We start from the raw sequence: 72,089 nt of genomic DNA on the forward strand, positions 1-72,089 counted from the left end.
AATATCAAAATCAATAAGAAATGTGCATATATAACCATCATTCATAACGTGTAAGTCTTGTCTACCACTGACCCATTTCCTCATTTTTACCATAAGCGGTGCACATTGGGCACGTCCATAGGACCGCTCCCGAAGGACCCATAGGCTCATCCTGTCGTCACAGGGGAGAGCTGCGGGTTAGGAAGCTCCTAGGTGAGGACTCTTCGATCGATAGCCCCACACTTTTGGTGTGGTTGCCCCGTTACCCATCATCATCATCATAAGATCCGGATCACAGCATTATGGTACCGTGAAACAAAACTAGGCTTGACAATTTTTTACACGACCTACGAACCCGACATGAACACGACACGGGAAAATATAGTTTGGGTTTTATATAATCGGGTTCGGGTCATAATCGGGTTGACCCGATTATGACACGATTTTGACCCTTTTTTTTTCTTTTAAAAAAAAAAAAAAAAACTAACCCGAAAGTCCGAAACGAAATGCCCATTTGTGATTCACAGATTCTGTAAAACATATGAAAATTGAAGGAGAGATGCAGATGAGAGAGAGACAAAGATCGGTTGAGGGAGAGATGCAGATGAGAGGGAGAGAACCCGAGAGAGACATAGAGAGAGGGACCGAGCGGAAGAGACTCAAGAGAGAGACGAAACAAGAAGAGAGAGCTGGAAAAGCAGGAGAAGACCCTATGAAGTATGAACCCCATGAGTGTCGACGCCGAGGGAACCAGGACCCGATCTTCCGGTGGATCAAGGCTGGCGAAGCAAAAGGTGATTTTTGGCCATTTGAAGTGATTTCCGGCGATTGGATAGAAAACTACACCTTTGATGATTTCAGATGGGTTTCTCAGAAACTCTTAAGGGTAAATTCTTGTAATTGATTGAGTGATAAATTGATTATGGATTTATGCCATGGCTATGTAATTAATGTGAATTTCTTGTTGGATTTTAGTGTGTTCGGACGGTTTGGTGTGGGTGTGATCTCCCCTTGTTTTGGCTAATCATGGGTATGGAGTTGGGCTGTTGTGGTATGAAATTTTGAATGTGTGTGTGTGTTGGCTAAGCAGTGGTGCAAGAACTGATTTTTGATTGAATTTATGGGTTTTGGGTTGATGTTAGCTGATTGAAACTAGGTGGCCATGGTGATCTTGGATAGTATTTTGATGTTGGCCGTGTATGGATTGATTTGGGGGTTATTTAGGTGTTACAGCAAAGCCTTGTTCCGGCCAGTTATTGTCGTATACAGCAACCATACTATGAAATTGATGCTGGGTTGTATCGGGTTAACGGGTTACGTGATTATTAGTCGTGTTTATCGGGTCGTGTTCGGGTTACCCAATTATTAATCGGGTCGTGTTCAGGTCACGTCACAACCCGATTAATAATCGGATCGGGTTCGTGTAAGACCCGTTTACTTAATTGGGTCGGTCGGGTTGGCACGAACCCGACCTGCAAACCCAAATTGCCAAGCCTAGACAAAACTTTGTGTGATACACATAAAACATATATTCATCATAGTTTCATCATCTTGTTCATATAGCGCACATGTAACATATACATATTGAGAATCATAATCTCATCATCATCTTCATTCATATAGTGCACATGTAACATATAGTCATCAGCTTCATTCATCTATGTGATTCACAGGTAACATATTCTTTATTTCATACTTGCGATAATAGAATAAGAATGTTTAGGTGAAAGAGTCTTTTGAAAAATTCCCGACGTTTCTCTTTTGAAAACGTTTTATTTAAAAAATTTGCCGGGGTTTTAAAGTTGTGTTCCCTTACCTGGACTGGTCATTAGTATTGAGGTCGAGCTTTCACCTAAATAAATTGAAAGAAAAAGCTTAAAAGAATATTCTAAAATTTGTAGTCTAAAACTTAATTAAAGTATACTTTGTACATATATATATACTACAAAACACATAACTAGGGACTCCAAATTGTACGGCCTGTTAACAACCATAAATCCACATTATTTCTTAGTGACTAAACCACCAACAAGCATGACTCACTCCGCCCAATCACAGCAAATCTTCCAAAAATAATAGCAACCCCCATGAATTACCCAATCCTTAGTCCTAAAAGTCCATGACACCCCAACATCATGATATTAAACCAAACTCATACCAATAAAATCTAGCAAGTACTAAAACAAGAAATGTATGTGTACCTTAGCATAAAATTCAACTAGACATTCATAAAATCTTAACCGCATAAATTCTCAAATCGACAAATTCGTAACTCATACCAAAGTCATTTTCCAATATCATCTTCCAGAATAAATCACCCAAACCATTTACGAAAACTGCAATTGAAAATCACACAATAACTCAAGAAAAACCATCAAAGAGTCATAATTACCCAACAATGCATCTATTCAGTACTTCTCACAAAATCCTCTATAAAATAACTCCAAACTCAATTTACAAGTCAATTTTTAAGAATAATATTCCTGCCGTCAAGATCCTAATTCAACAATAATAACCATCACTAAATCATCAATTCTTGGAAGTCATATTTTGAATTAACAAATATAAATTCAACAAATCTCCAACAAAATTGAAGTATCCAAAATCATGTTAGTACCTACTAAGCCGAATCAAAACATAATCCAAACACAAATATCATTTAGCTAGACAATAAGCCAAAACCCATAAAATACCCATAATCTGCCACAAATCCTCAAACATAAACAGGAAAAAAAAAAAAAAACACTCTTAATCCACAATCCATACAGTCAGCACTAAGAACACACAAACTATAAATCAACTATAGGAAATCAACAAGAAAACACCCACACTTAACACTGTTCGGCCAATACGGCTACCCAATCCAAAACCCTCAAAACGCAATGAATTCAATTCTTACTTCTACTCTATACCCAAATCAAACCATGGAATCAAAACTCCAAAAATAATTAACAAAAACCCATTCAGTAATTAAAGAAAATTCCACCATTTTTCCATACCCATTTAGTCATTAAAGCACCCAAAATCAACATCCATTCGGTCTACTGCAGAAAATCCAAAAGAAAGCACCCAACCGGTTTCATTTCCAACAAATCCAGAATTTAACACAGAAAAAAAAAAAAAAAAAAAAAAAAAAAAAAAAATCAACCCAACAAACATGAAATCTCCAAATTGCCCAATGTCCATTCGGTTTTTCCCCAAAAAGTTTGGTACCCGCTTTGTGTTTTCTACCGAAACCCCCATAAAACAAAACCCAAAATCACATTACCCATTCGGTTCCTCAAAACCCATCAATTGAAAATCAAAGTTTGAGAATTCTACTTACCTAAAATGGTTTGCTCTTGATTTGGGTACTGAGAAATCCCTAGAAATCGAGCTCCCCGTGGCTTCGATGGCGCCAAGCCGTGGCCTACCGGCCCAGCGTTCTTGTCCACTCCATCCGGTTGCTGACCCACCGGCCCTCTCTCTCGTACTCCCTCTTTCTCTCGGCATTTCTCTCTCTCCGACAGCATCCCTCTCCCTCTCATTATCTCTCTCAATCTCTCAATTTCTCTCGGTCTCTCTCTTACTCTCATCTCTCTCTCTGTTCGTGCTAGGCATTGGACTGAAGAATAGAGAAGAATCAAGAGAAAAGAATAAAAAGAGAAAGAAGAGAAATAAAGAAGAAGGAATAAGAAAATAAGATGAACAGAGGCTTCGTTTTTATAGAACTTCCAACCCGACCGACCCGATTACATAAACGGGTCCGACACGAACCTGACCCGATTATTAATCGGGTTGTGACACGCGACCCAATTAATAATCAGGTAACCCGAACATGACCCGACAAACACGACTAATAAACGTGTCACCCGTTTACTCGACCCGACCCGACCCGACACCAATTTTATAATATGCATGTTTTTTCATGGAAAAAAAAAATATTTTTTGGGTTAATTATAAGTATATTACTTCAAATATAAAGTAACCGGTGCTTGATGTTGAGTCTAGTTGACATCAAAATCTTAACAATTTTTCTTGTACATAAAAAATTATTCAGTTATCAATTTTTTTCATAATATGCTTGAAATTTTGGGAAAGAAGGGTCAGATTATTTACATAGTCAAAGAAGTGATACAAGGTTGAATTGTTGAGCAAATGGGAAAACTAGGTTCCATACTAAGCTAAGAGCATTATTTGAAGCTTGGGCTTCTCTTACTCTACATTCCTAGTTGAATACCTTTGAAATTTATTTTCACCTAAATGAGGTTTGAAGTTGGCAGCGTTTTTTCATCATTCCGTAATTTTATTTTATTATTATTTTTTTTCTAATTGATAACAGAAAAGGATTCCAAAGGGGGGTCCTTCATTCCATAATTATATACCTCTAAATACAGAAGCCACACCGCATGCAAAATAGAAGCTTAATCCCATGGAAGGTAGTTCCAAGCCCTAGTTTACACAGACTTCCCTAGTTTATCAAGCACATACGGCATACAGAAAACAAGCACATCAGAGACAACTGACAAAAAAAAAAACCACCAATGGCTTCATGTCTTCGATTGCCGGGTTTTTTTTTTTTTAATCGGGTTATAATCGTGTTGGCGGGTCAACCCGCGTAATCGGGTTATAATCGTGTTGGCGGGTCAACCCGCGTAATCGGGTTATAATCGTGTTGGTGGGTCAACCCACGGGTCGACCCGCCAAACACGATTATAATCAGGTCATAATCGGGTCGACCCGATTATGACATGAACCCGATTATAACAAACCCGAACCCGATTTTTTCGTGTCGGGTTCGCGGGTCGTGTCAAAAATTGCCAACCCTAACTTCCAGACTTGATTAACAAGTTGAGTGACGTGAGGGATAAGCCACATGGTAAGATGAGTCATCAATTAATTTTGACAAGGAATATATTCTTTCAGATATTTTTACTAATTCCAGTTAGATTTTATCTCAGTTTATCTAATCAAAGTTAAAAAGTAAAATATCTAATTAAGCCAAGATTAAGTTTTATTTAGTTAATTTAACTTGGGTTAACCTGTAAATATTTTATGTAAAACTTACTAATTAACTTTTTATCGCAAATATTTTTATTTCAGATTTTTACTATTTCAATCAATTAAATTAAAATTTCAATCGAAGTTCATTTTGAGTTTAGTTTGTCTCATTATTATACTGATAATATTACTATGCTAAATATTTATGTAGCACAATAAATACCAATTAATATTATAACATTAATATTAATACAATAACAATTGAGTTTATAAAGCTAATGAATATTTATTTTTATAAATAATCATATTTAAAATACGGGTATTATAGTCCACTTGTTACGATCGTGCAAATTCGCTACAAGTTTACAAGCGAAGACTGTGAAGTGATTGTGTTAGAATGTAAAACATGTTTATGTAATACTGTTCATTTCCGTCTGACAAACTGTTTTAAAAATCAAAACAATTGAAAAGAAAAACACCATAAAAACAAAAATCTAGATATATACATGTTTCCAAGATTAGTTTTCGGTGTTTTCATTTAGTACACTTTGTTTTTCCTCCTCCGTCGAGAGAATTATTATAAGTATAATTATATATATATATATACATACTATGTTACATTTAATACTTGCGACACACTTATATAAATATTGGTATACTTATGTCTTATGACATAAAGGATAATATTATATAAAATATTTCATAAATTATTTAATATTCTTATAAATTATAACTTATATCATATACTAATAACATATAGCATTATAGAATATACTTGTAACATAAAAGTATATAACATTATGACATATACTTCATATATAAATATATATATATATATATATATATATATATTTATATATATATATATGAGTCGAGCCTATACTACAAAAAACTTGCTCATTAGCATCGACCTTTAGTTTAGTGGACACTAAAAGTCCCAAAGTTGACGCTAATGCGTATGTATCATCGACACTAATAGGTCACCCTGTAAACCTCGATGCTGATGATGAACCACCAGCATCAACATATATCGATGCTAATGAGTAATGCTATATGTGGTCAACCCTAAAAAATGTAGCACATATACCATAAGTCGATGTTGATAGGTCTCATCGACACTTACGTCAATACTAATAATCTATTATTAGCATCGACTCTTATATATATATATATGAGTGGAGCCTGTACTACAAAAAACTTGCTCATTAGCATTGACCTTTAGTGGACGCTAAAAGTCCTAAAGTTGACGCTAATGCGTACGTATCATCGACGCTAATAGGTCACCCTGTAAACCCCGATGCTGATGATGAACCACCAGCGTCAACATATATCAATGCTAATGAGTAATGCTATATGTGGTCAATCCTAAAAAATGTAGCACATATACCATAAGTCAGTGTTGATAGGTCTCGTCGACACTTACGTCAACACTAATAATCTATTATCAGCATCAACTCTTATGGATGCTAATACCTTAGATATATATATATATATATATATATATATATATATATATATATATATATATATATATATATTCAGGGCCGACTGGAGCCTTAGGCGATTTCGCCTAAGGCTTCCAATTTAATAAGGCCCCTAATTAAAAAATATTAATAGAGATTTATTTCTAAAAAAACAAAAATTAAGGCCTTAAATATGATCAATACACTTAAATAAGGCCTCAAGTCTTCGTAAAATAAAATTAAAAAAAAGGCAATAATATAATGCAGGGCCCAATTTAATAAGGCCCCAACTAATGAAGATTTATTTTAAGAAAAAAAGTGCTTACAAAAAGACGAATCATCAAAGCATTGTTTCCGGTAATGCCCCCGGTCAATGCCTTAAAATATGCTGCTTAGGGATCTTCTCCTGTCAAAAAATTGCAGGTTAAAAAAAAAAAAATTGCAGGCCTTAATTAATTACCAACGACTTGTGAGATATGGAAAGTCTAAATTGAACACCTTTAATTTTTTGTACGTCTAATTACCGACAACTTGTGACTTCTGAGATATGAAAAGCCTCTACATTGAAGGCCTTCAATTTCTTTGAATGTTGACGTTCAAAATAAAATTAATGAGATATGAAAACTTCTAAATTGAAGGCCTTAATTATTCACTCAAAGTTGAAGGCTTTATCTTCAACGTTCAAAAAATTGAAGGCCTTAAGTCCAACGTTCAAGAATCAAAATAGAATGAAAAAATAAAAAAAAAAATAAATGCTAAGAAGATGAAAAGTTTCTAAGTTTCCATTTTAAATCCTACTTTTTATAAGTTTTTAATTTTTTATCTCAATTTCCTTATTCAAGTCTTATTTGAATTTGAATTTCCCTCTTCTCCGTTTTCATTGTTTCCCAATAGCTTATCATTCAAGTCCTTAAAATCATTCCATATCTAATTAGTCATTAAAAAAAATAGTTAGCTACCAAAAACTCAATTAATCAATTGCATTAATTTTTTTTATTCGGTTTTAAAAAATATTCTTACACTAATTTGTCTTTCCTTTGACAAATCAAGTTTTACCATTCTATTTTTTAAATTAATTAATATTTAATTTTTTATTTTTTATTTTTTGAAAAATGCCTCATTTATACTTTTCGTCTAAGTCCTCAAAATATATCGAGCCGGCCTTGTATATATTTTAATAGGCCATTAAAGTGATTAGATAAGAATTGGAATATTTAGCTGTTCGTTGACTTTTGGTAAGTTTAAAGTTCCACTCGATGCCAATGCTCGGTTACTGGCTCTTGGAAATGCTAAAGAGATAAAAATTGCTCCCTGCCCATAAAGAAACAAATTGATCAAGACCATGAGTAATTAGATAAGAATTTTCCGAACCTAACAGAAGGAGAATATACAAGTACCTCTGTTCGAATTGTTCGACTCCCCTTAATTAGTTGGACATGTGTTCAAGTAGGAATGAAATACCTTACACACTTCTTTCCCCCGAAACCAAAAGGGAAGGAAGAAACTAACATTAACAGTATTCAGTATTCACTACTCAGAGAACGGGTTATTTTTTTGGACAGAAATTTTCTACAAATTGGTTTGTAGGAAATTTCTTACAATTTACATATAAAAGTAGCGTGTGTTCTTTAAGCATGTGAGAATTACATATTTTTTTAATAACATGTGCTTCTCACATGCATTTTTAATAGCATTAATAAAAAAACATGTGATTCTCACATGCTTAAAGGACACATCACTTTTATATGTGGATTGTAGAAAATTTCTTACAAACCGATTTGTAAGAAATTTCTGTCCTTTTTTTTATGTGGTTATATAGATGCACCCCTATAAATAAAATTAAAAAAACAGACACTGCTGATTGCCCCTCACTTTTCAAATCAGATCATTCAATTGGCAAAAATGTGTCAAAGTGATTTTCTCTCTTCTATAGTTTCAAAACCGATTCGTTGTGAAGACCCGGTCAGCCCACCTAATTAAATTGGAAAATTAAGAAGCCAACATAGAAGAGTAACTCAAGTGTCCATGAAAAACTGAGACAGCCACCTTACTTTTTTTCTTGTAACCTGTCATGCACCTACATAGCACTTGTCCTTGCCATCCACATAGCACCTGTCCCCACTAGTCCTTATAAATGGGGAAAAAAAAACAATAGGAACCAACATCCCTTGTCTTTGAACACAGGAGAACACGTAAGTACTCAAACTAGATAGTTCGTATGGAAAATGCCTTTCAACAGGATAATTCTCCAAATATTTTTTTTTTGATTTCTAAGATTTGAACCTGAACATTACCTCATTCCCACGCCGCCCTTTACCTCCTTAACACTATCTTGGGTAAAGAGGATAAATGGGAGGATAAAATGGACGCAGGCCATCTTTATTTTTAGTTAAAAGGATAAAAGCGGGGAGACAAAAAGAAAGAGGGATCAAATTGATACCTTTGGGCTCCAAAGTCGGATGGATCCGGAGAAGAAGAGATGGCAATTCTAGGGATGACAAAGGAAATTCCATTTTCTCCTCATAGTAGAAGTTTACCTTTACAGTGTCATCTAAAACTCTATCTTGCCCAGTGGCTGGAGAGTTGTAGTCCTCAATGTTCTCTTTACTCAAAGTGCAGTGGGTGATACCTAAGATAGTTTATGACTTGTTTAAGTGTTGGAAATATGGATTGCTATTCCATTGTGCCTTAAGTGGACGATTTGTAAGGAACACAGTAGTCGGACTTTTTAGGGGGTGGAGCATATGGTTTTGTCGATTCACATTTCTTTTTTTGGGAGGCTAGTATGATTGGATGCATGCTATTTGTAGTGTTTTTTTGTTGTGATTCTGCTTATGATTTTATTGATTGTATGAATTCCAGAGATTAATTTTTTATGCAACTTTTACACGGCTGAAATTTTGTGGCATTGACATCATGATGCAGTCCACTAATTGAGCAGTAGAGAGCAACATTAGCTCCAGTCACTAGAAAAAATCTATCCAAAGGAGGTTATGCTCGCAGCATCTGACAAAAACAATCTTACTTGTGATCAAGACATCAAACAGAAACATTCCTGAAGGCAGGTATGGTCAGATCGGATGAATTAACAGTCAGTCCATGCTCTGAGGTACAAATCAAATGGTCATAGCCACCCAATGATTAATATGACATAAGTTTATAGAGGGCCTTTAATGATGGTTTACCAAAAAACAATATATGGGTCAAGTCGAAAGGAGAAAAAGGAGAGGAAAAGTTCAGCATCAAAGAATGAATACCTTGTATGGGCAATCCTTCTGTGTTGTATTAGTTCCAGTTTGTTTCAGTTGTATTTGTTGAAGCTTTTTGCTGTTATGTTGGTACTGGTGTTTGTTGTTTGTTTTGCTTTGGTGTTGTTTGCTGCTATGGTTGTTTAGCTGGCTTTGGTTGTATTGCTGATACCTTTTCACTTTTGGTGATTCGTAGTTGTTAATAATATTGCTTACTTATTCATCAAAAAAAAAAATTTAACTACCTACACGGTTGGTTTAGTCTTTAATCTACCAATATGTGGATGATCTATAAGTGTAGTTATGCCAAATTACCTCTTAGTCAATCAGGTAGTCATGCCAATTTCATTTTTTGAAACCTCATAAGGAAATCAAAAGGACGACCAAATCTACCTCAGTTCAATAGCAGATATCAAATCCCAACGAAAATCCCATCTTCTCCACATTCCAAATCCAACCAACGACAAAACAATCTATAGAAAAACTAAATTAAAACAAGAAAATGAAATGCAGAATAGATAAAATATAACCACATTGACAAAACCACACAAATCTAAAGAAGTAAACAACTACTCTAAAAGAAGAGCACCCCAAATTTCTGATTCCACTAAGTATCACAGGAATCAAACTTTCACAATGGCAAAATAGATTGCTAAAGCTTGGGAAACAAACGTACGTACCTAGGAGAATTTGAGCACCCGCAATATACAAAAATTGGACAAGAGCAAGATTGGACCATTGGAGTAGGGTCACTGAGTTCGACAGAGCTGGGTCGCTGACTTGCCGGAGTTGAGTTAAGGAAGGGGGAGAGAGAGAGGGAGAGAATGGCGTGATATTAGGGGAAAGAGAGAGTCGAGTAGAGTGAGAGATAATTTTAGTGAGATATAAGTAGCGCCAATGGATCCCGCCTAAATTTTCGCCAAAACGGGTTGTTTTAATATCAGCGTCGACTAGTCAACGTCGATAATTATACTATCAGCGTCAACAGGTATTTGTCGACGCTAATACTAGTTTTTAATATTTTATTTATATTAGCCAATTAAAAAATCATTTAAGAATTTAAATTTTTTTTTAAAAAAAAATAATAATAATTTTTTATATATTATTTGTAAATTTTTCTATTAAACCTATTTTTTGTTAACTTGTTTGTCCCAAAATCTATAGAGTCCAATTGATAATTTGATTTTCGATCAATCAATAGGATAATACAAATTCCTTTGAGTTTAATCCATTATATATTCAATCATTTAGACAAATGCATTAGGATTGATCAGAAAAATGCAGTATGATCGATTGGACTAATGCACTATGATTGATCGAATGTTCGATCAATCCTTCACTCTTATCACAATTGATCAGACTGATGCAAACATGACATTCAATCGAACCTTCAATGGTGTCAAGTTTGATCGATCAAACTAATGCACTATGATCGATCAGACATTCAATCGAACCTTTAATGGTGCTGAGTTTGATCGATCAGACATTCAATCGAACCTTTAATGGTGCCAAGTTTGATCGATCTTTAATAATATCATGATTTCTTTGAGACTTGGGTGGGGCTTAACGTTTCCTATAATGGGAGGATGCCAGAGATTTATCAGACTAATGCAAAACTGATAGATAATACAAATCCACAAAGTTCGATCGATCGTTAGATTGTATCACGATTGATCATACTAATGATCAATCCTTCGATCTTACCACGGTCGATCATACTAATGCAGAAGGATAATACAAAATCCAAAGAGTTTGATCGATCAAACTAATGCACTACGATCGATCGGATATTCGATCGAACCTTCAATGGTGTAAAGCTCAATCGATCCTAGATAAAATTATGGTTTCTTTGAGACATGGATGTGGGGTTTTGATAATAGCTTAAAAGTGCTTATTTTTCCTATTAAAATAAGTATTATCATACTTTATTATAATTTAATTCTTGCATTTTATATTTAATTGTGGAATATTGTTCAAATATTAATATTAAGATTAAATGATATATTAATGCAATAAATTGTGTTATGTAAGAATTACAAAAGAAATCAAAGAGTAAAAGCCAAGATGTGGGTCAAAAGAAGAAGTCTATCCTATGCCCAAGATAGAGTCCAATGTGTAAAACTATAAGAGGTGAAACCAAACTGCTGGACCCACGAATTGGATAAACATTCTAATACTACAACATGACAAAACCAAAAAGGAAAATGTGTCTTCGGCTCTTATAAAAATAAGCGGAGTTTTATTTCAAGTGTAAGAGAGAGACATGGAACAAAGAGAAGACTGAGATTCTTATAGTAGTACGAATCCCAAAAGAAGAATGAATCTTATCTCTATAAGAGAAGCAAGACGGCAACAAACAAGACGGTCGGAAAATTGCAGAAAAGAAGGAAGAAGACGTTCAACTCAAGATCAAAGAAGACAGCGACGATGGTTCAAGATTTATTTTTATTTTCTTCTCAGTTATTTTATTTTGCTAGCACGATGTTTATGATTTTAACGATGAAATTTATTTACATAATCATGTCTAGCTAAATTTCTAACTGAGGCTAAGGGTGAAACTTTTAATAAGATTGTAGTATTTATTTTTCAACTTTTTTATGGTTTTTAATGTAAGATCTTTTTAATTGATTGCATGATTTATTCTTAGAAAAAGGTTTTTGTTCTGCAAAATTCCTTGATTCATTGTTAACTACGGGTACAGTGAATGCTTTGAATTCCCTGCGAATCAAATAACCAATTTTGCGTAATAAAATCAATCAATTTTAAGATTAATCTTTCGATGATATTTTCTCTTGGTATTCACTGATCTATTCTTCGATTATCACATGAGTTGCGAAATAAATATTATAATTTTGTTAAAAGTAAAACCCCAATGCCTTAGCGATCCCTTTTAATTGTTATTTTCATTATATATTTTATTTGCATCATTGCACTAAATCATCTATCATAAATTTTTCTTAATTTTATTTTTTTAGTGTTCTTTGTTTCCCAAATCCCTGTGGTTCGACACTTGACTTCCGAGAATTACTACTTCGCAACAACCTGCACTTGGGTTCGCACACTTAAGTTGTCAACAAGTTTTTGGCGCTGTTACCGGGGATTTCGGTGTTGATAAAGAGCACAAGAATGTTTTAACAAGGTTTGCTTCGATTTGCGATTCGTCACTTATCCGGAAAACTCGTTCCATCTTTAATTTTCTATTTTTTTTTTTTTTTTTTTATTGTGAATGCTTTGTATTGTGATCAGAGTGGTCGTTTGATAAAAATAGAATTTGAAGTGTGTTTAGAAAATTTGTTTGAGTCTTCAATATATTCTCACACACTTGGCACGATGGCTGATGATGGTAGAAATCATGGGGAGAATGAGAATTTGAATCATAATGATCCACCAATGCGGTCATTGCGTGAATATTTGTAACCCCCTCGCAGCAGTACCCCTTCATGCATTATTTTTCCTCACCAAGGTAATAATTTTAATTTCAAACCAGGTATGATTCCATTACTTCCTAAATTCCATGGTATTGAGTCTAAAAATCCTTATTTGCACATAAAAGAATTTGAGGAAGTATGTTTCACTTTTCATGACCAAACTTGTAGTGAAGAATTAGTTAGGCTTAAATTGTTTCCTTTCTCTCTAAAAGATAAAGCTAAGACTTGGCTTAATGCTTTGAGACCTAGGACAATAGGCACATGGCAAGAGATGCAAACTAAATTTTTCAAAAAGTTTTTTCCTATTCATAGGACAGATGCTCTTAAAAGACAAATCATGAATTTTGTTCAAAAGGAAAATGAGACATTTTACAAATGTTGGGAACGTTTTAAAGATTTGTTAAACTCTTGCCCACATCATGGCTATGAAATTTGGCGCAACATTAATTTTTTCTATGAGGGTTTGATGCCCCAAATGCGCCAATTTGTTGAAATGATGTGCAATGGTGAATTTTTAAACAAAGACCCCAATGAGGCTTGGGAATACTTTGACCACCTAGCTGAAAATGCTCAATCTTGGGACACCACTGCCCCTGAAAGTTCTAGTAAGACCAAGCCTCCTACCACTACATCTAGTGGGGGTATGTATCACCTTAGGGAAAGGGATGACTTATATGCTAAAATTTCAAGTTTGGCCAGAAAAGTTGAAACCATGGAATTAAGGAAAGATAATGAAATCAAATCTGTGCAAAAAGAAAAAGTGTGTAGCATTTGTGAAGTCAGTGGACACACAACACGTGAGTGTCCAACTATTCCAGCTTTAAAAGAAGTATTGCATGAACAAGCAAATGCCATAAACACTTACAAAAAGCCTTTTAATTCTCCATACTCTGAGACATACAATCCGGGGTGGAGGAATAGCCCCAATTTTAGTTGGAGACAGGAAAATAATGCACCACCACCACCTCAAGAGCCCTCTAAATTTATTCCTTATCTTCCCCCACATAAGAGGACTCTTGAGGATACGTTGCAAACATTTATGCAAGGGTAAGACACATTCAATAGTTGCACATCACAAGCCATCGATGACATAAAAAGCACTCTCACCAAGATCACCTCATTTATGAGCATTCAAGAAAAAGGAAAGCTTCCATCTCAACCTGAACCTAACCCTCGATATGGGGTAAATGAAGTCCAAAATACTCAAGTAAAACATGCTAAGTCTATCACTATCCTTAGGAGTGGAAAGGAGGTTAACAAAGAAATCCCAACAAAGGTTTCAGAACCCAAGGAAAATTTAGAAACCAAGGATGATGACATGTCTAGTAAGGTTGAGGATGTTGAGGAAAGAGTGTATAAGCCTATTGCCCTATTCCCCCAAAGGTTGCTTGCACCTAAAATGGGGACAACAAATCAAGATGTCTTGGAAGTGCTCAAAGAGGTAAAGATAAATATCCCTTTGTTAGATGCCATCAAATAAATTCCATCATATGCAAAATTTCTGAAAGATCTTTGCACTGTAAAGCGAAAGCTTTTTGTGCAAAAGAATGCATTTTTAACAGAGCAGGTAAGTTCGATAATTCAGCAGAAAATCCCTTTCAAGCATAAAGGCCCTGGATCACCCATTATCCCATGCATCATTGGTGATTCTAAGATTAATAAAGCATTGATTGATTTAGGATCTGGTGTCAATTTACTACCCTACTCAGTTTATGAGCAGTTAGGTCTTGGTGAATTAAAACCCACCAAAGTTGTTTTGCAACTTGCCGACCGATCTGTTGTTATACCGAGAGGGATAATAGAAGATGTTTTAGTTCAAGTGGATAAATTTTACTTTCCAATGGATTTCATTGTTTTAGATACAAAGCTTGTTGCACCATCTAGCATTGACGTTCCTGTCATTTTAGGACGGCCATTTTTAGGTACTTCTAATGCTTTGGTTAATTGCAAGAATGGAATCATGAAGCTCACATTTGGAAATATGATCGTTGAGTTGAACATCTTCAACATTTATAAGCAACCTGCCATTGATGATGATGAGGAAATTGTTGAGGTAGACATGATCCAAAATTTGGCGGAAAGTAAATTTGCTCATTCTATGATTTCTGATCCTATAGAGGCATGTATACTGAATCCCAACAGTGATGATATAGAATTGGACATGGCTAATGATATTTTGGATGCTAATTCAATGATGGACACTAATGGAAGGAACCCATGTTTTGAGGACTTGTATAGTCCCATTAAAACTCATCCATCTAATTTCATAGCACCGAAAATTGAAAAATAAAAAAATGGCAATGCTTTTAAAGAAAAATATTTGAACCCATTTTTTGAAGATTGTGAGCTTAAGAATGATCTTTTAATCTAGTGGATCCCGTTTATTAGGATTTACCAAACACCTAAATGTGATTGGAAATTGTAGTAGTAGTGTTAGTTTAGGTTGAGGTTGTGTTTTTTTTTTTGTTTTTTTTTTTTTTTTTTTTTTTTTGCTTTTGCTTTTTTTTTTTTTAATTTTTTTTTTTGTTTTCTAACCCATTTTTCAGATAATAAAGTGTCTTTACTTGTCATCAACTCAAGGTACTCTTCTTAACCCATACTTTTTGCTTCCTTTTGTTACATTGAGGACAATATAAGTTTTAGGTTGGGGGGAGGAGTTGACAGTGATTGAAAAAAAAATAAAAAATAAAAAATTGCAATAATGTCTTGACTTCTTTAATGGTTATGTTGAACTTGAATACCTGAGTAAATCATTTTTGAGAGTGTTGTGGAACCTTAATTTTGATTCGAAGTTCATTGGCAAGCTTAAATTCACGAATACATGATTACAGAACTAGGAAATTTGAATTTTGCTGCTTATTTTTAGCTACTGAATACTTCACTCGTTTCACTTTGAACTTAGCATAAGCACACTAGCATATAGTCGTGGGGTATGAATTGTGAAACCAAATATGTTTTTTTTTTTTTTTTTTTTTTTTTTTTTTTTTTTTTTTTATATCTTAAGTTTATTTGGTTGATTCATTGGATGAGAGACGACCTTGGCATGAAATTAATATTATATTATATTATTTATATATATATATATATATATATATATATATATATATATATATATATATATATATATATTATTAGAAAAAAAAAAAGAGTTATTGACCACTTTGAGTTTTTTGCTGAGTAACCGGGCCTCTTGCCTCAGTAAGCAGAGAGTGTTCGCGTCAAAAAGTGAGAAGTTTGGAGTGGTTGATGTCATGTTGTGGCTAGTTTAGCTTCATAGTCTTTTTGAGTTGAGTTAGTAAACCCGTAAGGGTGTTTCTACACCTAATGCCCTAAAGCCCTCAGGCTTGGGAATCATTGGTCTAAAGCTCGATACATGGGTCAATTAGAAAACTTAAGGGAGCTAAGCATTGCACAGTCCACACATGGTGAGAGAGAGAGAGAGAGAGAGAGAGAGAAAAAAAAAGAGAAATAGAAAAAGTAGCTTAATCTCTGCCTTGGTTGTTTCATCTAATGGAGATTCCAATGAATTTTGGGGTATTGAATCATGTATATAGGAATTACTTTGAAACCCTATGATTGTGTGATAGTTCACTCTACACCAAAAGAGGACTTGTGGCTTTTCAGTAGCCAATTATAGGTGATGTGACCTATTTTGGATGTCTTAAACTTGTGAAAATGAAGTTTGTGCTTCTAAGCTTGTTAATGAATAAGAACTATATTTTGTGCTACTCCACTCTCACAGATAACATAGTTTGGCATTTATTTAATTTGAAGTCAAGACTGAGCAGGTGGTTGGAAATAATATAGCGTTTGTGGGTATTGCTTCTGGTAAAGCCCTCACGAGACTATAACTCGTCTACTAGGGATACCTAGGGGTTTAATGGCTTGTTGCATTCGCTAAATGCAATCGAGAATGCAAGGGAAAGTGGTGTAGTTAAAACTTTTATTTTAATTTTTTTTATCTCTACATTTAAAAGAACAAAAGAAGAAAAAAATTATTCTTTTCTTGAGTCTGTTTTAGTTTGTGTTTTAAGTCGCTTGAATTGCTAGGGACTAGCAATAGGCTGGTTGGGGGGTGTGATAATAGCTTAAAAGTGCTTATTTTTCCTATTAAAATAAGTATTATCATACTTTATTATAATTTAATTCTTGCATTTTATATTTAATTGTGGAATATTGTTCAAATATTAATATTAAGATTAAATGATATATTAATGCAAGAAATTGTGTTATGTAGGAATTACAAAAGAAATCAAATAGTAAAAGCCAAGATGTGGGTCAAAAGAAGAAGTCTATCCTATGCCCAAAATAGAGTCCAATGTGTAAAACAATAAGAGGTGAAACCAAACTGCTGGACCCACGAATTGGATAAACATTCTAATACTACTACATGACAAAACCAAGAAGAAAAATGTGTCTTTGGCTCTTATAAAAAGAAGCGGAGTTTAATTTCAAGTGTAAGAGAGAGACATGGAACAAAGAGAAGACTGAGATTCTTATATTAGTACGAATCCCAAAAGAAGAATGACTCTTAAGCAACACGGCAACAAACAAGAGGGCCGGAAAATTGCAGAAAAAAAAAGAAGAAGAGGATGTTCAGCTCAAGATCAAAGAAGACAGCGACGACGGTTCAAGATTTATTTTTATTTTCTTCTCAGTTATTTTATTTTGCTAGGACGATGTTTATGATTTTAACGATGAAATTTATTTACATAATCATGTCTAGCTAAATTTGTAGTTGAGGCTAAGGGTGAAACTTTTAATAAGATTGTAGTATTTATTTTTCAACTCTTTTATGGTTTTTAATGTAAGATCTTTTTAATTGATTACATGATTTATTCTTAGAAAAAGGTTTTTGTTCTGCAAAATTCCTTGATTCATTGTTAACTTCGGATATAGTGAATGCTTTGAATTCCCTGCGAATCAAATAACCAATTTTGCGTAATAAAATCAATCAATTTTAAGATTAATCTTTCGACGATATTTTCTCTTGATATTCACTGATCTATTCTTCGATTATCACATGAGTTGCGAAATAAATATTATAATTTTGTTAAAAGTAAAACCCCAATGCCTTAGCGATCCCTTTTAATTGTTATTTTCATTATATATTTTATTTTCATCATTCCACTAAATCATCTATCATAAATTTTTCTTAATTTTATTTTTTTAGTGTTCTTTGTTTCCCAAATCCCTGTGGTTCGACACTCGACTTCCGAGAATTACTACTTCGCGACAACCTGCACTTGAGTTCGCACACTTAAGTTGTCAACAGGTTTAATGTGCAATGATAGATAACACAAAATCCATAGACTTCGATCGATTGAACTAAAGCATTAGAATCGATTTAATGTTTGACCAAACCTTCAATCGTGTCAAGTTTGATTGATTATTCGATTGTATCACAATAGATCGGATTGATCTTATCATGATTGATCGGACTAATACACAATCATAGATAATAAAAAATCCATATAGCCTGGTCGATCAAACTAATGCACTAGGATCGATTAGATTTTCAATAGAACCTTCAATTGAGTCAAGTTCAATCAATCATTTGATTGTATCACAATTGATCAAACTAATGTGTAAGGATTGATCAGATTGATCTTATCATTATTGATTGAACTAATGCATTAGGATTGATCGGACTAATGATCCATCATTTGATCGATCATACATCATGCATAAGGATAATACAAAATCCAAAGAGTTTGATTGATTAGACTAATGCACTGGGATTGATCGGAAGTTCGGTCAAACCTTGAACTATGTCAAGTTCGATCGATCCTAAAGAAGATCATGGTTTATTCGATCTTATAATGATCAGACAAATGCATTAGTGTCGATTGGACGTTCGATCAAACCGTTAATCGTGTCAAGTTCGATTGGATCACAATCAATCGAATTGATCTTAACATGATTGATCGGACTAATACACAAGCATAAATAATACAAAATCCATATAGTTTGATCGATCAAACTAATGCACTATGATAGATAGGATTTTCGATCGAACCTTCAATTGTGTCGAGTTCAATTGATCATTCGATTGTATCACAATTGATCAAACATAATATACTTTAACAAAAACAACTTATACATGTTTCCAAAAAATAGTTTTCAGTGTTTTCATTTAGTGTGCTTTGTTTTTCCTCCTCCATCGAGAGAATTATTATACGCATAATTATATATTATATACTTATACATATACTCATATATAGTATATTACATTTAATTATTTACATACTTATATAAATATTAGTATACTTATGTCTTATGTCTTATAACAAATGATAATATTATATAATATATTTCATAAATTATCTAATATTCTTATAAATTATAACTTATAACACATAGCATTATAGCATATACTTATAACATATTATATGTATATATATATACACACACACACACACATATAAGTCGAGCCTAATAAGCGAGTCAAGTCTTATACAAGCTTGCACACGAACGTTAACTAGTTGAACCGAGTTCTTACGAGTTTGTATCGTTTAATAATAAAGCATAGTTTTATGTTCACGAACATCCCGTTTAATAATTGAGTTGAGCTTGAACCAAGCCTAATCGAGTCGAGCCCAAGTATGTTCATGAGTAATTATGTTCATTTACAATCCCACTTCACTTCCATAGTAATTTTTTTTCTTTTATATGTTTTGTTGGTTTCATTCCATTGTGTGCGTAAATAAAAAATATAATTTAATTTATATAAACATTGAAATATTATATAATATAATTAATATTTCAAGAAAAAAAAAAAAAGACCAGACTTAAACTTGTCGCCTTAGAGCATCCCTAGCTATCAAACTCCCTATTTCAAAACTTCCTCCAAATATTGGAAAAACTTCTCAATGTCTCCCCTGCATCGAGCTCAAATTAACTCATGTTAGAAACTCTCTCCAAATTTAACACTCATCTTCCTTACGCCATTCATTTTTGTATCATTTTATTTCACTTCTCGCGACTTCTTCACTTTGCGCATCTCTCTCTAGCGATTTTGAGAAGGAAACCCAGCTTGTTGCTTCCAACTCGCTCATTCAACAGAGATTCCTCACTGCCGCTTGCAGCTCCGCTGTTGCTTCGGTACTACTCTCTCTCTCTCTCTGCTATAGAATACAAAGTACACAAACCATTAACGGTCTGCGTATTCGATCTTCTTTGCACTTGAACTACACTGGGTGACGATTTTTTATGGCTAATTTCTTTTTTTTTTTACAAAGATTTGGTTTTTTTTTTTTCATATGGGTATTGATTTTAGCTTCAAAGATTTAATTTATTTTTTATTTTTATCTAGGTATGATGATTGTCTGCAACTTGGAACTTAATACTTGTTGTATTACTATATATGTAAATAAATAATGAAGTATTGCATTGAGTTTTTGAATTATCTTTGTAATCCTAGTGTTCAACCGATTGGATATAAGATGTTTGTTGAATTTTGGGACAATCGATGGGGTGTTGGTTCGACATTGGATGGAAAGCTGGATCTGTAAGCTTCCCCCACCCTTTCTTCTTTTATTGAACACAAAGAATTGAGAATGTTTTGGTGTAGATAATGGTGAATATTCCCTTGCTCTGATTATGAGTTACAAACATAATACAAGCGATCTTCTTATTCTTTCTTGCCTTGTTTCCTTTCTATTGTTATGTTGAGCATTTCATTCCCATTTTATTCACTGTTACATTCCATGTAATGAGGTACAAGTACAACGATAGACTCATAATTTGAGTTGGATTTTCTATGAGTTGTGATACTTCTTTTCTCTGGGTGGGGTGGAGAGATAATAATTGTAGATAGTTTCAAGAAATATGTGCTTTGCATTTTTCACTTTATATGTTTATTTTCCAAAATTTTAGGCATGATTCCATCAAATTCTTCCATGTTTTTAAGGTTCAAATCACACCCATTCGATCTGCAGATAAATTAATGCAGTGTTCGTTGTTGCCTCGTTGGTTGAATTTAATAGGACTCAAGAAGGGGTTGCTACGTTGAAAGGATTTGTCCATTCACACTTTCATGGACATTTAATTCGGTTCAATTTTCTCTAAATCAGTTGGATGAGTTTTGTTGTGGCGATTCTAGTTTGTTAAAATCTTCAACAAACATTCCACACTAGGACGAAACTCTCATGTCTTGTAAAGACTTTCTTTTATTTTTGCTTCCAAACAGTTTCAGGTGCAATTTATATATATATATATATTATGACAGTTAAGGTTGTTAAAATGGTTGTTTTCAAAACCAATAAAAAAAATAAGTTAAAATAGAAAAATATTTAAAGAGTTTAATGTAAAAATTTTTTTTTAAATTGGTCGATAAATAAAATAATAAAAATATATTTGAACAGATGCGGATCATGATGTCATGGGATGAGAGAGCTCTTGCGTCATCAATGGTGGCATGATATTTGTGAAACGTGCGACTTACTAGTTGGAAATCCATTAAGGTTGAGGACTCGGAATTTATATATGACAGAGAAATGATAGAGACCACTCCAATTGTCATTTGTCAAAGAAATGGAAAGAAGCCCGAATTAGTGTATTTATGAGAAGTAAAATAATTATTTTTTTTTAAGACTATTTTACTCTTTTTAAATACATTAACTAGAAGTCTAGATCTTCTCCATTTAAAATGTGAGGCAGCTAGCTTTCAATAAGAAACAAATAAAATAAAATGAAAATGAAAAAGAGCATCCACAAAAAAATAATTATCTAATATAATATTCTAAAAATAACAGTAATTTCACGTGTGCACTTATAATATAACTTTACCACGACAAAATAATACTTTTTTTTTTTAATTTAAACTTGTAGCCATATATCGATCTTAAAATATCTTGAATCGGGGCTGGTTTGTAAGTAGCTGGTAGCTATCCTCGTCCCGGGTTTGTCAAATGGATGGATGATGGATGATGATGTTGGGTTCGTGATGTCATGGGATGAGACGGCTCTTGCGTCATCAATGGCAGCATGATATATATATGAAACGTGGAGCGACTAGTTGGAAATCTATTAAAGCTAGACGACTTGGAATATATTTATATATTCAGTACAATGAAAAAAAAAATGCTAGGTAAGTAGAGGTGGGCAAATTATCCTATTACCGATTATCCGCCGACCGTTACCGAACCGACTTCGACCGCCTACCGCCTACCGATAAAATATTTAATCGGAATTCGGAATAAAATTAAAATTTTGATTTCTTGTCAGTCGGTAATCGGAATAACCGACTGTGTAGTCGGTAACCGACCCGACCCGACCCGACCCGTCTAAACGGCGTCGTCTAGCGCTTTAGTTAAACGACATCGTTTTTTTGCTTGTCAAAATGACGTCGTTTGAGTATAAATTAAAACGGCGTCATTTTGATTTAAATCAGAAACGACGCAGTTTTGAAAGACATATATATATTCATACTTTGTGCCTGTGGAAACCCTCGAATTCGATCACTCAACCACACTCACTCGACCGGTCGACCCACAGCGCCGTCTCCCACTCTCCCCAAACGGCCAAACCTAGAATCCCTAAGCCCTAGCCCCTCCGGCCTCTGGCCACAGCGCTCGCCAATCGCCCCTCCGGCCGTTCGCCAATCGCCGTCTCCCACTCTCCGAGTCTCTCTCACAGAGTGTCAGAGTCACAAATCAGTCCCACTGGAACTCAGCCTCAGCCACTCTCGTGTACACTGTTCGGTATTCGTGTTCAGGTGGACCCCAGCCCAAACGGGTCAAACCCATAAATGAGAAACCCTAGTCCCTAGCCCATTCGCCAATCGTCCCTTTTCTCAAGGCGCCAAGGTTAGTTTATTTTTTTTGTTAGCTTTTTTCAGTAGTTGTTAATGTTTAGTTGCATAATTGCATTTGTGATTTGGAAATGTTTTGTTTAACAAATCCATTTTTTTTCACAGTCAGAGACTTTTTTCGGTGGTTGTTTCATGTTTGGATCTGGTGGTGCACTGCTCAACTCTGCTAGACTGCTGCTAACTTGCTAAGTGGTAATTTACTATTATACATTTAGATATATATTCTTAAGTTAAAAGTTCACTGCTTTACTTCTCATATAATTTGGTTGTGTGAAATCATTGAAATGTAGGAATATGGTATGCACAGATTGTGTTAATCTGCTTTTGAATTTGTAAGCAACTATAAACAGACTATTGATTCTAAATATTTATTCAGAAAAATAGTGGGTATTTAGTGATTTTTTAATCAATTTAGTTCTCTCTGGTTCTCAACATTATGCATTGGCAATTTAATTATGTTAATGATGTTTCTGGTCGAATTTTTTTTTTTTTTTTTGGGTCTTTTCACTGTTTTCACTAAATATAACATGTGCTGCATCTTATGATTCTTATTACAGTGAATAAAAATAAAGCAAAAAAATCTTGAAAAAATAATCTTGATTCTTGTTGTAGATTTTATATAAGTTTGGGAAACTTTCTTTCTAACATGAATCCAGCACTAGCATTATAAATTTATACTAGTTTAGTAGTTTATGATGCTTATTGTTATTGATCATGCTTTTTCTTTTTTCTTTTCTACTTTGATTCTTAAAATCCCAAATCAGTTTAATATTTTGCCATTTTGTAATTTTTGTTGATGTCAAGTGCTGCATTTTGTTGTCATTTTTTCAAATGGATGGATCTACAGATACTAGTGGTTCTAAAAGTAGTAGTGGTACACCTAAAGCTAAAGGTAGTATTACACCTACTGGTCCTACACCTACACCACCACCTCCACAAGTATGTACACCTACTCATGGACCTCCTGGTCCAATAGGCATACCTACACCACCACCACCAGTAGGTACACCTACATCTTCTGCATCAACCACTGCTTCTTGTCATCATTATCCACCATCTCCTATTGATAATTTGATGGGTGGGGTAGATATAAATGAGGATAATGATTCTGATGAAATGGAAACTGATAGGTCTACTGGTTCTATGAGAGGTTGTGGTGGTCGTCCACCACTCCCTAAGAAGAGAAAAATTAGAAAAATGGCGAAACCATCTATAGTTTGGGAGCATTTCACTAAAGATTTAAATAGTCCTGAAGATAATCCTGTGGCACACTGTAACTATTGTGAGGCTCCGTATATGTGTCATGCAAAAAATTATGGGACCTCTAACATGTTGTATCATGTCAAGACTTGCCAAAAGTACAGGAGTTTAAAAGCTAACCAAGATGCCTCTCAAACTAAGTTTACTTTTTCATCTGGACAGACTCAGGGTAGTAAGAACCTAATGATTGCCAAGTGTTCTGAAAAACTCATTAGGGATACACTCTGTGAGATGTTCATTGTTGATGAGATGCCTTTTTCGACTGTGGAGAGGATGGGGTTTACGAAATTGCTTAGTGTTCTTGAGCCTAGATTTAAGCTTCCTTCCCGGTATACAGTGATGAAAGATTGTGTCAAGATGTTTATGAATCTTAAGAATACAATGAAGGCTGAGTTTTTGATGAGTGGACAAAGGGTTTGTTTGACCACTGACACATGGACTTCAATTCAGAATATGACTTATATGTGCATCACTGGCCATTTCATTGACCAATCTTGGAAGTATCACAAAAAGATATTGTCATTTCGCCAAGTGTCAGATCACAAGGGGCCAATAATTGCAAGTGAAGTAGAGCAATGTTTGGTAGATTGGGGAATTGGAAGGTTGTTGACAATATCTGTTGACAATGCAAGCGCTAATGATAGCACAATTGATTTTTTTAAAAAAAGAAATTTGGGTAATAATGATGTTCTTTGTCGCCACGAGTTTATTCATGTAAGGTGTTGTGCCCATATTCTTAATCTTATTTTGCATGAGGGTTTGAAGGATATAAATGATTCAATAGTAAAGGTTCGAAATATGGTGAAGTATGTGAAGGGATCCCCTCATAGATTGGCTCAATTCAAGTCTTGTGCGGAAAAAAAAAACAATTGCATGTAATGCTTCCTTGACCCTTGATGTTCCCACTAGATGGAACTCCACTTATATCATGTTAGAGGTGGCGGTGAAATATGAAAGGGCCTTTGATCTAATGATAGACGAAGATTCAAATTTTGTAACGTATTTGTGTGATGATGGGCCAGGGAAAAAGGGGTTAGGGCTTCCAAATGATGATGATTGGGCTAATGTTCGACACTTTGTAAAAATTTTGAAAGTGTTTTATGATGTGACTATGCAGATATCGGCTTCCTTGTACTCAACTACCAACATATATTTCTCTAAACTGCAGAAAGTTTATAATTGTTTGATGGCGTATTGTGGTAGTGATGATGATAAGTTGAGTGCCATGGCTTTCAAAATGAAATTGAAATATGATAAGTATTGGGGAGACTTTGAGAAAATTAATCCATTGTTGTTCATTGCTTCTGTGCTTAATCCTCGTTACAAGATGGAAGTATTGGAGTTTTGGTTCTTGAGTAATATAGGGGAAGCAAAAACAAACCGAATTGTCTCCAAGTTGAAGAATATTTTGGAACAATTATATAGTCACTATGCTATGCATGATGGAGAAAGTGGGCCTAGTGGGACAAGAATGTCAAATGAAGGTCGGATTTGCTCAACTTTAACCTCATTGGGTGTGGGACTGGGTAGTGGTACTTCTTATGATCCTGACTTGGATAGAGATGCTTTGCGGACTTCCATACATTTCAGGCAAGGAGAAATTTGATGCTAGCTCGGACAGAGATAGAAAAATATTATGTGGAGGGTGTTGAGACACCAAGTCAAAGCTTTGATATCTTAATGTGGTGGAATGTAAACTCAGCAAAGTATCCAGTTCTATCCCGGATTGCGCGAGATGTCTTAGCTATTCCACTTACCATCGTTGCTTCTGAGTCTGCATTTAGCACTGGAGGTCGCGTCACAGATTGATTTTGGAGTTCTTTAGCTCCAAAAACAGTGGAGGCTCTTATATGTACTCAGAATTGGTTGAGATCTACTTGGAGTGAACATGACGAGCCAGGCAAGGACTTGCTTTTGCCTAGTGTTGAAAATGAAGAGAGCTACAAGCTTGACTTAGGTAATATACTAATATTTGTTATTTAACTTATTTGTTTCAATTGATTGAATTGATTTTTACTAATACTTTAAAAATTGCATTGTGATAGAAATTTTGTCTAATTCCATCACACTTGACGACGAGTAAGGCTCGAGGGTTGTACTTTGTCAAGAATGTTTATTTGGTAAGTTTTTTGCATCCTATTATTCTCTTCCTTGATATTTACTTCTTGTCTTCTTTATAGTTTATATGGTCTTTTATTATTTTTATTTGATCACTAATATTTAACTATGTTTATGTGTTGGTTTTTTTATTATTATTATTAATATTGAAGGATGCAAATCATGCAAATTGAAGGTTTATGAATTTCTGATCGACGTGGCTCATGGAACTTTGGATTTGGGAATGGTTGATACAATGATAATTGATTTTAAGATTTTAAATGATTGACCGATTGTCCGATTGTAATCGTTTAATTTTCTTTGCTTTGCTTTTGATTTTGTTTGAGAATAGGTTGAATTGCTTTGCTTTGCTTTCATTTCTTTTTGAATTATGCTTTTGTTTGCTTGCTTTTAAGTTTTATGCTTGCTAGACCTTTAATATATGTATTTTGTTTTTTGTTTTTTTGAATTTTGATATTAGAAAGTAGTTTTGGAATGTGTTATCAGGTTATGTAATTATGTTGGGTTTATATTGTGAGTATTAGAAAGTAGTTTGGATTTGGAATGTGTATGTGGTTATCAAGTTATGTAACTTATGTTATGTTTTATTGTGAGTATTAAAGAGTAGTTTGGAAGTTTGGAATGTGGTTATGTTGGTATGTTTTGCTCTATTCACTTTATTCAGTTTATTGGAAATTTGGAATGTGGACCATGTGGTAGTTTTACTAGTTTGGTTGTTGGAACTCTTAAATGTTGGTATGTAAGTATGTTGGTTGGATTTATTGGAATATCGTAATTTGGTTACATTTACTAAAAACCCATCAAACATTTTTATTAAAAAAAGAAAAAAACCAGCAAACTGATAAAAGATACGAAGTTAGAAAGTTTTTTGTACTTTTACATAGGGGTGTGCATGGGGCGGGTTTCCGCCTTTTATGGCCCCGCCCCGCACCTTTGCGGTTTGGAAATTTCCAACCCGCAAACCGCACTTGATAAAGACTAACCATGCGGGGTGGATCACTGCGGGGCGGGGCGGGTTTTTGAGTGGCATTTACGTAATTTTGATTTTATTTTGTAAAAAATAAAAATTCAAAAAAATATTGGTTTTTTAAATAAAAAATTAAATTCATATTTTCATTCAAGAACATTTTCCATGGAATTAACCATTTAAACTAAAAGCCCTATTAATTATAAGATAAAATTCTAAGAAACATAATTTCTATTTTCTCCCATCAACAAAGCATAATTGAATAAATGTAAAGAATAAAAAGTTATAATATTTCACTATTCCATGTAATCAATTTTCTTGTCTTTTCCAGAAGTAATGAAAAGATTATTTCAAATAACAAGACAATAAAAATGTATACACTTTAACATCCCATGAAATTGAACCATAATTTTTTTTTTTTCTTCTCCTTTGTGCGGGGCGGGGCGGGGACCTGCGTTTTTTAAAAGGCTAAACCTGCCTCGCCCCGCATAAATTTCTCAAATTAAGATCCTAACCCGCAAAAAAATTCGAAAACCCGGTCCTCTGCGGGACGGGGTGGGGCGGGTGCTGCGGGGATTGCGGGTTTTGCACACCCCTACTTTTACAAGTTGGATCCAACGTCCAAAATCTCAAATTGTCCAATTTGAAAATTAGACATGTATAATTGTGGGCCAGTTTGGTAATTTAAAAGGCCTAGCCTGTAAAACTGAAAATTTCAAATTTAAAAGCCTAATTTTAAAAAACCAATTGAAACAGCCCAATTTTGAAAAGCCCAAGCCCAAATTGGGAAAAACTGAAAAAGTCCATATGCTACCGCCTACCGATTTACCCGACCATTTTCGACCGACTTTCTGACTTCCCAATTTATCCGACAATTTCGAAAATTATGTTTGACGAAAAATTGACAAGGGCGGGTCGGTAATCGGAAATGACATTTCCGACACCGATGTACCCTATACCCACCCCTATTGGTAACATAGAAGGTGGAGAGAAAGAAAAAAATTCAAATACAGTAGAAAAAAAATCAGATAAAAAACAAATGATGAGAATACCGTTAGAATAAATTCTAGTTACGATCTAATTTGTTACCTAAGGAATACAAAAGATTATGTTTAACATGACTAACCTTTCCCACTCGCTGTTGTTGAAATGATAGAGTAAATATTTGAGATAATGAAAGCAATTCTCCGATATCTTGTAATGACAGGCTGTTATAGCAGTAACATTAAAATAATTACCTTTATACTGCATGCATTATGCATATGACAGAGAAATGACATAGAGCACTACAATTGTCATTTGCCAAGGACCAGGGTGGGGCAGCTAGCTTTCAAAAGCAAACAAATAAATAAAATAAAAATGAAAAACGAGCATCCAAAAAAAAATAATAATAATTATCTAATATAATATTCTAAAAAAAATTAACAGTAATTTCACGCGTGCACTTATAATATAACTTTAAAGTGGAACATGAGTATGATAGTATTTGTTGCCTAACTCTAAAAAAAAACATGTTAAAAAAGAAAAAGAAAAAAAAAATAACAGGGGTGAGAAAGAAAACAAAAGAACGAAATATGAGGAGTTTGGAATTATTGGGCTTTTTTTCAGCTTATTTTGTCATTTTGCAATCATTTCTTCTAGGACGATAATACATGCACTACAATTCTACAACTATACCTCAAGATATATATATATGATTCACATATAAAAAAACAGATTCAATGATTAATTTAAAAACAAATTTAAATGAAAATTATAAAAAATTATAAACATATTATATCTCTAGTTCAAAAGCACACTAGCCATTGAAGTTGCCAATTATCTAATCACAATGCTTACATAGTAGGTTTAGTTGCTTCTCAAAAGGTGTTGATGGGTTGATGGATTTAGCATTAGTCATGGTAGCTCAGTAGCTTCAAGTAAAATTTCAAAATAGTTGAGTATGTATTAATTAATTAAGATGAGAATTCGACTTTTAAAATGAAAATTTTCTATCCTGTTAGTATTAGTTGTTTTAGGTGATCAGTTGATCACACTGATGCCTTGATAGGACTGCATTGAGCTATGCCTCAGTCGAATTTGAGCGAGCACTTGTAACTCACCGTATAGGCTTTCATGTGCGTCTCCCATCAGGGAGGTGTTATTATAGCCACGCTCAGTTAGAATACTTACAGTTAGTTTTTCTTAGCTGTTTTTCTTTATTGTTATTTTATATATATATTTTAAAAATAAAAAGAGGGTATTGATGGATTTAAGTAATAAGATTCAATTAAGAATCCATGGAAGGTACTCACGTGTATTTGGTGTGCATGCATGTGTGTGAGCCATTGAAATTCTTGCATGCTTTGCAATTAATGGAAATGGCCTTCAAAATCATCAATCGAATACGTACCCATATATATTCACTTTTAACTCATAACTTGCACATGTAATGTACATGAGATTGTGCTATTATTTTGTTAGTCAGATTTTCCAAATGCCTAATATATATATATATATATATATAGAATAATGATTCAATGCCACTTTTCACCACCTTGCCTATGTGGCAAGGTGGTCCCCTACAACTTTTTGAGTTTTTTTTTATTTTTTTTTAAAATAAATTAAAGTAGGGGACCACCTTGCCACATAGACAAGGTGGTAAAAAGTTGTATATTTAGGTGATAGTGAATCACTACTCATATATATATATATATATATATATATATATGGAGAAAGCGTTGGCACAACCAAAAAGTGCATGGAAATGAACACCTTCGTATATAACAAATACAACTTGATTTTGAACTTTGATTTCACGGAGACTCCCAAAAAAAAAAAAAAATCCAAAAGAAAATCGATGAGGTGAATTAAAATTGTGGATATATAGCAAAGATTGCAAAGAACAGTAAGAGCAAATTTAGGCTTGCTTAATTTATGTTAATTAAATAGAATTTTACTGACCAACAAATAAGTTTGATAGAGTTTAAACGGAAGAGAAAAAAAGTCACCCTTAAAAAAAAAAAAAAAAAAAAACTAAAACTCATCTCAATAGTTTAAAACTTTAATAAAAATACTTTATTCATAATCATTACATTACATCACCTTATATATAAGGCCACCAACTTTCTAGAGAGAGAAGCTCCCGACTTTCTAAAGAGAGAGAGAGGCGTCTTTGGCTGTTTGTGGTGGGGGAGGGGGGCTTCACGCCTCCCTCCTCCTTTGGTTTTTTGATGTGTTTGTTTAGTCTCCCACCCTTTAGGGGTGTGGAAGTTTTGTCTCCTCGGTGTTGATCCGGTGGAGTTTTGTTTTGTCTAGTTTTAGTTTGTGGTGGCAAGAGAGTTCTCTGTGGAGGATGTCGAAGGGGCGTGGTTGATCTCGGTGTGTTCGACGGCGGAGTTTTTGTGGCCTTGCGTTTCTCATGGTCGGATTTTGGTGGCTAGATCTACGTTTCTTCGTCGTCTTCTGGTGAACACGCGCCTTCTTGCCTTTTTCGCCGTCAGTCTCTGGTGCTTCTGCCGCTCTTCACGGCCGTGGGGCTTCTCGGTGGTCGGTGCGTGGGCTTCACGCGCCAGTGCTTTCTTTCTGATTTGGGCACGCGTGGGGGCTTCAATCCGTGCGTTTTTCGGCGTGTATGGTGGGGCAAGTGGTGATCGGAGGTTTTCGGTGTTTGTGGGTTGAGGGGATGCTCTAGCGCCGGCGCGTGTGTTACACGCGCCACCACGGACGGTGGCTCTCCCGGAAGACAGAATCCCCTTTGAGCTCTCCTATGTTTTAATTTAGTTGTGGGTTTCTCTGACAGTTTGCATTGTGCGTGTACTAATTCAATCTTTGGCTTTTGCCCAGTTTGTGTGACCAACTCCTTGTTTAAGTAAAGGTGTATGTCAACGCAGAGGCACCATTCTGTTGGTTGGATTTTTTTAGTTGCAACTGTCTGTATTAATTTAAGTATTTGGACTCAAATTGTTTGTACACCTAGGGTGGATGTATGCTGCAATGTTTGTATTCTGAAATGTTTGTTGTAGTGTTGGTAGTACGTAGAACTGTACGTACATAAACACCTAGAAAACCCAGCAAACACGGAAGAACGGAAAATGCAGACAAATTAGAGACTGGTCATGGTTTACATATATATATCTCTCTCAGTTTCATGACCTTCCATCAACGATCTACACTTTGTTGGTTCTCTCATGTTTAAAGCAACCTTTAGTACTGATCATCCATGACAGCAAACAGATAACCGGCCGTATGATGATCGGCAGAGCGGCAACAAGAGCGATGAGACGAAAATTCGCACTTTCATAAGGTGTAACGGAAAAAATGGCGGCTGCATAAGTCCCAGACATTGAGAAAGTGGCGACGAATACTTCCAAGAAGAAAGGGTACCCAAAAGTGAGAGATAGTAAGAGGTAGATTGAGGAGGAAAAGGCGAGGGTGTTACAGATCAAGAAAAAATAAAAGGGTACCCTTTGAGAAGAGTATATAGCCTGTCCCGCCACGTGTTGGTCATCAATATCTTTCTTAGTATCTTGCCAAACTCCTCCGGGAGGACTAATTCCGGCTTGAAAGGTGACTGCAGCAATCAAAGCAACCGCCACCAACATAACGTTTCGGATTTCATTCGAAAGCTCCTCGTGACGAAAACAAGGCAGGTAGGTTGGGACCTCTTGTAGCAATAGCCATATATATCGACCTCAAAAAGATTCGAGATGACTTTTACGTCAACGCAGTCATATATATATATATATATGGACTTATCACTGATCACTGAACAATGATCTATTAAAAAAAAAATTAAAACCTGTACAATAATCGCAGTAAATTGCGAAAAATCTGTTATAGTAAAATATATTTTACGAAATGTTCCTGCGCAGAGTGAACAGAGATCGGTCGACTGTTCCGCGCTCTGCGCAGGAAGCCATCGGTCAGAAAAATGCTGTACCAATCACTGTTCAGTACACAGTATCCATATGAACTGTCCACTAAACAGTAATTTATTAAAAAATTTCAACGGAATCATAGTAAAAAAACTGTGCTAATTACTGTAAAGTAAACAGTAACTTATTACTGCATGTTCACTAAACAATAATTTATTGAATAAAACAAATTTTATCGATTACATCAATTATTTGTAGCCATCGATTAAACAAAAGGAAAAAAAATTAAATCAAACGTTCAGAAAATATTCACGTTCATTGTAAATGTTCAGAAACCTATCTCTTCGAGTCTAGACCTTTCCAGCATATTTAACAGAAAATACACGTATCTCAAGCACATTTCACATGCCCTTTTAACATTGTTTGACATTGAACAGAAAATACACATATCTCAAGGACATTTCACATGCCCTTTTAACCTTGTTTGACAATTACAACAACAGAACACGATAGTGTTATGCATTATTGTCAATATTTTTTTTTTCACTTTTTTTTGCATTTTCTAAGAATTATTTACATCAAAATATTTTTATTTTTTTTACTTTTTATATCCCATTAATATTTCTTTTATTATTATTCAAAAAAAAAATCACTACAATACAAAACTTTTTCAATTTTTTATACAAATTTTTTTTACTTTATATTACATCATCACTTTTTACTACTTTTAAAATTAATAACCCACTACTTTGTCCTGTACAAACATTTGAAAAAGAGCAGGCCAACACTAGTGTAAAAGAGAAGAGCGGCAGAGAGAAGACCAAGAAAAAAAAAAAAAAAATCTAGAGTTTTAACATATATTTTGTGGGTATTCTTGGAATTTTTTTTCCTTCACGCTCAAAAATTTGGTAACTGTCTCGCCAAATATTTGCCATGCGAAATCATGGTTTTAGTTTAAATTTGTGCCTTTTCAATTAAGCATCTCCTAACCTACTGCCAAAAATCGTGGTTTTTTCCACGATTTTAGAAAATGCGATTTTAAATCACAATCCCAAACACCCCACGTTTTGCTATTTTTTTTAAAATCACAGATTATTGTTGCAAATAAGCAATCCCAAACGCACCCAAAGAGTCCCTTTTATGCTTGCGATTCTAAAAAATGAGATTTTAAAATATGATTTTTAGAAATGTAGTTTAAGGGTTTGACAAAATCATAGTTGAACATCTAAAATTATACGTTTTTAAAAAAGTACTCGCTTGCCTGCGATTTAAAAACACAAATTTTCTGCATTTTCAAATCGCAATTTTTTTAAAACGTAATTTCAAACTCATTTTTTGCCATTTCACTACAAAAAAAAAAAAAAAAAAAAAAACACCGCAAATTCTGGACTGTTTAAAACCGTCCAGAAATGTAGAAAAACCTTTCGGAATCAATTCTATAAGGTTTATTCTAGACGGTTTAAAACCGTCTGGAAAATAAAGTCGTGAAATGGATTTCTGGATGATTTGGGAAAACCGTCCAGAATTATTTTTAGACCGTTTGGTCCCAAACTGTTCAGATTTTGTAATTTTTTTTTGTTTGGATTTATTTCCTTTTTTTCTGTTAGGATTTATTTCTTTTTTATATATATTAATATAATTAATTATAAATGATATTATTTTCATTTTATTAATTTTCATCAACTACGGAGAAAATGGCCTGCCAAATCTAGCCGAAAAACATTCTGCCGGGTTGATTGATGACGGAGAAGACGGCCAAATCAAGCCGGAAACACCAAAATCAAAACTCAGATTAGCACCCAAATCAAATCCAACCACTCAAATCTAATTAAAACCAGAGGCAAGGTTCACACGGAACCCACTGCTAGCAAGCTGGGGCCCCATGGCTCAGACAGTTTCCGGAGCCATCAAGGAGAAGGATTGGGTCTGACCGAGGTCGATCTTTCCGGTGGGGATGAACATGAAACTGACTCGGGAGCCGAAGTAAAGGAGCTGGAGGGTGCTGTCGTAGTGGGAGAAGACCGATGAAGAAGAAGCATTTCCCCTGTCGACTTCCTCCGGGTAGTCTGTGTTTGTTTGGGAATCAGATCGGCTCGATTTAGGGGTTGGAGGGTTAGGGTTTTGTATTTGTTTGTTTACAATGCGGTGAATATTGGGGCTGTGATTTTAGCTATGAAATTTTCTGGCTTTCAAAAGAAACGAACAATTGTAATTTTGGCTGGGAAAAAAATTGGATGGATGTGATGAAATCTATGGGTATCACACGGATTGATGACATAGTAGGGAAAAAATATTTCCAGACGATTTCAAAAGAAACCGTCTGGAACTAAAACTTTATGGACGATTTGGTAAAAATCATCTATAAAGTTCTCTGGGAATAACATTTACAGACGATTTCGAAAAAAAAAAAGGTCTATAAATTTAAAAACGATTTTATAAAAATCGTATGGAAATTTAAATTTCCAGACGGTTTAGTTAAAACCGTCTGAAATTTTATGGACGGTTTGATTAAACCGTCCATAATAAATTTTTTTACAAACGGCTGCAAATTTTGTTTTCTAAATGGGTTCTAAAACCGTCTAGAAAAAAACCGTCCATAAATACCTCTTTTTTTTCTAATATTTGATTTAAAATTGCATATTTTTTTTTATCTACGATATCACAATACCAAATGTACCATAAAACAAACTAGAATCAACTAGTACTCGGTACTAAAATAGCAACTTAACTCAGCCAAACCTAACGTTACTCTCAACTCAACTAAACTAGATCTATTTGATGATCTAGCTAGCAAGATCCATAATAGCATTAAACACAAAGATATATATATAACCCTTGGCTCTGATACCATAAACTCACCCAGGTGATAGCACTAAGAGAAAGACAGTATAATATTGAAGATAATGAGTATTATGAAGATAATGAAAGAAGATGATGAAAGATAATGATTTAAAATAATTCAAAAACATAATACAAAGGAGAATCATATAGTGAAAAGAGAGACGAAGTAATAAACATACTTGATTATATTGATTCGAAGAGGTGATGATACAAAGCCTTGATGCGAGGCAAGATTTAGGATACAAGGAAGGGAAGGGAATAGTACTGATAGTACTGATACAAAAGGATACAAAGGCTAAAAGATAGAAAGGCTAAAAGGCTGTTGGCTTTTTCTGAAAGCTTGTAAACCTCTAACTTCTCTAAAAACTTCTGCCTTCTAAACATAACTTACAAGCCTTTTATAGGCAAAAAGAAAAAGAAAATTACAAGTATAAACAGTAGAAAATATTCTACATATCTTCTGAACAGTAGGGTAGGTAATAATTTGACATAATTCGGACCGACCTAATTCTGGACAGCAGTAATAATTCAATGTATCACGTGCCTTCTGAACAGTGATGCACCAATAATTCTTGAGTAGATAATAATTCAATGCTCCGCGTACCTTCCGAAAAGTAAAGCACCAATAATTCTTTGGTCTTGTGATCAATAATTCTTGAGTCTTCTGTACTGGCTGATTCAAAGTAGCAATAATTCTTGAACTGTTTTCTGAGCAAAATTAATTATTTTGTCTTTTGTGACGGCTGATACATGAATTCCGATAATGATCCAAAAGTCTTGATGCCATAATAAAGTTGTCATAATGCATCTAAATGATTCACTTCAAAAGTCTTCTGATTCATAAAGTCTTCATAATTCTAATACGGCTCAGAATGCATCTTCATAAATGATTCTTCAAAAGTCTTTTGGTTCATAAAGTATTCATAAAACCATAATGGTAATGATTGGACTGGATGAATTTTGTCAAAGATGAAAAACCAAGAATGTTGGTAACGATCATTCTGAAGATAGAAGGTATTATACCAAGCTTTTTGATAATCAAAATAATTATAAGTTTGGGGATGAAAAGGTTGTGAAAATTTTCTGCCTTGCCAAGGGCTATAATTCCACTGAGCTGGTGAAAGCACATTTTTTATAGTACATTTAGAAAAGGCAATTATCTTAAGATCTGGGACAAATTTACAAGGAGTATGAGATAAGATGACTGATCCAGAATCTACTAGGATGAATTCATAAAATTTCTGAGATTTATTTTTCTCTTCTGGCATAAAATCCCATCCTGGAGGGAACACTTTTGTTACTAATTCTCTAGCATTCTTCATATGCTGATACTCAAATTCAATGGGAAATAATTTTGGCTGGACTGTTTTGTATTTATGCAATATTTGGGATGGTTGGGCAAAAGTGGGTATTATTGGTGCGGGACAAGGAGAACTTATACTATCTGATTTTGAAGAGGAATGATCCTTTGAGGAAGATGATGTTGTCTGAGCAAAAGTGGCTAATTTAGAAGGTAAAGGAGGAAAGTTTCCTAAGACAGTAAACTTATTCTGAGTTGGGACAACATTTGTTGGGGAAGTGAAAGAAGGATTATTCTGAGATGAACGCTTATTAATAGCATAATCACCGGGATTTTGAATTTTTTATCTATCTGGCTTATTCATTTTCTCTGAAAAAAGATCATGGGTTAAGGAATCAGGGATACTATTTGATTCTCTCTTTATATATTCGATTTTAAAATCAAAATAATTTAAAGAGCTTAAAATGACTTGCCATTTTGTAAATATTTGCTTAGAAGCTATATTATTATCATTATCATCTTTTTGAGGAATTTTCTGTAGAATTTCCGCTGGAAATTCTTCATACTCATTCACCTTAGCCTTTCCTTTCTCCGCTGGAGTAAGGCGCTTAAGATTTTGAGGAATTTCCAATGGAAATTCTTCATACTCAATACAGATAATAAATTTTTGATTTAAAAGATCATTTTGAAATTTATGAATGCATAATACAATGGCTAAAATCTCTTTTTTGATAATACTATAATTTTGTGGAGTATACCATATATCAGAATGATAACAATACCATATATCAGAATGATAACAAACTACATAGACATAATATTCTCTACCTATTTTTGGGGCATTGGTTTCAACAATTCTAAAAGTATTAGAGGTAGGGAAACCTAGGCATGTAAGGATTTTGACATGTCTAATAATTTCTGTATGTTGATTTGACCAAAGAGGAGAATTCTTTTTTAATTCCTGATAATGAGATTTGCAAATGATTCTAAAATGTTTATAATAATCAGAAATATAATTCAAGCTTCCTAGAAATCTTTGTAACTGATTTTTGTCCGTTATTTCATCAAGAATTTGCAATGATTTATTTATAATAATTTTTTGAACGATATTATGACCAAGAAAACGAATATTATTCAAGAATAAGTTTATTTTAGTTAGTGAAATTACCAATCCATTATCATTTATGATTTGGACAAAAGCATGTAAATGTTTCCAATTTTGTTTAATTGATTTAGAGAAGATTAAAACATCATTTATGGAAAAGTTGATAAAAGGAGTGAAAATATTATTCTGTTCATAATGTTTGAAGGATATTGCAAAAGCAATTTTATATCTATCATTTTTACTTATTCGGATTTGCCAAAATCCACTTTTCATATTAAATTTTGAAAATATAGTAGTATCATTTAATCTTGAAAGTAAATCTTTTATCCATTTTAAAGTTTCTAATTCAATATTTTTCTGAACATAAAAAGCTGAATAATTCCAAGATAATTTATTTTTTTGTTTTAGACATTTTTGTAGTAAATTTTGGATTTCTTTAGTACAATAATCTAATAATTCTTGATTCATAAGCCTAATTTTTGTTAGTATTATTTTCTTACCAAAATTTGATTTATAAGGTAATTGAATAACATGATCCTTATTATACCCAAAAGCTTTTGAAATATTAGCACAAATTTCTGATTCTATTTTTCTTTGAAAACTTTTAATTCTTTGTTGTAATAAAGGATCATTTAATTGTTCTTTTATTCTTTTATGTTTTTGTTTTAAGAACATTATTTGTTTGGAAATAAATCTGAATAAGATCTTCTTTCTTATAATTTCAGTACTAATTCTTTTTTCTGTTTTTATAAAAGAATCAAATAATGCTAAAAATAGATTCCTTAATATTATTCTAGAAGTAATATCTTTTACTAAAATAATCGTAGTCTTAAAGCATATTCCATCATTACATATATGAGCATTAGGTATTTTATATTCTATATTTAATCTTGTTCCACTAGCTTGATGTAATTTTTCAGTAGGCCTGGGTATCGGGGGAATCGGTGACGGTAGGGGGTTTTCCGCCTACCGTCCCGACTTTGTCGGTGAAATCGGTAATTTCGCCGACAATGTGCCGATATATAATTTTTCGACCGTTACCGTCATCGGTTAATCGGAGACAGTAACGGTCGGTGAAGTCGGTGAAAGGGAGATTAGATATGCAGAAGAAGAAGAAGAAGGTGGCTGGTAGTGGTAGATAAGGTTCTTTTCGTCCTGTGCGAAACTGCAAATATACCTCAGCTCTCTTCAAATCAGGCCTCAAGTAACCGAATCTGCTTCACGGTAACAAGTAAACATGGCCAAAAAAGAAAAGAAAAGGGGAAGGTTGCTTCTGTAATGGAAAGAAAGGAGATGGTGCAACAGTGTTAGACAGAGAGAAAAGAAGATAACAGGGGACTCGGTAAGAGGCAAGACTTTTTAGTAAAAAAAGTGCAAAATAATTAAAATAAATTAAAATAAAATAATTATAGCACTGCACGAAGTACAAAGTAATGATGCATAGATTTAATTGCATTGGGCAGTGTAAATGCAAGTAATGAAGGCAAGATTGTGGCCCTAGTTGAAAACCTCTTTTCCCCACCCCCAATTTTTCCCCCACGCACTCGGCAAGCTTTTTGAAGTAGGTGATAGTTTTGCAGATTTTTTTTCCCATTTTACCCCTTCTTTTGTTTTTTTTCATCTTCCCCAAAAGGGGTAAAATGGGAAAAAGATGCTGCGTCAGTGAAAAGGTTGCTTCACATTTTAAAAACAAATGCCAAAAGCACAGAACCGGGTGGATGGGGCCTGGGGGTGGGGGAAAATGAGTTTTTTTTACCACAAAATTAATAAATAAAGTGTAAAATAATAATAATAATAAAAAAAACAAAAAATAATAAAAATCAAAATCATTTTTTAAATAATACAAATATACAACAGACACTATATAAAAATTAAACTTAACATTATTATTCATATTTCTCAAATCATAAAATACTTTAGTGCTCATATCATAGTTCACTAAAACAAATAAACAAAAAAAAAAATTAATAGTTTGCAAACCAAATTAAAATTTATAGAAGAAAACTAATACAAATTAAATAGTAAATAACATCCTTCAATTTGATCTTCTCAATAATCCAATTAAACTAAACATCCTTCTATTACTTTTATTTGATACCTGCATTGATCAAATAAATCAAAATATAAGCATAGTGATTAATAAAAAAAAAAAATACTACAAACTAAATATTAAGTAAAAATAAATGAGAGCCCCTTCTATCAGGTTATGGCAAAAACCAAGGGTTTTTTGCCCACCAATAATATATTGACACATCATCTCAAAACAAAAAAACTCAAAAAACTAAAGTGTTGTTGAAACACCAAATCTGGACCACGCTGAGAACGCCCCTGCCCAAACCCGCACCACCACAGCCAGGCCGGACACCGCCGGCACCGCCTAGGCCGAACGCTGCCGGCACCGCCCAGGCCAGACCACGCCGCCAACCGCCACTGTCCGGGTCGGAAGATGCCGTCACAGCCAGGCCAAACCCGACGGTGAGTGACGCCCGACAGAAGGGGTGGCCCGAAGGCCACCCCCAGGTTCGGGCCAACCCCAGACCTCGGGGGTGGCCGCGCGGCCGCCCCATGGACCGTGGGGAGCCTCGCGGCCACCCCCCAGTGGCCAGGGGTGGCAGCGCAGAGGCTGGGGTGGCCATCGGGCCAGCCCTAGATGGATCTAGGGTTGGCCCGAAGGCCACCCCCAGACCCCGGGGATGGCCGCGCGACCGTCCCATGGACCAGGGGTAGCCGCGCGGCCACCCCCCAGTGGCCGGGGGTGGCCGCGCGGCCCCCCCCCGGGCCTGGGGTGGCCTTCGGGCATACCCTAGATCCATCTAGGGGTGGCCCGAAAGCCACCCCCAGACCCCGTGGGAGGCCGCGCGGCCACTCCCGGCCTCTGTGGAGTGGCCGCGCGGCCCGCTGGCGGCGGCTTTCCGGCCTGGGGCTGCGGATTTGGGGCGGTGATGGTGCTCTTCCGGTTGGGCAGCGGCATTTCTTCCGATTGGGCAGCAGCATTTCATTTTCTTGGGCAGCAGCATTTCATTTTTTGAGTTTTAGCTGACTTGTCGATTTCTTATTGGTTGGCAAAATACCCTTCCTTTCTGCCACGACCTAACAGAAGTTATTCCCAAAATAAATTATTACCTAAAAAAAGAGATCATTTGATAAAGCACATCCTTCAAGCCTTAATCCGCATCATATGTGATGGAATTTGATATTATTTCTACCACAATAAATTTTCAAAAGAATTAATAAAATTAATGAATAATTGAAACAAAAAACAAAATATGAAATTTATTTTGTTATTATTACCTGAGTCAAGCTTGTAGCTCTCTTCATCTTCAACATTAGACAAGTATGTCTCATGGGCACTAATGGGAGTAGATCTCAACCAATTTTGAGTACATACAAGAGCCTCAACTGTTTTTGGAGCCAAAGAACTTCGATAAGGATCTATCACCCGACCCCCAGTACTAAATGCTGACTCAGAAGCAACCGTGGTAATTGGAATTGCCAATACATCTCGCGCAATCTCTGCGAGGATTGGAAATTTTGTTGAATTTACCTTCCACCACATTAAAATATCAAAGTTTTCACTAGGTGTCTCAACATCCTCCAAAAAATATTGTTCTATTTCTGTCTTACATTGCATCAAATTTCGAGACGCCCGAAATGAATGAAAATTCTGTAAAAAAGTAGTTCTAGACTTAGAACTACCAACTAATGCTGTACCACTCCGCACTTCTTCATTTGATAACATAGACCCACTTCCAACATTTTTAGAACCACGGGCGTAGTGCTCATATAACCGACCTAATACCCACTTCAGTTGAGAGTCAATTCTTTCCGCTTTCTCAGCCCCAAAACTAAGCCGGAACCAATATTCCAAACCAGCCATCTTGTAACGTGGATCAAGCAAAGAAGCCACAAACAACAACGGGTTAATCTTCTCAACATCTCCCCAATACTTATCATATTTCACTTTCATTCTGTTCGCCATGGCATTCAACAATGGATCACTGCTTTCAGAATACTCCGTCAAACATGAATGAACATCACAAAGTACGTCGAAATATAAGTTGGAAGTTGAATGCAAGGAACCAGAAATTTTCATTGTGACATCATAAAACACTTGCAAGAACTTAATAAAGTGACGGATATTATACCAATCATCATCAGTCGGAGAACCCAACCCCTTTTTTCCCGCACCATCCTCGTACAAATAGTTTAAAAAATGTCCATCTTCGTCTATCATAAGTTCAAATGCCCTTTGGTACTTTTCTGCAACCTCTAACATCATATAAGTAGAATTCCATCTAGTGGGAACATCAAGTGTCAAGGAAGCATTACACTCAACGTTTTTTCTTTCTGCACAAGACTTAAAGAGAGACAATCTTTGAGGAGAAGACTTCACATACTTCACCATATTTCGGACCTTTATGATTGAATTGTCAACATTTTTCAAACCCTCGTGTACAATTAAATTAAGAATATGTGCAGAACACCTGACATGAATAAACTCATGACGACAAACAACTTCTTTATTGGCTACTGTTCTTTTTTTAAACCAATCAATTGCAGTATCATTAGCACTTGCATTGTCAACTGATATTGTCAATATCCTATGAATCCCCCATTCAACCAAACACTCTTCTAATTCCTTTGCAATTGTTTGCCCCTTATGATCTGGCACTTGACGAAATGCTAATATCCTTTTGTGAAAGGTCCAATTAGTATCAATAAAATATCCAGTGACACACATATAATTCATATTCTGAATTGAAGTCCATGTGTCAGTGGTCAAGCAAACCCTTTGACCAGTCATAAAAAACGTGTTCTTCAATGTGTTTTTATCTCTCATATACAGTTTGACACAATCCTTCATTACTGTATATCGAGAAGGAACCTTAAATCGAGGCTCAAGAACCCTGAGTAATTTTTGAAATCCCTTTCCCTCCACGGTCATAAAAGGCAATTCATCAACAATAATCATTTCGCAGAGTGCCTCCCTAATAACTTTCTCAGAATACTTGGCAATCATGAGGTTGTTACCACTACCACCTTGCCCGGCCCCAAAGGTGAACTTAGACTGAGACCTATCCTGTTTAGCTTTTAGGCTCTTGTACTTTTGGCATGAGTTCACATGATACAACATAGATGAGGTGCCATTGATCTTTGGGTGACATTTATAGGCAGTCCCACAGTAATTGCAATGAGCGACAGGATCGTCATCAGAGGTACTTTTATCTCTAGTGAAATGGTCCCACGCTGCAGATTTGTTTGAAACATTTCTTTTTTTCCTAGGGAGTGGTGGCCGTCCACCACGACCATGACCACCCACTGGCATAGATCCACTAGCAGATGTTTCTACATCCTCAATCTCTATGGGAGTCACTGGAGTGTCCTCAATCTCTATGGGAGTTACTGGAGTGTCCAAAGGAGAAGATATATGACAAGAAGTACCATTCACTGAATGTGTGCCTAGAGGTGAATCCATCTGTAATTGATTAACAACTAAAAATTAATATTATTCCTTATTAATTATTATAGTAAACAAACATGATGCGTTATGGTGATTTCATGATTTGAGTCATTAAAATGAAATTTTTTTCTAACAAATAATCATAACCTAAAAATTAATATTATTCCTAATTAATTATTATGGTTTTTAACTATAAATTCTTATTTTTCTAAGAGAAACCGATTTAAGAAATTTTATATAAATTCTATGTAGATAAATTTTAGGTTGGCAAGCCATTCCACCCGGTGAATATCGAATTTTTTTCCCATCATAAACAGTAATTCATGTCAATCTGAACCGATTCTGTAAAAAATATTTTTTTCTCTCTGACTTTGCTTCGTGTATTCGCCAGGTATTCGGTATTCCACAAAAAAAAAAAAAAAAACCAAAAAGTGGGTTTACTCGGGAAGGTAACAGGCGCATCACACGAAGAGAAGAAAAAATAAGTTGCAGGATTTGGTTCAGAGGATTCACATGAGTTACTGTTCAAAATTGGGAAAAACAAAGTGAAAACGTACTGTAGACGTGCGAAAATTCAAAGTGAAAACGTACTGAAACTGTGAAACACGTTGCTCCATAACCTGCATGTCAGTTTGATTTAGAGAAACCGTGTTCTCACTGTACGGCAGAGGTGGGAAAACCGTGTTGATTTGTCCTAAAACCTTGTTCTCTTCTGATAATTTGGTAATGGTTTTAACTTTCAAACTTTTGAATTGATGTCAGAACCAATAAAGAACGTACAGAAAAGATAAGACATAAGGCAATAAGGCATAAAATATTAAAGTCATAAAACTTCAAAAAAAAAAAAAACATAAAGAATGTACAGAAAAGTTATAAAGCGTAAAAGACTAAAAGTTACAAAAAGAAAAAGAAAAAGCCAAGGCATAAAATAAAAGAACATTAAACAAGTTGGAAGCTTTATGGTGTGTTTTGTTTACCCTTCAAAAACTGCACGGCTCGATCGGCAAGAGGAGAATGAGTTTCAGAATGCAGCTTGTAGAGTTTGAGTCGTTTGACGATGGCAACAGCAGCGTCCTTTCAGCCTCAAGCTAGGTTAAAGTTTTGAGTTTTTTCATAAGGATGTATATATAGGATGGAAGAACGAAGAACGCTGATACTCTCTCAATCTGTTTCTACTTCTTGTAAATACAAAACGATGTGTTTTTGTTAATAATTTTTTTTAAAGGAAATACGACCGTCGGTTCGGGTCGGTTCGGGTTCCGACTACGCGAAAATCATTTCGCCTGCCGACCGAACCGATGTCGGCAAACGAAATCTATACCGCCTACTGGCCGCTTGTTGTCGGTGGCGGCTCGGTGTCGGCGCGGTGACGACCGGTGGTCGGCCGGTGGGCGGCAGGCGGCCGATACGCACAGTCCTATTTTTCAGTTGTTTTTTCATAATATTTAGTAGGCATAATTCCTTCTTGAATACAATTCATACCTGAATCTAATAATGCTATGGTTGTAATTTGAAATTCAGCATTAATAATTAAAGTAACTTCAATATACCATTTTTGAAAGATTATTCTATCTATAAGATTAATGAATAATTCTTTATCATGTTTGATATTATCATGATTTTTGATTTTATCATCTTGTATTATCTTTTTTGTATGCTGTTTTTCTGATTGTAATGTTATAAATTCTTGTACTAATTGTTCATTAGAGATCTTGAAATTATATTTTAATTCTTTTATCTCTTGTTTTATGTTATTTATTTCAAATTTTAAGTCTTGTCCTGTAGTAAAATATTTTTCTTGTTTAGATCTATTAGAAACATCAATAAGATTATAATTTATGTCATTAGCAATAATTTTCTCTTTTTGAATAATTTGATATAAGTATCTTATTTTTGTTTCTGGATCTTCAATTTGGTTTATTAATTTCAATATTATTCTTTCTTCTCTTGTTAAAGTATTTATATCTTTTCTACACATATTCTTATTATTATAGAAACATAATCTTATTTTATTATTAGAATATTCATCGTTTTGAAATATAATATTGTTATTATCAATTTGTAATAATTCTTCGGATTTTGTATCAGATTCAAATAATATGTTTAAAAGTTGAAATCTAATATTAAGTCTTATAATTTTATCTTTTATTTTGCAATTATTATAATAACTAATTTGACCAAATTTGTAATATAAAGTTTTAGAACTTTTTGTCTTATAAGGTTTGTATGATCTTATCTTCTTTTTATGAAACTTATACTTAATGGATGATACTATTAAAGAGATAAAACAATTTAGAGAACCATTTTGATAAAAAGATCCTAATTCTTTTTTATCATATTTCTTATCCTTAAAATGATTTGTTAATCTTAAATCATAAATCATACATAAATTTAATTCTATATGTTTTAATGCATTAATAATTCTTCTGTATGTAAGACTCATACAATCATTGTAACAATTATTAAGTTTTTCTTTAACCTTATGGGCAAAATAATCTATAAATCTTTCTTTCCAAAAGGGGATTCTATTATTCATTTTGATTAATAATTCTAGAAAAAAGACATCTTTATACCACTTAAAATCTGTTGCAGAAAGGTATTTTAAATGTTTTAAATTTTTATAAATATTTTTCTTATATCTTAAAAAATCTTTTATAGATTGATTTGAAATAATATTTGATGTTTGATAATCTGATTTATTAGGGCACTTATAAGTATTTGCTATTATCATTATATCATGCAAGATATCTAAGGTTTCATAATTCAATAAATTATTTATATTCCAGTTATACAAAGCATTAGCTATGTAAACATTTCTTGTTCTTAATTTAGCTTTTATTCCTAATTCTTCAAATTGTATATCAGGAGGTTTAAGATACCAATTATGAATTATAGAAGTATGTGTTACATATTTTTTCTTATAATTATTCCTAGGTATTAATCCACTATCATTTCTATTTTCTAAAATTATTCTATTCAGATCTAGATCTTTGGATTGTAACTTATCAATGACTAATTCTGTATCTACTTCTGTTTCAGATTCTTCTTGTGAATTTTCCAAAATTTCATTATTATAATTTGTTGTAGACACATGATTTTTATTCTCGTGATTTTTTATTTTAGAAATTTCTTCTAATAATTCTGTATCATTTATTTTAAAAGAAAATCGTAAATTTGGAGGAGTTTCATATAATAAAAGTCTTTCAGTTTCTTTTTCTTGATTTTTAATTTTTAATGAATTTATCTGATTTTCAATTTTGTTTGATTTGTCATTAAAATCTTTTATACAAGTATTTGAAAAATCATTTTGTAGTATAATATTATTATTATTACTAGGACTAGAAGAAGTAATTAATTTAGGAAGAGAAGTAACTAATTGTGAATCTTTATGAATAAGGCTTAATGATTCGTTAGGAGTATATTCTTTATGAATAATTTCATTAGGTAAAGGACTAATTTTATTAGCTAAAGGATTTGGACTAATTTCATTAGGTAAAGGCTTTTTATCATTATTATTCATATTTTTATTATCATCATTAAGACTTGTTACTTCAAGAGGAGAAACAATTATTTGCGATTCTAAATGTATAGGAGTTATGGATTCAGAAGGAGGGCATTCTTTAATGATTTGACTATTTTCAATTCTACAGGTAGTACTATCTTCTTTAATATTAATTTTTTCATAATTATGCTCAAACCAGGGGAAGAAATATATATCTGTTCTTAATTCATTCATATGATTATACCATCTAGTTCTTATATCATTCTGTTCTATTTGTGAAAATTTATTAAAAAACCATTTTCTCTTATCATCATATTCAGGAGACATGAAATCTTTTCTTAATTTATCTTTGTTTATTTCATACTTTCTATTTAACTTATCTCTAATTTCATCATAATTTCAAAATCTTTCATAACCCTATTCGCAAACATTCCGAGTCGTAGGTGGTCGGTCCGAACTGCTAGCGTTGGTTTAGCGTGAGTCCGTTGGTCAGCCCGGTTAGCCAGGAGAGCGTTTAGGGTACGTGGTCCCGGCAGTGGTCCCGATAGAGTTTGAATTGATTATTGAAAACTTAGAGTATTAAAACAAATGATGGATTCAATCTTTAAGAGCTCTTCCTCTAGGTCTCATAGGCCTTCTTTAGTTGATAGTAATAATGGGAACGTCATAAATAATGAAGAGAATAGGGTTATGAAAGATTTTGAAATTATGATGAAATTAGAGATAAGTTAAATAGAAAGTATGAAATAAACAAAGATAAATTAAGAAAAGATTTCATGTCTCCTGAATATGATGATAAGAGAAAATGGTTTTTTAATAAATTTTCACAAATAGAACAGAATGATATAAGAACTAGATGGTATAATCATATGAATGAATTAAGAACAGATATATATTTCTTCCCCTGGTTTGAGCATAATTATGAAAAAATTAATATTAAAGAAGATAGTACTACCTGTAGAATTGAAAATAGTCAAATCATTAAAGAATGCCCTCCTTCTGAATCCATAACTCCTATACATTTAGAATCACAAATAATTGTTTCTCCTCTTGAAGTAACAAGTCTTAATGATGATAATAAAAATATGAATAATAATGATAAAAATCCTTTACCTAATGAAATTAGTCCAAATCCTTTAGCTAATAAAATTAGTCCTTTACCTAATGAAATTATTCATAAAGAATATACTCCTAACGAATCATTAAGCCTTATTCATAAAGATTCACAATTAGTTACTTCTCTTCCTAAATTAATTACTTCTTCTAGTCCTAGTAATAATAATAATATTATACTACAAAATGATTTTTCAAATACTTGTATAAAAGATTTTAATGACAAATCAAACAAAATTGAAAATCAGATAAATTCATTAAAAATTAAAAATCAAGAAAAAGAAACTGAAAGACTTTTATTATATGAAACTCCTCCAAATTTACGATTTTCTTTTAAAATAAATGATACAAAATTATTAGAAGAAATTTCTAAAATAAAAAATCACGAGAATAAAAATCATGTGTCTACAACAAATTATAATAATGAAATTTTGGAAAATTCACAAGAAGAATCTGAAACAGAAGTAGATACAGAATTAGTCATTGATAAGTTATAATCCAAAGATCTAGATCTGAATAGAATAATTTTAGAAAATAGAAATGATAGTGGATTAATACCTAGGAATAATTATAAGAAAAAATATGTAACACATACTTCTATAATTCATAATTGGTATCTTAAACCTCCTGATATACAATTTGAAGAATTAGGAATAAAAGCTAAATTAAGAACAAGAAATGTTTACATAGCTAATGCTTTGTATAACTGGAATATAAATAATTTATTGAATTATGAAACCTTAGATATCTTGCATGATATAATGATAATAGCAAATACTTATAAGTGCCCTAATAAATCAGATTATCAAACATCAAATATTATTTCAAATCAATCTATAAAAGATTTTTTAAGATATAAGAAAAATATTTATAAAAATTTAAAACATTTAAAATACCTTTCTGCAACAGATTTTAAGTGGTATAAAGATGTCTTTTTTCTAGAATTATTAATCAAAATGAATAATAGAATCCCCTTTTGGAAAGAAAGATTTATAGATTATTTTGCCCATAAGGTTAAAGAAAAACTTAATAATTGTTACAATGATTGTATGAGTCTTACATACAGAAGAATTATTAATGCATTAAAACATATAGAATTAAATTTATGTATGATTTATGATTTAAGATTAACAAATCATTTTAAGGATAAGAAATATGATAAAAAAGAATTAGGATCTTTTTATCAAAATGGTTCTCTAAATTGTTTTATCTCTTTAATAGTATCATCCATTAAGTATAAGTTTCATAAAAAGAAGATAAGATCATACAAACCTTATAAGACAAAAAGTTCTAAAACTTTATATTACAAATTTGGTCAAATTAGTTATTATAATAATTGCAAAATAAAAGATAAAATTATAAGACTTAATATTAGATTTCAACTTTTAAACATATTATTTGAATCTGATACAAAATCCGAAGAATTATTACAAATTGATAATAACAATATTATATTTCAAAACGATGAATATTCTAATAATAAAATAAGATTATGTTTCTATAATAATAAGAATATGTGTAGAAAAGATATAAATACTTTAACAAGAGAAGAAATAATAATATTGAAATTAATAAACCAAATTGAAGATCCAGAAACAAAAATAAGATACTTATATCAAATTATTCAAAAAGAGAAAATTATTGCTAATGACATAAATTATAATCTTATTGATGTTTCTAATAGATCTAAACAAGAAAAATATTTTACTACAGGACAAGACTTAAAATTTGAAATAAATAACATAAAACAAGAGATAAAAGAATTAAAATATAATTTCAAGATCTCTAATGAACAATTAGTACAAGAATTTATAACATTACAATCAGAAAAACAGCATACAAAAAAGATAATACAAGATGATAAAATCAAAAATCATGATAATATCAAACATGATAAAGAATTATTCATTAATCTTATAGATAGAATAATCTTTCAAAAATGGTATATTGAAGTTACTTTAATTATTAATGCTGAATTTCAAATTACAACCATAGCATTATTAGATTCAGGTATGAATTGTATTCAAGAAGGAATTATGCCTACTAAATATTATGAAAAAAACAACTAAAAAATTACATCAAGCTAGTGGAACAAGATTAAATATAGAATATAAAATACCTAATGCTCATATATGTAATGATGGAATATGCTTTAAGACTACGATTATTTTAGTAAAAGATATTACTTCTAGAATAATATTAAGGAATCTATTTTTAGCATTATTTGATTCTTTTATAAAAACAGAAAAAAGAATTAGTACTGAAATTATAAGAAAGAAGATCTTATTCAGATTTATTTCCAAACAAATAATGTTCTTAAAACAAAAACATAAAAGAATAAAAGAACAATTAAATGATCCTTTATTACAACAAAGAATTAAAAGTTTTCAAAGAAAAATAGAATCAGAAATTTGTGCTAATATTTCAAAAGCTTTTGGGTATAATAAGGATCATGTTATTCAATTACCTTATAAATCAAATTTTGGTAAGAAAATAATACTAACAAAAATTAGGCTTATGAATCAAGAATTATTAGATTATTGTACTAAAGAAATCCAAAATTTACTACAAAAATGTCTAAAACAAAAAAATAAATTATCTTGGAATTATTCAGCTTATTATTCAGCTTTTTATGTTCAGAAAAATATTGAATTAGAAACTTTAAAATGGATAAGAGATTTACTTTCAAGATTAAATGATACTACTATATTTTCAAAATTTAATATGAAAAGTGGATTTTGGCAAATCTGAATAAGTAAAAATGATAGATATAAAATTGCTTTTGCAATATCCTTCAAACATTATGAACAGAATAATATTTTCACTCCTTTTATCAACTTTTCCATAAATGATGTTTTAATCTTCTCTAAATCAATTAAACAAAATTGGAAACATTTACATGCTTTTGTCCAAATCATAAATGATAATGGATTGGTAATTTCACTAACTAAAATAAACTTATTCTTGAATAATATTCGTTTTCTTGGTCATAATATCGTTCAAAAAATTATTATAAATAAATCATTGCAAATTCTTGATGAAATAACGGACAAAAATCAGTTACAAAGATTTCTAGGAAGCTTGAATTATATTTCTGATTATTATAAACATTTTAGAATCATTTGCAAATCTCATTATCAGGAATTAAAAAAGAATTCTCCTCTTTGGTCAAATCAACATACAGAAATTATTAGACATGTCAAAATCCTTACATGCCTAGGTTTCCCTACCTCTAATACTTTTAGAATTGTTGAAACCAATGCCCCAAAAATAGGTAGAGAATATTATGTCTATGTAGTTTGTTATCATTCTGATATATGGTATTGTTATCATTCTGATATATGGTATACTCCACAAAATTATAGTATTATCAAAAAAGAGATTTTAGCCATTGTATTATGCATTCATAAATTTCAAAATGATCTTTTAAATCAAAAATTTATTATCTGTATTGAGTATGAAGAATTTCCATTGGAAATTCCTCAAAATCTTAAGCGCCTTACTCCAGCGGAGAAAGGAAAGGCTAAGGTGAATGAGTATGAAGAATTTCCAGCGGAAATTCTACAGAAAATTCCTCAAAAAGATGATAATGATAATAATATAGCTTCTAAGCAAATATTTACAAAATGACAAGTCATTTTAAGCTCTTTAAATTATTTTGATTTTAAAATCGAATATATAAAGAGAGAATCAAATAGTATCCCTGATTCCTTAACCCATGATCTTTTTTCAGGGAAAATGAATAAGCCAGATAGATCAAAAATTCAAAATCCCGGTGATTATGCTATTAATAAGCGTTCATCTCAGAATAATCCTTCTTTCACTTCCCCAACAAATGTTGTCCCAACTCAGAATAAGTTTACTGTCTTAGGAAACTTTCCTCCTTTACCTTCTAAATTAGCTACTTTTGCTCAGACAACATCATCTTCCTCAAAGGATCATTCCTCTTCAAAATCAGATAGTATAAGTTCTCCTTGTCCCGCACCAATAATACCCACTTTTGCCCAACCATCCCAAATATTGTATAAATACAAAACAGTCCAGCCAAAATTATTTCCCATTGAATTTGAGTATCAGCATATGAAGAATGCTAGAGAATTAGTAACAAAAGTGTTCCCTCCAGGATGGGATTTTATGCCAGAAGAGAAAAATAAATCTCAGAAATTTTATGAATTCATCATAGTAGATTCTGGATCAGTCATCTTATCTCATACTCCTTGTAAATTTGACCCAGATCTTAAGAGAATTGCCTTTTCTAAATGTACTATAAAAAATGTGCTTTCACCAGCTCAGTGGAATTATAGCCCTTGGCAAGGCAGAAAATTTTCACAACATTTTCATCCCCAAACTTATAATTATTTTGATTATCAAAAAGCTTGGTATAATACCTTCTATCTTCAGAATGATCGTTACCAACATTCTTGGTTTTTCATCTTTGACAAAATTCATCCAGTCCAATCATTACCATTATGGTTTTATGAAGACTTTATGAACCAAAAGACTTTTGAAGAATCATTTATGAAGATGCATTATGAGCCGTATTAGAATTATGAAGACTTTATGAATCAGAAGACTTTTGAAGTGAATCATTTAGATGCATTATGACAACTTTATTATGGCATCAAGACTTTTGAATCATTATCGGAATTCATGTATCAGCCGTCACAAAAGACAAAATAATTAATTTTGCTCAGAAAACAGTTCAAGAATTATTGCTACTTTGAATTAGCCAGTACAGAAGACTCAAGAATTATTGATCACAAGACCAAAGAATTATTGGTTCTTTACTTTTCGGAAGGTACGCGGAGCATTGAATTATTATCTACTCAAGAATTATTGGTGCATCACTGTTCAGAAGGCACGTGATACATTGAATTATTACTGCTGTCCAGAATTAGGTCGGTCCGAATTATGTCAAATTATTACCTACCCTACTGTTCAGAAGATATGTAGAATATTTTCTACTGTTTATACTTGTAATTTTCTTTTTCTTTTCGCCTATAAAAGGCTTGTAAGTTATGTTTAGAAGGCAGAAGTTTTTAGAGAAGTTAGAGGTTTACAAGCTTTCAGAAAAAGCCAACAGCCTTTTAGCCTTTGTATCCTTTTGTATCAGTACTATCAGTACTATTCCCTTCCCTTCCTTGTATCCTAAATCTTGCCTCGCATCAAGGCTTTGTATCATCACCTCTTCGAATCAATATAATCAAGTATGTTTATTACTTCGTCTCTCTTTTCACTATATGATTCTCCTTTGTATTATGTTTTTGAATTATTTTGTTAAATTATTTTAAATCATTATCTTTCATCATCTTCTCTCATTATCTTCATAATACTCATTATCTTCATTATTATACTGTCTTTCTCTTAGTGCTATCACCTGGGTGAGTTTATGGTATCAGAGCCAAGGGTGAGTAGAGAGAGGGTTCAGAGTTTGCGATAATATTCCGAGTCGTAGGTGGTCGGTCCGAACTGCTAGCGTTGGTTTAGCGTGAGTCCGTTGGTCAGCCCGGTTGCCAGGAGAGCGTTTAGGGTGGTCCCGGCAGTGGTCCCGATAGAGTTCGAATTGATTATTGAAAACTTAGAGTATTAAAACAAATGATGGATTCGTTCTTTAGGAACTCTTCCTCTAGGTCTCATAGGCCTTCTTTAGCTGATAGTAATAATGAGAACGTCATAAATAATGAAGAGAATAGGGTTATGAAAGATTTTGAAATTATGATGAAAATTAGAAATGAGTTAAATAGAAATTATGAAATAAACAAAGATAAATTACGAAAAGATTTCATGTCTCCTAAATATGATGATAAGAGAAAATGGTTTTTTAATACATTTTCACAAAATTTACAAAATCATATAAGAACTAGATGGTATAATGAAATGAATGAAACAAAAACAGATATGTATTTCTTCCCTTGGTTTGAACATAATTATACAAAAATTAATATTAAAAAAGAAAGTACTACCTGTAGAATTGAAAATAGTCAAATCATTAAAGAATACTCTCCTTCTAAATCTACTACTCTCACGCATCTAGAATCACGAATAATTATTTCTCCTCTTAAAGTAACAAGTCTTAATGATGATAGTAAAAATATGAATAATACTACACAACAAGATAATGACCTTTTAACTAATGAAATTAGTCCTTTACCTAATGAAATTATTCATAAAAAATATACTCCTAATGAAGAATATACTCCTAATGAATCATTAAGCCTAATACATAAAGAATCACAATTAGTTACTTCTCCTTTTATAAAAGCTAGTCCTGGTAATGATAATAATAGCATATTACAAAATGATTTTCCAAATACTTGTATAAAAGATTTTAATGACAAATCAAACAAAATTGAAAATCATATAAATCCATTAACAATTAAAAATCAAGAAAAAGAAACTGAAAGACTTTTATTATATGAAACTCCTCCAAATTTACGATTTTCTTTTAAAATAAATGATACAGAATTATTAGAAGAAATTCCGAAAATTCTAGATCAAAAGAATAAAAATCATAATAAAATTTTGGAAAGATCACAAGAAGAATTAGATATAGAATTAAACATTGATAAGTTACAATCTCAAGATTTAGATCTAAACAGAATAATTTTAGAAAATAGTAATGATAGTGGAATAATACTTAGGAATAAAGGAAATTATGTAACACATACTTGGTATCCTAAACCTCCTGATATACAATTTGAAGAATTAGGAATAAAAGCTAAATTAAGAATAAGGAGTGCTTACATAACTAATGCTTTGCATAATTTATCAGATTATGAAATTTTAGATATCTTGCATGATATAATGATAATAGCAAATACTTATAAATGTCCTAATAAATCAGACTATCAAATATCAAATATTGTTTCAAATCAATCTATAAAAGATATTTTAAGATATAAGAAAAATATTTATAAAACCTTTCTTCAACAGATTTTAAGTGGTATAAGGATGTATTTCTTCCAAAATTATTAATCAGAATAAATAAAAGAAACTCTTATTGAAAAGAAAGATTTATAGATTATTCTACCCATAAGGTTAAAGAAAAATTTAATAATTGTCACAATGATTGTATGAGTCTTACATATAGAAGAATTATTAATGCATTAAAACACATAGAATTAAATTTATGTATAATCTATGATTTAAGATTAACAAATCATTTTAAGGATAAGAAATATGATAAAAAATAATTAGGATCTTTTTATCAAAATAGTTTTCTAAATTGTTTTATTCCTTTAATAATATCATTCATTAAGTATAAGTTTCATAAAAAGAAGATAAGATCATACAAACCTTATAAGACAAAAAGTTCTAAAACTTTACATTACAAATTTGGTCAAATTAATCATTATAATAATTGCAAAATAAAAGATAAAATTATAAAACTTAATATTAGATTTCAACTTTTAAACATATTATTTGAATCTGATACAAGATCTGAAGAATTATTACAAATTGATAATAACAATATTATATCTCAAAATATTGAATATTCTGATATTGAAATAAGATTATGTTTCTATAATAATAAGAATATGTGCAGAAAAGATATAAATACTTTAACAAGAGAAGAAAGAATAATATTGGAATTAATAAACCAAATTGAAGATCTAGAAACAAAATTAAAATATTATATCAAATTATTCAAAAAGAGAAAATTATTGCTAATGATATAAATTATAATCTTATTGATGTTTCTAATAATTCTAAACAAGAAAAATATCCTACTAAAAGTCAAGATTTAAAATTTGAAATAAATAATATAATACAAGATGATAAAATCAAAAATCATATACAAGATAATAAAATCAAAGATCATGATAATATCAAACAAAATTCAGTAGATAAATTATTTATTAAAGAATTATTTATTTATCTTATAGATAGAATAATCTTTCAAAAATATTATGTTGAAGTTACTTTAATAATTAATGTTGAATTTCAAATTACAACCATAGCATTATTAGATTCAAGTGCAGATATGAATTGTATTCAAGAAGGAATTATACCTACAAAATATTATAAAAAAACAAATAAATTATTACATCAAGCTAATAAAACAAAATTAAAAATAAAAAATAAAATACCTAATATCCATATATGTAATAATGAAATATGTGTTAAAATATATTTTAAGATTACCATTATTTTAGTAAAAGATATTACTTCTAGAATAATAATAAGGAATCTATTTTTAGCATTATTTGATTCTTTTATAAAAATAGAAAAAAGAATTAGTACTGAAATTATGAGAAAGAAAATCTTATTCAGATTTATTTTACTAATAATAAAAGAAGATATTAATGATATTTCCAAACAAATAATGTTCTTAAAACAAAAACATAAAAGAATAAAAGGACAATCAAATGATCCTTTATTACAACAAAGAATTAAAAGTTTTCAAAGAAAAATAGAATCAGAAATTTGTGCTAATATTTCAAAAGCTTTTGAGTATAATAAGAATCATGTTGTTCAATTACCTTATGAATCAAATTTTGATAAGATAATAATACTAACAAAAATTAGGCCTATTCAAATGAGTCAGGAATTATTAGATTATTGTAATAAAGAAATCCAAGATTTATATCTAAAACAAAAAGGTAAATTACCTTGGAATTATTCAGCTTTTTATGTTCAGAAAAATGCTGAATTAAAAACTTTAAAATGGATAAGGTATCCAATCCCTAATAAAAGGAATTTTCTTTCAAGATTATATGATGCTACTATATTTTCAAAATTTAATATGAAAAGTAGATTTTGGCAAATCAGAATAAATAGATATAAAATTACTTTTACAGTATCCTTTAGACATTATGAACAGAATGATATGGCATTTGGTTTAAAAAATGCTCTCAAAGAATTTCGAAATATTATGAATAATATTTTCACTCCTTTTACCAACTTTTCCATAAATGATGTTTTAATCTACTCTAAGTCAATCAAACAAAATTGGAAATATTTACATGCTTTTGTCCAAATCATAAAAAATAATGGATTGGTAATTTCACCAACTAAAATCAACTTATCTTTGAATAATATTCATTTTCTTGGTCATAATATTGTTCAAAATATTTTCATAAATAAATCATTGCAAATTCTTAATGCAATAAAAGAAAAGAATCAGTTACAAAGATTTCTAGAAAGCTTAAATTATATTTCTGATTATTATAAGAATTTTACAATCATTTGCAAATCTCATTATCAGAAATCAAAAAAGAATTCTCCTCTTAGGTCAAATCAATATACAGAAATTATTAGACATGTCAAAATCCTTACATTCCTAAATTTCCCTTCCTCTAATACTTTTAGAATTATTGAAACCAATGTCCCAGAAATAGGTAGAGAATATTATGTCTATGTAGTTTGTTATCATTCTGATATATGGTATACTCCACAAAATTATAGTATTATCAAAAAAGAAACTTTAGCCATTGTATTATGCATTAATGAATTTCAAAATAAATTTTTAAATCAAGAATTTATTATCTGTGTTGAGTATGAAGAATTTCCAGCAGAAATTCCTCAAAATCTTAAGCGCCTAACTCCAGCGGAGAAAGGAAAGGCTAAGGTGAATAAGTATGAAGAATTTCCAGCGGAAATTCTACAGAAAATTCCTCAAAAAGATGATAATAATATAGCTTCTAAGCAAATATTTACAAAATTTAAAGTCATTTTAAGCTCTTTAAATTATTTTGATTTCAAAATTGAATATATAAAAAGAGAATCAAATAGTGTCCCTGATTTCTTAACTCATGATCTTTTTTTCAGGGAAAATGAATAAGCCAGATAGATCAAAAATTCAAAATCCCGATGATTATGCTATTAATAAGCGATCATCTCAGAATAATCCTTCATCACAGAATAATCCTTCTTTCACTTCCCCAACAAATGTTGTCCCAACTCAGAATAAGTTTACTGTCTTAGGAAACTTTCCTCCTTTACCTTCTAAATTAGCTACTTTTGCCCAGACAACATCATCTTCCTCAAAGGATCATTCCTTTTCAAAATCAGATAGTATAAGTTCTCCTTGTCCCGCACCAATAATACCCACTTTTGCCCAACCATCCCAAATATTGCATAAATACAAAACAATCCAGCCAAAATTATTCCCCATTGAATTTGAGTATCAGCATATGAAGAATGCCAGAGAATTAGTAACAAAAGTGTTCCTGCCAGGATGGGATTTTATGCCAGAAGAGAAAAATAAATCTCAAAAATTTTATGAATTATCTCAAAAATTTTATGAATTCATTCTAGTAGATTCTGGATCAGTCATCTTATCTCATACTCCTTGTAAATTTGACCCAGATCTTAAAAGAATTGCCTTTTCTAAATGTACTATAAAAAATGTGCTTTCACCAGCCCAGTGGAATTATAACCCTTGGCAAGGCAGAAAATTTTCACAACCCTTTCATCCCCAAACTTATAATTATTTTGATTATCAAAAAGTTTGGTATAATACCTTCTATCTTCAGAATGATCGTTACCAACACTCTTGGTTTTTCATCTTTGACAAAATTCATTCAGTCCAATCATTACCATTATGGTTTGAATATTGGTGGAAGCTCTTTGGAGCAGAAACTGGTATTTTACCACCTCCTCTTCACAACAAATTTTTAGATTATTCTAAGACTCATCCTTCTCCGTCTCCTTTCAATAATTTTCCCCCAGAACTTTATTTCTTTCTTCATTTTAGTATTCCTTGGATAATGTCTTGGGATTATAATTTCTTTTCCCCAGAAAATAATCCTCAGTCTCCCAATAATAAAATCAGATACATTGTCCGCACTACTGCAGTAAAATGGTGGGATAGATATACTTATGATGATATTATTACAAGAATTAATAAATTATGCACGGAACAATTCCTAGCCTCAAATCAGTTTCTTTTGAAGAAGAACATTAATCAGGCCAAATTAGCCTCCTTCAGTTCAAAGCATGAGTTTAAAAAGCATTTGCTCGAAACTCTATCTCAATTATCAGATGATGAAGATGAAAATGAAGATGAACCAGTATTAGCAGGATATGCTCAAGACCCTTATGCAGATTCTCAAGATCCTTATGCAGATTATGCAGATTTAGCATTATGAAGACTTTATGAACCAAAAGACTTTTGAAGAATCATTTATGAAGATGCATTATGAGCCGTATTAGAATTATGAAGACTTTATGAATCAGAAGACTTTTGAAGTGAATCATTTAGATGCATTATGACAACTTTATTATGGCATCAAGACTTTTTGGATCATTGTCGGAATTCATGTATTAGCCGCCACAAAAGACAAAATAATTAATTTTGCTCAGGAAACAGTTCAAGAATTATTGCTACTTTGAATCAGCCAGTACAGAAGACTCAAGAATTATTGGTGCTTTGCTTTTCGGAAGATACGCGGAGCATTGAATTATTATCTACTCAAGAATTATTGGTGCTTCACTGTTCAGAAGGCACGTGATACATTGAATTATTGCTGCTGTCCAGAATTATGTCAGTCCGGAATTATGTCAAATTATTACCTACCCTACTGTTCAGAAGATATGTAGAATATTTTCTACTGTTTATACTTGTAATTTTCCTTTTCTTTTCGCCTATAAAAGGCTTGTAAGTTATGTTTAGAAGGCATAAGTTTTTTGAGAGGTTTACGAGCTTTCAGAAAGAAGCCATCAGCCTTTCTAGCCTTTAGCCTTTCTATCCTTTGTATCAGTACTATCAGTACTATTCCCTTCCCTTCCTTGTATCTTATCTTGCCTCGCATCAAGGCTTTGTATCAATTTCCCTATCAGTACTATTCCCTTCCCTTCCTTGTATCTTATCTTTGCCTCGCATCAAGGCTTTGTATCAATTTCCTCTTGAATCAATATATCAAGTATGTTCATTAACTCTTCCTTATCTTCACTATATGATTTTCCTTTATATTATGTTTTTGAATTATTTCTTTAAATCAGTCTTTTAAATTATTTTCATTAATCATCATCTACTTTCTTTATCTTCATAATACTCATTATCTCCATTATTATACTGTCTATATATATATATAAATTAACACTACAGGATTTGCAAATTCTTCAAAGTCCGTTTAAATTTGTAATTTCAAAATGTGTAATTTTAAATTATTTTATTTGATATAATTGATATAATTTAAGGATAATTGTACAGTTGGTCATTTTGATTGGCCATAATTATTTTTTCCTCTCTGTAGTTTAAAAAGTTTACGGGAGGTCCTCGTAGTAAACAATAATTACAAATCAGTCCCTGAACACATTTTCCATCCAAAAGTTAACAGATTCCGTTAGTCAGCCGCGCCACACCCAATAGGAAGCCGACACGTGTCCATTACAATAAAAAAATATAAAATCTAATAAAAATATAAATAAAAATATATATATATATATATATATTATTTTTTTAAAAAAAAAATTAAAAATACAAAGGGGTAAAAGGGGTGGTTGCCTGTGGGCAGCCACACCTTTGGGGGTGGCTAAGTTGTAACGACCTGCCTTTTATAAAAAGGCATAAGTAAAAATTTCGATTTTACATGAAACGTTACAACGTCATCAGAGTTAGAAAATACCAGCGGAATATAATTTTTATATAAAGACATAGGAATTATAATATAATACATTGAGCTGACTCAAATTCCTCTAGACATTCATTAAAAGTCCTTTAATTTCCTTTGCACTAATTATAATGAAACATATGTTACAAATGACACAAAAGCGTACATGAAAAGTTTACAAAATACAAGTAAATTTCAAAACATGTTATTTACAAAAGAGTACAAATATTATTAGTCAGAAAGCAATGGAACCTAACTACATTAGCTTTAGATCTCTTAAGCTAGCAGTCAATTTAATCTGTAATCTTCAGAACCTGCACAATCATCTATGAGATGCTGGTTATTACCACAACCCCATATTTACATAAGTGAGCTAAATATCATTCAACAATACAATATATTATGCTTTATATAAGAAAAGAGATAACATAATGATGTGGTAACAATTTTCTATGCAAAGTGTTTAACAGTTCAATATAGTCATTGCACTCCACTCGTTCTGAGTCGTTACTCAATTAGCGACTTTATCGGAGACGTTCTTCCTACATTACTTTTTATTAGCATATTTCTGAACCAGCAAAGTACGTTCCATGTCACTCTCCTAGCACTTTGAAAGACATTCCTCCCAATATTAATTATTATTGTTTTCGGTTCAGGCACTATTCCCATCCTAAACCTTTGAAATACGTTATTCCTAATATTAATAGGTTTATTATTCACAGTATGCAATAACCATCCACATGCATCCAATTAAAATAAAACATAAACATAACACTATCGAAATCCAGTACTACCTTCAGTAAGTATTTTATACTTGCAACCCTTTTGTGCAGTCTCAATTCATCATCTGCAATAAATACATATATATGCGCATAGAACGTCAATATCATTACTTTAGAAACTCATGCCTAAACATGAACCTTAATCATTCTTATATGCATACATAGAAGCGATTATCTTTGAAAAATCATCTACATTGATTATACACAAATATGTTATCATTATCAATTCTCTTTTCCATCAAATAATACATAACCCATTTTTCCACAAAACACCAAAACTTAGTCCTTTTTACAAATATCAATTTTAACATTACACTTCTCCCTTTGACTTACACCATAAACTCAATACTTTAACCAATTTAAAAGTCTACTAATCCCATACCAAATCAACTAACAAAAACCTTCGTTTAAAACATTTTAACTTTTAATTAATCATTCAATACAAAGTAGTACTACAGAATTTGCAGCTTAATTCATAATCCCAGAAATCATATCTGAAATTACAAATCCTAAATCATTATTAACCAAACATCTTTTAAAACTCATCAAAATCCCAACCACAAAACCAATTACAAACTTCCACATAATTGCCCAAACCCACAAAAACAGGGAACACAGTCAACACATACCCCCAACCGGTTTAACAAGAAGGTACTCAAAAACATAACCCTCAATAAAATATCAACTTCTCAAAATACACATCAACCAATTGGTTAACACAAGGAACATCTCAAACCAGGGGAAACACACACAATCGGTTACACGGCTAAACAGGGAATCTAAATCCACAATAACCCCAAATCAGAACACCCCACGGCTAACACCAAAAACTCAACTCAGTCAAGCCTCAACCTAAATGATATCTCAACCGAAACTGCAACAAAATATTTAACAGTAAACTAAAACTCCCGAAGCACATAATCAATTGAGTCATCAATCATCAAGACCGTAAACACTAAAATTTCACCAAAAAAATCAAACAACAAGAGGTTATGTCACGAGCGCCCCTGACCTTGGGCTAACCGGCTAAGTGTGGTAGAGATGGAGTTGGAGAACTGAAGTGTTCGGGAGCTTAGTGGAGATTGGGTGAGTTACGTGGCAGTTTCTCTGTGGCTGCTTTATCGGTGGCATACAGCTGGAGTCTCTTCCTTGGGGACAAACGGTGCCGTTTTGGGGTGGGAAGCCTTTTGTCGTTTTATGCTAAGTAGCTAGTCGTTTTAATGTTTCTGTTAGCCTTGTCGTTTTAATGTCTCTCTAAGCGTTTTGTACGGAACCGAGCTAGAGCAGTATATAAGCTCAGCCGGTGGGTTTTATTAGGCAGCTTTGGAATTATCTAGTTGTTTTCCTTTCTCTTTGGAGGCCTGGGCATCCTCGAATTTGCTCTTATCTGTGTTTTCTGTTCCTTTTCTCTAGTGAATTACATTTTCAGATTGAACATCCCTCTCTTCTTCCATTATTTGTTCCTATTTTCTTCTCTTAATTCCATTCAACCCGGAAAACCCCTTACAGGTTAAGAATCCAATACTCATTCAGCCCTATAAACACCACAAAACAGCCCACTGGCCAGAACAACACACACACCCACTGAAATTCATCAACAATCGGCCACCATCAAAACAGGGGTATCAAAAATCCAAAACTACAATAATCCCCAGATCACAGTAACTGGCCGAAATACAAAACCGAAAACATCCATTTTCAATCAAGAATCATTTATCCTAAATACCCCAAATAAATCAATAAGGAATCACCTTGAGGATCTCTGCTCAAACACAGAGAAATCTACCGGAAATTACCCTTGATTTCGCCGGAAAAGTCGCCGGAAAATCGCTCATTGAGGACCGACCACCGAAGATTCACCGGAGGATCAGGCTTCTCTTGGGTTTTCTGGGCTCACCAGCGACGATCCATAGAACCCACCGGAAATCGGCGCCTCCGGACGGTGGGATCTTCTCCAGTTCTTCTCTCCCGATTCCTCTCTACTTCCATCTCTCTCTCTCGGTCTCTCTCGATCTCTGTCTCTCCCGATCTCTTAATCTCTCCCTCCCTTGATTTCTCGGTCTCTCTGATCTCTCTCTCAATCTCACTCTCTCGATCTCTCTGTTGTCGTCGGACAGAAGAGGAACAAAGAAGAAAGAAGAAGTAAAGAGGAAAGAAGAAAAATAAGTAGGAAGAGGAACCGGGTATGAGTGTTAGAGAAGAGCGAAAATGGGTTTATTTTATAAAAATATAGGATATTATTTTTTTAAAACTTATTCATTAAGTTTAGTAAATATTAATAGATATTTTTTAACTCAATGTTAGTTTTTATCTCAGTTACATTAACATGAGTTAATAGTAAAATATCTTGAGATATTATGATTAACTTATGGTTAAGTTTTATTTTAGTTAATTTAACATGGGTTAATCCATAGATATTTATATAAAATTTACTAATTACATTTTTATCATAGATATTTCTCATAGATATTTTCACATCGGATCATTATCATTTTAATCTAACTTATTAATATTATAGTCTAAGTCCGTTTTGAGTCTAGTTCATTGCATTGTCAATATTATTATCTCAATAATATTATAACACCATATATACATTAAATACAATAAATATTATTTATCAATATTATTATATTAATTAGCTCACTAAATAATTCAGTCTGTCTATTTAATAATCCAGTAATATTATTAGAGTCTATTAATATCATTCTTTATTTATAAAATTATGGTTTATAAATATTAAGACTAAAGAATATTTATTTTCATAAATATTCATATAACCTTATTAATTTATCGAGGATAAAATATTGTGTCAGAAACCACGTGTTTTGATTAACTGCTGGACGTGAATACTATTTCTTACAGTATTAAGTCGTTTGAGCGTCGAGTCTTGTGGATCGAGTGTCAATTCTAAACTTATCTATTTTATTCAGTCTTAAATTCTAATTTAAGACATTTTATTTTATGACTTAAAATTTGGGACAATACACATGCCACCCCCAAATGATTTTAGGGGTAGCCCAAAGGCTACCCCCGGCCACCTCTAGGCCCCAAAAATTGTTTGGGGGTGGCCTTTCACTAGGGGTGGCCACGGGCCACCCCCAGAGGTGGGCAAAGGTGGCGCGCAGCCACCCTTTTGTTTTATTTTTTATTTTTTAAAAAAACAAATATTTATATTTTATTTATTTATATTTTTTTAGATTTTATATTTTTTTATTGTAATGGACATATGTTGGCTTCCTATTGGGTGTAACGTGACTGAATAACTGAATTTGTTAACCTAGTGGATGGAAAATTGGTCCAAGGAAGTGATTCGAAATTATTGTTTACCACGAGGACTTTCCATGAACTTTTTAAACCATAGGGAGTAAAAAATAATTATGACCAACCACAAGGACCAACGGTATAATTATCCCTATAATTTATTTCCGTTGACTTATTTAGATGTCAAATTTTAATTTTTTCTGATTCTCTGTTTTGTTTTGCTAATTAAAGAATCTCAACAAATAATCGGGAAGAAAAAAAAAAAAAGAAATAACATATATGAAAAAGAAATAATCAACATCATTGAATGAGACTGGCCGGGCTTTTCCTTCCACTCAATCACATGCCTACATCCGAACAATAAGCATCTAATCAGCCTACTAATTTAGCAAGTCTTGAGTCCATCAATGTGGCCGCAGCCCGTGTGAAAGCCTAACAGCCACAAGGCTATACAAGGAAATTAGCCAAGAGAAAAATAACAACTGAACAAGGAGGAGGAGGAGGAGGAGGAGGAGGAGGAGGAGGAGGAGGAAATTTTGAACTAGAAGAGAAAGATGATTTATCTAATACCGAGTCCCTACAAGTTTTAGTCATTTCTAATATGTATCTTTTAGGCTCTTGAATTATTTACTTGCAAAGAAGATAACAAATAAAGGAAAGGAAGAAAGTGGAGACACTATGAGAGAAAATTTGAACAGACAGGAAATAGTCCAATTGCCGATGAGAAAATGAAGCTATGAAGAGCACTACTGTATTAGGTAGGTAAAAAAAGTGTAAAAGTGTCACGTCATATTTTAAATAATTTTATTTCTTTTAGGGTGGCCAAGTCACCGTATGAATTATTTGAAAAAATAAAATAAAAATTTGTTGTCTAGCCTAAAAGCTTTTGGGTTTCCCGGTTTGGTCTTAAAAATTTAGAAACTTCGCCTTCACTATAAATTATCAATTTAAGCATAACGTTCTACATGAAAAAGACCATTAAAACAGAGAGGGAAATCCTCAAGACCAAACCCGTTCCTCACTAAGAATGAGTGCTTTCTTCGTAAGCATGTGAACAGTCCCATTGACAATTCGATGGATATGAAAAACTTTTCATTGACAGAATCCATTTAATAGTCCCCGAGCCTCCTCGATAATATGGCCATATTTGCTCAAATTACAACCTTCCTTCCTCAGTCCAATTGGAAAGCAACTCCTCCTAGCTCTACCTATTGATACCCCAACTCCCTATAGAATAAAATAGCTCGCCAAGTTGCAGTCGCTTATGCAATAACAGAATCCGTAATGTGATCTTTTGGAGCTAACAAGGTAGCTAGGACCTCACTTACAACATCTCGAATTATCGCTCCAATACCCATCTTCCAACTTTTTACTTTCAGAATTATGATGTGAGAGACATTTTTTATATAATTTTTTTGAAGAAAGAAAGAAAGAAAGAAGAAAAAGTAGTTGTTGGAGAGGGGTGGGCTAGCTAGGGTTTGGGCTATTGATAGATTTTTTCTTGAAGTTTTTTCTTTTTCTTTGGGGGGTGGGGTATTAGATGTCACTTATATAAAAAAAAAAAAAAAAATAAATAAATAAATAAATAAATTTAATGCCGTTTTAGGCTATATATAAACGGCACTAAACACTTAGTGTCGTTTAATTAATGCCACTTCTCAAACGGCATTAATGTAGTGGTCTTAAATTCATTTCCTGCCGCTTAGGATGAAAACGGCGTTAATTTATGCCGTTTGAGGAGAAGTGGCATAATTACATTTAATGCCGCTTATTGTTCAAATAGCATAAAATTTATGCCCATTTTACAATAAGCGGTATTAAATTTAATGCCGCTTACTACTCAAACGACATTAAATACGCATAAAAAAAAAAAAAAAAAAAAAAAAAAAAAAAAAAAAAAAAAAAACCAAAAAACCAAAAAACCAAAAAACCAAAAAACCAATTATCAATGATTCATTTATAATTAAGACTAATAGCCTAGAAGTCAAAGTAGACTAGTTCATATACCTAACAAACACCCAACACGGTAAAAGCTAACTATTAAACTCCAAAACATCACAAGACCATCCAACAACCCCGAAATTTAAACAACCATCAGCCAAAATTACAAAATACAAAACACGTATGTTATGAAATCACCAGAATTTAAAAGCAACAAACAAACCCCACCCACTTCCACTTTAGAGAGTGAGCATGTATTTTGGAACGTGTCAAAAAAGAAAGCATTGCATTTAAATTGTGGGGCAAAGGGAATACTTTACTTCTATGGTTAAACAAATTTAAACCTTGATGCATTTACTTTGTGCACTGCACATTGCACAATCCAAAACTAAAAGGATTGATTTAAATATGGTCATGTCCATGCATATTTTGAAAAAAATGGAGTATTGGTTCCGCAGACTTGGTTCACTTCCAAAATACAGTGCCATTTAATTAATTTCCAGATCAAGCAGACCAAAGAACAGACAGAAAACGGACAGACCTAGAACTGATGTTTGAGAAAACTTTATGAACAGCATGATCATGCAGCTCGGGATCCTTCTGCAGGTCTGTCCACAAGAACCATTCCTGCCGGATTCTGAGCAGGCCGAACCCTAGGCAACCTTTTGGCTGTTCACACAAGAATTTCAGGTCACGGGCCACAAGAACTAGAAAAGGAAAAAAAGAATTAGAAAAGGAAAAAATATAGTTAATTCAAGAAGCAGGGACTGCCAAGTTGGTTAATAGAGTTCTGAAGACTTGTTCAAAGTGTACAGAAAGTCACACTGGACGTTTATTTGGAGACAAGAATATAAGCAGATAGAGTACACTAGTGTACAAGTCTTGTACCATCTAAGTTTCTGGTAGAGAGATAGAAAGGCTATTACCAATATAAAAAGATAAATAAAGAAAACTAAACTAAATGAACAAAAATGATGCCAAGATATAATCCCCATACAGCAGCAATCAAAGTACAATACACACCTATTTCGAAAAATATGTCATTGACATTGACAGCAGTTTTGGCAGAGGTCTCCATGAAAAAGAGTCCATTTTCCTCGGCATATACACGTGCCTCCTGCAGCATCAATTAGGTGAATCACAATAAACACAAAATTTCAAGAGATGCAGAGTGCAACACATAGATTAACATATTGAGCAACACAGACACTTACTGAAGAAAAATAAAACAAATCATTAGTGATAAAAGAAAACGAAAGAAACTTTAGTCTTATGACCAGTTGAGTTGACTTAAAGAAACATAGTCCAAGTTGGGTCGGTAGTATTTTCAGCAGTTAACAAAAAAATATGAAACCCAACTGCTTGTTTGATACGTAATGCATCTTTCTATTGGGTGTGACGCTCAAGAACCCTAGGATGATGCTAGATTGATCTTTCTTCTTCTTTCTCTCTACTTCTTTTTCACTCTACTTGCTGTTTGATATATCCCACGCCTTTACTCAGAACGCTAATTTCTCAACCCTAAAATCATCTACAGAACTAATTTGTTACAGATCCGAAGATCTATCAGTTTCCCTAAACCAGGGCCAAAATCCTCAGCAGCTGAACTATCCTGCATCATAAAACCTAGAAGTTGTGCCAATTAATCAACTCCATTAGAAGCTGCAACTAATATCTGATAAGATTGTTTAAAAGAAGTAGAATCCTAAGAACTAATAACTGGAATTGGAAGAAGGTATCTAAACAGAGAGTGAAATCAGCCTTTTTCAGAAAAGGAACGCAACACAGAGCACCAACAAAAAAGAAAATTATAAACATAAGGCATGATAGTGCCCTTAAACACTAAATAGTATACACTAGCAGTTAAAATAGAATATAGTCATTTTTTATAAGTAAACTAAATTTATTAAAAACGAAAGGACGCAACCCAAGTGTACAGGAATTATATAAGAAACATGTAGAAAAATAGTACTATAGCAATGAAAATAAAAAATTAGCACTTACTTCAGCTGTCACTTTCCTCTTATCTTCCAAATCAGCTTTATTTTTCCCGGCAAGAGCCACAACGATGTTAGGATTTCCCGCAACAACCCTAAAATGAGTGCATGGTTACAGCATGTACCACAAAAACTGATCCATTTTCATGTCTTTGGGACGTATTGATGCAATTATTGTCATGGAAGTGGATGAATACTGTTAAAAATTATTTCATAAAAATTTAAGTTTTACCTTAAATTTGAATATTTAAACTTCCCTCTATTTTTTTTTATTATTCTTTATCCCTCATTGAAAAGCTATGAGTATTTTGTGTGCTTTATAAACATTTATCATGCTCTTATACTAGAAAGATTTTGAATATACATGTGCTAGCTGTACTAGTTGCGTCACCCAGTGCGAAGCGCTGGTCGTCGCACGCATGCATGTCGCTTTGACACTTTAGATGCACTTAGCATTTCGCACATGAGATTATTAATTACGTGTATTTTTTCTGATGTGTACAACTGCTTTTCTAACAGTAATATTTTTAAATACTTAACTGTTTTTTCTAAACTGTCAAAAACTATATTTTCTAACTGCTTTTTCAATAGTCAGAAACTGTGTTTTTAACCGTTAAAAACTGTATTAAAACTATTGTAAACTGATTCTGAGTTTTGAGATAAAAACTATATTTTTCCAGCATATTTTCGACATCTTTTTTCTTCCCTTCTTTTTCATCTTCTATTACAGAATTTCTGAATTAAGAGTAGTGTTAAGAATTTGCGATATACACACTGCATTCGGGCATTATTGTATCATGAGGACAAAACTGTTATATTCCCTTTTGCAAAACTTATTTGTTTAAGTGGAAGACAATATTTGTCTAAGAGACAGATTTACATTTGTCTTACTGTCCGGTGCTCTTTTGATACAGTTTTTATTTTTATCCTTTCTTCAATTTTCTGTAGTTCCACGTCTTTATATTTCCAACAAATACAACAAGAGAAAAGCAGACTTATGATTTGGCAAGATTCCCAGCTGGAACTTGCTCGATGAGTTGAAATATTGCTGTCACATTTTCATTCTTGAATAGTTTTCAAGTAATGGATTTAAGCCAATAAAACTTCAATCCCAGAATCTCTCATTCCCCATTCGGTTTTCTACAGAGTATACTCCACAATCATACCCAAATCTTCACAATAAATACCCATTCGGCCAACAAACACTATTTCTCTCCAAAAAAAAAAAATCTCACCCATCCATTCGGTTTCTCAAAGAAAAAATCCTTCAGAAATTTCAATACACATTTGGTTAGAGCCAACCCAAGCACCACAAAATGAACCAAAAAAAATTTACAATACCCATTCAGATTCTCTACCGAAAATCTTCAAAAAACAACCCAAATCAAACAAAAATAAAGAAATCAAGCCTAAAAATTATACTTACCCAAAAAAAAAAAAAAGGATTTTCTACTGTTTGGGTACCGAGAAAATACCGGATCTCCAAGCTTTTTGGCCTCACCGGCGTTAGGCCGTGACCCACCGGCCCTGGCGCCGTTGTCCGCCCCAAACGGAGGCTAGCCCACCGTCCGCCTCCCTCAAGTTCTCTCTGATTCTCTCCATCTCTCTCGGTCTCTCTTCCTTTCTCTCTCGGTCTCTCTCTAATCTGTCTCTCGGTTGGGAAGAAAAGAAAAGAAAAGAAGAACAAGAGAGAAGAAAGAAAGGAAATGGGAGAAAGGAAGAGAAAATAAGATAAAAAGAAAGTAGGGGGCGGGCGTGATACTTAAAAAGGCCTTGTTTGACAAGAGAAATACAATTTTCTCTTCCACTTTCATTTATTTCAAAAACAATTAATTTCAAAACATTTTAATTTCATATCACATCAATAATTTTTTATTATTATTTAAATAAAAAAAAATTACTACAATATAAATTTTTTTATACAAATTCTTTTTACTTTATATCACATCTATCACTTCCAACTCCCACTACCAATTCTTCTTTCCTTACCAAACAAGGCCAAAATGAAAAGGAGGAAAAATTGCTGCCATTTGTACAAATTTAACGGCACAAATTAATACTGTTTGTATATTAAACGGACAATTTTCTAATTTGTGCTGCTAGTAAATAAACAGGATAAGATTTAGGGCTAAATACGTTTTTGGTACCTGAGTTTTGAAAATTTTAATTTTTGGTACCTAAGTTTCAATTCGCTTCACTAATGGTATCTCAGTTTTGAGAAAATACCAAATTAATACCTCAGTCCAAAAACTAACGGCCTGCCAGGTGTTAACTTCTGAGGGTTGACACGTGTTTTAGTATAAAAATAAAAATAAAAATAAAAATAAAGATATTTAAAAATTAATTGAAACAAAAAAAAAAAAATTGAAAAAGAAAAAATTGAAAAAAAAAAAGAAAAAGAAAGAGGGATGGCTCACCAACATGGGGTTGGCACCCTCTTGACCGGTCTGAGGTGACTGAACCACCCTCAAGGGCCAAAACCCTTGAACAAACTTTTTTTTTTTTTTTTTTTTTTCTTTTCTACCATAGGGTGGTTCAGCAACCCCAGACCGGTCAAGAGGATGGCTCCCTTGGCTTTTTTTTTAATTAATTTTTTATACTAAAATACGTGTCAACGCTCAGGAGTTGTTACCTGGTGGGCCGTTAGTTTTTGGACGAAAAATTTGACTGAGGTACTAATTTAGTCTTTTCCCAAAACTGAGGTATCATATGTGATGCGAATTGAAACTCAAGTTCAAAAAAATAAATTTTTCAAAACTCAGGTACTAAAAACGTATTTAACCATAAAATTTATGCCGCTTGAACTGTAAGCACCATTAAATTTAAGGGTTAAATAGGGAATTGCTCTCTGTGGTTTAACTTTTTTATTTTTTGTTCCTTATAATTCATTTTGTATTGCAGATGATACCTTGGCTTTGGGGACGAAGATGGTACCTCCGTCAAAATTTCCGTCAAAAAACTAACGGTAATTCACGTGTCTACTCTCAAGTGTTGACACGTGTCCTATACATTAAAAAAATTAAAAAAACTGAAAATAAAAAAAATAAAATAAAAAACTTAAAATAATAATTGTTTAAAAAAAAAATTAAAGTGTTAAAAACTTAAAAAAAAAAAAATGAAAAAAGAAAAAAGAGGAGGGGTGGTTGAGCAACCCCCATGGCCGGCTTAGGGTGGCCAAACCTCATTAATTTTTTTTTTTTTTTTTGCTCTTTGGCCTTGGCCACCCCCAAGGGCCAAAGTGCTAAACCCCCATTTTTTGTTTTTTTTTTTTTTTTTTTTTTTTTAAAAAAAAAAAAAAATTTAAAAATTTTTATATAGCTTTTAATTTTTTTAGTTTTATTATTTTAAGTTTTTTAATGCATAGGGCACGTGTCAATACCTGAAAGTAGACACGTAGACTACTATTAGTTTTTGAACGGAGGTACCATTTCCATCTTTTTCCAAAGCCAATATACCATTTTGCGATGCAAAATAAACCATATGGAGCAAAAAGGTGTTTAACCCTAAATTTAATATCGTTTATTGTGCAAACGGCAACAATTTATGCCGTTTTCCTATTAAACGGCATAATTTTGTAATTTGTGCCACTTGTAAATAAAAGGCATAAAATTTATGCCTCTTGAACAGTAAGCAACATTAAATTTAATGTCATTTATTGTGCAAACGACAACAATTTATATCGTTTTCGTATTAAACGATATTAATTTTATAATTTGTGCCGCTTGTAAATAAATAACATGAATTTATGCTTCTTGAACAGTAAGCGACGTAAAAACTATGGTTTAGTGCCGTTTGATTGAAACGGCATTAAATGTAGTTTTTTTTTTTTTTTTTTGGTAGTGTGTATAAAACACACACACACAAAAAAAAAAAAAAAAAAAATTCCCAAAATCCTAGAAAAAATAAAGAGAACATGGCATAAGTGTACGCAAATAAAAAAAAGAAGCATTCTCACATAGCTAGTCAAAGTTGGCTACCACTTGGAGATGATTTGATTTTTCTCTCCTTCTCACAATGCAGGGCTAAGGTTAGGGTTTTGAGACCTCTAAACCTTCTTCTCAATGACTGGTTAACAGATAAGAGTGTTGGCTCTCAAGTTGTATGCATCCAATGCCT

General features: G+C 32.7%; 1 protein-coding gene, 2 long non-coding RNA genes and 1 other non-coding gene across 4 annotated transcripts; 1 reads left to right on the plus strand and 3 right to left on the minus strand.

Moving 5' to 3' along the window:
* Window positions 1–13,417: 13,417 nt before the first annotated feature.
* LOC133880798 (small nucleolar RNA R71) lies at window positions 13,418–13,524 on the minus strand. Its single transcript, XR_009902414.1, has one exon. It is a non-coding gene; the product is annotated as a small nucleolar RNA R71 (small nucleolar RNA).
* A 49-nt stretch (window positions 13,525–13,573) lies between these two features.
* On the plus strand, window positions 13,574–15,388 carry LOC133879203 (uncharacterized). The gene is made up of 3 exons (XM_062317737.1): window positions 13,574–14,145; window positions 14,338–14,539; window positions 14,624–15,388. The coding sequence occupies exons 1-3, from the start codon at window positions 13,574–13,576 to the stop codon at window positions 15,386–15,388; spliced, it is 1,539 nt and encodes a 512-aa protein (XP_062173721.1).
* A 44,485-nt stretch (window positions 15,389–59,873) lies between these two features.
* LOC133880144 (uncharacterized) lies at window positions 59,874–62,945 on the minus strand. Its single transcript, XR_009902197.1, has 3 exons — window positions 62,526–62,945; window positions 60,787–60,839; window positions 59,874–60,306 (listed from the first exon to the last, which is right to left on the minus strand). It is a non-coding gene; the product is annotated as an uncharacterized LOC133880144 (long non-coding RNA).
* Window positions 62,946–66,283: 3,338 nt separating this feature from the next.
* On the minus strand, window positions 66,284–68,042 carry LOC133879318 (uncharacterized). Its single transcript, XR_009902035.1, has 3 exons — window positions 67,981–68,042; window positions 67,000–67,093; window positions 66,284–66,645 (listed from the first exon to the last, which is right to left on the minus strand). It is a non-coding gene; the product is annotated as an uncharacterized LOC133879318 (long non-coding RNA).
* Between the last annotated feature and the right edge of the window lie 4,047 nt (window positions 68,043–72,089).

This window comes from Alnus glutinosa, chromosome 10 (assembly GCF_958979055.1).
Source record: "Alnus glutinosa chromosome 10, dhAlnGlut1.1, whole genome shotgun sequence".
Taxonomy (NCBI): domain Eukaryota; kingdom Viridiplantae; phylum Streptophyta; class Magnoliopsida; order Fagales; family Betulaceae; genus Alnus; species Alnus glutinosa.

Coding starts and splice junctions, on each gene's coding strand:
- LOC133879203 (XM_062317737.1), top strand. CDS start 13,574: ATGCGCCAATTTGTTGAAATGATGTGCAATGGTGAATTTTTAAACAAA. Junction 14,146..14,337: donor TTGCAAACATTTATGCAAGG/GTAAGACACATT, acceptor CACTATCCTTAG/GAGTGGAAAGGAGGTTAACA. Junction 14,540..14,623: donor TCTTGGAAGTGCTCAAAGAG/GTAAAGATAAAT, acceptor TGCACTGTAAAG/CGAAAGCTTTTTGTGCAAAA.